Genomic DNA, 72,089 nt, shown 5'->3' with positions numbered 1-72,089 from the left:
TTGAGACACTGCATAGGTCTAACCCTCGCAATAACAAGAGTCTTCAACGTGTGGAGTTTATAGAACAAAAGAATAGTACAGAAACAAAGACTAAAGTTAAACAGTTCCAACAAACTTTACATCACTAACTTATAAGTTAATTGAGTTTTCTATATATGGAGATTATAGAACAAAAGAACTATACGAAAATAAAGTTAACTATGATCTTCAAAGCAAGGATAATTTATCTATAAAATCACAGTAAGATAGCAAAAAGGGGGATACGAATTTCCTAACATACTCTTTTTTGCAATGCTCTTGCTATATATATATTATCACAAAACACGTGAACACAGTATATAATCTAATTATTTGAATTTAAAAATAAAATAAAATAACACCAAAATATTATATATATATTTTTTCCAAATACCTAACTTTAAATGTAGAGTTGGATAGTCTGATTATTGGTGAGGATTATCATTGTCATATATATTTTGGGGTTAAAAAAGTGTGGCCCATTTTGTACAACTTACATTGAGAAAAGACCCAAAAAACATGTTTAGAACCTAAAAAAATAAAGGGTAAATTACGCGGACACCCCTTGAGATTTATGTTTATTGCAGTTTCTCCTCACGTTTTGAAAATTACATCTTCTTCTCTGAAGTTTAAAGCTTCATTACAGATTCCCCCCTCAGCAATTTAATTTTTTTGAAATACTAATTTTGCCCTCACTGGGTAAATTATATTGACACTCCTCACATTTTGAAAATTACAATCCCTTCCCTAAGATTTAAAGTAGCATTACCAATTGCCCCATCGGTTAGTATTAGTTGGAAAAAAAATTATTTGAAAAAAAAAATTTAATTGAAAAAAATTTTTGTTAGTAAATTTTTTAAATTTCTCTTTAAAAACCAACGTAAACTCATTTTTTGAATTTACGTTTTTTCCTTAAATTTACAAACTGAGACAACCATTTATAAACCAAAAAAATTATCAAACAAGTTTTTATGACAGTTTTTAAAATTTTTGTAAATATAAATTGAAAATTGAAAACGAAATGGTTACCAAACAGGTTTCAGATGGTAAAAATGTCGCAAAATTAACAAATAATTAATCAAATAAGTTACCAACATAAGAAATGACTTATTAAAAGATTTTTAGGCTATGTATGGTTTGATTTTTAGAAAAAAAAATAAAAAATAAAAAATAATTTGGTTAATGAATAAAAAATAAAAAATAATTATTATTTTTATATAATTTTTATCTTTTCAGTGGTTAGAAATATTTTTTTACAAATTAAATTGAAACAGCCATACGTATGTATATAACCTGCCCAAAAGTTAAAATGATATGGGGTTGTTTGGGATGACCTAAATAAGTGCATTTTTTGACTTTTTAGACTAAAAAGTTGAGGAAAAAAATATGGTTGTTTGGGTTAACTTTTTGACTTTTTATGAAAAAATGTGTATTAAAAATTTGTATAAATTAGTGTGTAGGGGAAAATTAGGATTGGGAGTTGTGCAGCCGTACTTTTTGACTTTTGGTGAATAGTGATAACTTTTTAACTTTTTGAATAACTTTTTGGTTTTTTGGGCATATGCCAAACTTGGCCTTATTTTTTACCCTTAAATGATAATTATTTTCTATTTCTTAACCAAATTAAATTTTAAATTTTAAATTTTTTTTCTAAAAGTCAAACTATACATAGCCTAAGAATCTTTTGATAAGTCATTTCTTACGTTAGTAACTTATTTAATTATTTGTTAATTTTACGACATATTTACCATCTGAAGCCTGTGTGGTAACCATTTCGTTTTCAGTTTTCAATTTATATTTACAAAAATTTTAAAAACTGTCATAAAAACTTGTTTGACAAATTTTTTTGGTTTATAAATGGTTGTCTCAGTTTGTTAATTTGAGAAAAAAAACATAAATTCAAAAAATGAGTTTACGTTGGTTTTTAAACAGAAATTTAAAAATTTTACTAACAAATTTTGTTTTCAATTAATTTTTTTTTAAATAATTTTTTTTTCCAACTAATACTAACGGAAGGGACAATTGGTAATGTTATTTTAAACCTTAAGGAGGAGATTGCAATTTCTAAAATGTGAGGGGTGTCGATGTAATTTACCAGTAAGGGCAAAATTAGTATTTCAAAAAATTAAATTGCTGAGAGGAAAAATCTGTAATGAAATTTTAAACCTTAAGGAGGAGATATAATTTCCAAAACGTGAGGAGAAAACTGTAATAAATATGAACAGGTGTCAGTGTAATTTACCAAAAACTAAATAAATAAAATCTTGCACATTCATTATCCACATAGGCTGCTTGTACACTCTTTAGGGGGACAAAAATTAAAAACACAGAAGCGGACTGAACCCGACGTGAATCGAACACGCAACCTTCTGATCTGGAGTCAGACGCGCTACCATTGCGCCACGGATCCACGCTGTAGAAGGGATCGCAAATAAATGTTATTTCAATGTACATTGCATAACGTGCCATTAAAATTTCACTACAAAAATCAAAATTTTTCATCTCTAAAAATAAAAATTTTGTTATAAAAAATATTAAGAGATTAATTTCAATCATTATATGCACTTTTAAATACAAAAATTTGCACCAAATGTTTAGGGCCGTTTGGTAACGTTTACGTTTTCAGTTTATATTTACAAAAATTTTATAAACTGGTTTTTGTTTATTTTTAGAAAAACATAAACTACTAACGCATTTGGTTTAGACAAAATGTTTAAAAAAATTTAAAAATATAAAAAAGAGTGAGAAATGACAAGTGGTGGTGGGTGGTGGCAGCGGAAGACGGTGGTGGAAAATGATGGTGAGTGGTGGTGGCGGAAGACGGTAGTGGAAAATGGTTACAGGTGGTGGGTGATGGTGGCAGAAGACGGTGGCGGAAAGTGGTGGCAAGTGGCGGCAAGTGGCGGGTGGGTGGGTGAGTGGGTGGTGGTGGAAGACGGTGGTGGAAAGTGGTGGCAAGTGGCGGGTGGGTGGGTGGTTGGGTGGGTAGTGGTAGAAGACGGTGGTGGAAAGTGGTGGCAAGTGGCGGGTGTTGGCGGCGGAAGATTGTGGTGGAAAGCGGTGACGGGTGAGTGGATAGTGGTGGCAGGTGGGTGGTGGATGGCGGGTGGGTGGTGGTGGCGATGGTGGCAGTGAGTGGGTGACGGTGGCGAGTGGTGGGTGATGGCAAATGGGTGGTGGTGGTGGTGGTGGTGGCGAGTGGGTGGTAGGTGATGGTAGTGGTGGTGGATGGTGCGTGGTAGTGGCGGGTGGGTGACAGGTGGGTGGTGGTGGCTGGTGGTGGCGGGTAGGTGGCGAGTGGTGGTGGCGGACGGATGGATAGTAGTGGCGGGTGGTGGTGGTGGCGGGTTGGTGGCAAGTGGGTGGTGGTGGCAGGTGGGTGGTGGGTGGTGGTGGCGGGCAGATGGATGGTAATGGTGGGTGGTGGGTGGCAGGTGGGTGGTGAGTGGTGGTGGTGAGTGGTGGTGGTGGTGGTGACGGGGGGTGGGTGGTGGTGGCTGGCGGGTGGTGGTGGCGAGTGGCGGGTGGTGGTGGCGGGTAGGTGGTGGTGGTGGAAGACGGTGGTGGAAAATGGTGGCGGGTGGTGGCTAGTGTTGGGTGGTAAAAAAAAAAAAACTAAAAACTCAAAACGGAAACACATTTTTTGAGTTTACATTTTTTGGCCAAATTTATAAACTGAGACCACTGATTTATAAATAAAAAATTTACCAAACAAGTTTTTATTTGAGTTTTTTTAAATTTTTTTAAATATAAACTGAAAACGTAAATGTTACCAAACGGCACCTTACTTTTTAAAATAAAAATTTTAATCTTAAAAAAATAATAATTCATTATTTCAGTCCTTTTTATCTTACCTATTTTTTTTCTAAATTTGTGGCCAATTCCATGGACATGGGCTGTTGAACACATGGAACCGGTTCATGATTGGATCAAATGAATGAAATCACACACCCCTTATGTTAGGTTTTTATTTTTGGCAATCCCGTTTGACAAAACTCCTTTCAGTTGTACTTGTTTTTGCACTTTTATTTCCGTGAGGCTATGAGTTTCTTAGATGCGAATTCAAGCCGAATTGTGCCATGCAGAGAAGTTCGTGATGTTAATTCTTTCAAGATTGTCACTTCGCTGACTATGACGGGGATTGAGCTGCCCGATCAGCTCGCGAAGGTCGAGGGGGTAGCGCCCCTTGGCAGGTCCGGGGCAGCACCCAGACGAGGTCGAGGGGCAGTGCCCCCGAAGCAAAATGCAAAATTGCATTCAAAGTTGCTTGTCCGCCTTTGCTCGCTCGAGTGAAGGAGTCTTCGCTCGAACGACGGCTGCGTCTGTAAAAAACCTGAGAATGATGATTTTACGCTCAAGCGCAGGTTGTTTGGCTCGAGCGAAGCCACTTATGGAAAACATGCGTTTTTGGTTCCTCGCTCGAGCGAGCTTCGCAGTCCCAGATTTCTATAAGTACGTGTTTCTGTCAGATTTTAGGATAACTTCTTTAGATCTTCTTTTTGGATATTAAGGTTTATATCTGGGAATGTTTTGCTAGTTTTCTTTGATGTTTAATTGAGTATTCAACTCATGAGTTAAGAAGAATGCATCAAAGGTTTGTTTGTTCATTCTATACAAAAGAGAGAGTTGTTCTTCGGTAGATTCTGAAGAATTTGAGCTTGAAGTTTTGGTGGATTCTGGAGTGCCTCAATATAATTGTAAAAACTGTAGCAAAGAGCAAATAATTGTAGTCCTTTGGCTTTATTTTTGTCTCTTTGTATTTACTTTTAGATAGATTTTTCAAAAGGCCTACGACTAGGCTTGCCTAACTAGTTAGAAAAATTGACAACTTTTAAGACAAAAAGTCTTACAAAGTTAGATATGGAGTTAGATATGTTAGATATGCATTAAGTTAAGTTTTTGTTTGTATTCACCACTTTGTATCTATATATTGGCCTTTATGCCAACATAATGATGTATGTAAATTCCCTTCAACTTCTCTCCATTGTTGTGCTTTCTTCTAAGTTCTTCTTCTTTTTGCTTTGTTCTTTCTCTCTTCTCTAGCATAATTCCATAACTCCACCAAAATTCCATAATAAAAATAGTAAAAAGCTCCTTTCCTTTTGAGTTTTGTAATTGGTATCAGAGCTTGGTGAAGAGCTTTTGAAAGCAAGATCAAGCTATGTAAGTATTTCTATCTACGTATAAATTTTTAATATATATAAGTTTGAATGGTGTGTTTTATGTTATAAAAAAAAAAAAAAATTTATTCAAAAATTCCGTCTAAGTTTTTTGTGCATCCTTTGTATTTTATATCTTTATAATTTTTTGTTTCATTTTTAGTTGTTGTAAAACCTATATGCTTAGCGTATGTCAAAGCCCATATACTCATTAAGATCTTTTGACAATTGGCCATAATTAAGTCTTCAAGATTATAAAGAGAGGTTTTAAGCACCAGATAATACACTAGGAGGGTCTTAGGTACCAACAACAATCTAAAATGGCAATTAATTCTGACGATATAATATGCTTTGGAAATACAAAAAATAATGTTAATAATAAATATGATCATAGTTTGCATATTACTAAAGAATCTGCAAATATAAATAGTGTGTGTTCTGAGGTGAAGATGGGGCTGGAAGAGGCACATAGGGGTTGGTTCAATTCGGGCGTGGATTCGCTAAGTAATTGAGAGTATACCTGTGTAATTCTTTTATATCTTCTTAGTGGATTGTTTTGTGGCTGTTGTCTGTGATTTTTTTATCATAGTTGGAGGTGCTACAATTGTGGTTTTTCCACGTTGAAATCGTTGTGTCGATTTGTCTTGATTGTTTGATTGAGATTGTTTTATTGCTTTAAATTGATACATAATCACAAATCAATATTTGGGGGATGTTTAGATTTTTCACCTTCATTGATTAATTGACAAAACAAATTTGTTGATAACATGAACAACAACATGATACACAACCCATTTTAACAAAACAACTAAATTAAATAAAATTTATTGCATTGCCTAAAATTATATATGAAGATGAAGGTAATACTACTACTCAATCTTCTCCTCCTTCTCTACTACAACATTGTTCTTTATTTTACTAATTACTTTGTCATCAATCATGCCATAAAACTTATTGCATTGCATCCTTAATCTTTCCCCACACCCTTTTATCTTATCCTCATATTTCACATAGATTGCAGGTAAAGTCATGCCCATCATAATTCCTGCGGCAACAACCATAAGAAAATTAAAACTTAAAAGAGTTAAGTTTAAAGATATCAAGAGAGAAATCAATATTGCTAATAAAAGTACCGAGCAATGCATATCAAGAATTAAGTGAAGTGTCTGTGAGTTCTTTGCATTTGTGAATTCTTTAAAATCATTACGCATATGGCCATTCGTAAATTTTTTTGAATTCATGGATTCTTTAAAATCATTCCAATTCAAGAATCAAGAATCAAATGACTAAATTGTCTAACATTTTAAAATCATAAAAATAAATAAATAATAGTCAAACCACGAACTAAACGATATATCAACCAAATGGGTTAGCTCACTTTTAATCTCTTCTTATTATGGGGCTTTGTTATATATATATATATATATATATATTTTGGGCTCTTTAAGAGGTTGATGGGTGGGCAAGCTCTTTGTTGGGCTGGTTGCTGTATTAATGTGTGTGTTAGATTATGATTGTCTGGTTGTAATTCTTTTCATATTTATAAATACTCATATTATCTAATGACAAAATTAAAAATAAAATGAATAATATATCATGAATTGATTGATACATATACAAATTTTATTTCGATTGATATATACCGTAATGTATCAATATCAAGAGTCCAAAAAGTTGACCAGCCTATGCCAATATTAAAAACTATGTTTAAGAGTGTGACACATAATTATTGAGTAATTCAGGCACGACGTAACATTGTTTTTGTGATTCTCCAAACCAATTATGTAACTTAATTGGGAACTTTACAAAATGTGATACGGTGACTAGTATGCGCAGTAATTTCTCATTTGTTGAGAGTAACATGTAAACAATCCACATAATATTCTAAAAATATGTAACTTATCAAATAAGTCTATGCATCATCAATTTTTTTATGCGAAATATGTCTCGAAGCTATGCCTGTTTGGTATCCCTAAGCTGTGTCAGTCGACCCCGCGCGCCTTCGTTATAAATTTCGTGAATTTTTTTTCGTCATTCGTAATTTCCTACTGCCATGATGATAATTTAGAGAGTGGTGAAAACATTACCAATATAGAGAAGAGTGAGTAGATCAAAGAAACATCCAACTTTGGAAGCAACCCACAGAGCAGCTAGAGTTCCACCAAAGGTAAACAAGTCTCCCTCAGCACCCACCCTAAACATCCACCTGATTCCTTCTTCAATCCATGATTTAACTAAATGTGCCATCTCCACTGCTGCCTCCTCTCTAATTTCCAGCCCTGACAAGTTTGGGGGCTCTCTGAAAACCAAACACACATCAATATCTTCTCCCCAAACATATAGGAAGCTTAAAATGATTCTGCATAATGTATACAAAATATAAAATAATTTTAAATTTTGTTAATTAATGGTGTTTAGGTCACTCGTTAACCAAGCCCAACAAATATTAAGACCATATTATACGCTGTCATCGGTTTAATAAAAATACAAGTCACCAATGAGGGCCTGGAAGGGAAAAAAAAAAGTTAATGCTATACTCATAGAAAAATTGTATATAAACTCACTAATATAGAATAATCTGTCTAAGTTTAAATTTTATCAATCTAAAATAAAAGTAACCAATTTTTTTAGAGAAAACATAGAAATTACAAGGACCGACCTCGTGTTTTTCTTTTACTGTACACATGTTTAGCATAATTCCGATAAATTCCCTTAAATTTTTAATTCACTAACACTTAGCCTAATTTTCATTAAAAATATCACTGTTACATTATTTCTTTATATGAATTCTAAATTTGTAAGAAAATGAGTTTACACCCAAAGAAATAAAAGAAAAAGGAAAAAGAGAGGAAGAAGAAGGTTAAGAAAGGGGGTTTATAAATTATAATTATAATATTACTTGTTGAAGAGCCTGAGAAGGTTGCCCCACAAGAAGATAGAGGTAACAAGAAACATGCCCACCCAAGATGCAATAGTGATGAAATTGAACTCATAAACTTCCATCACCACCCATATTGCTGTAGCTACCAACAGAACAAGCATACTCAGTTTCTTCCTGCTCCACAGTACTACATCTCTCATCATATCTGCAACAAATATTCATTACAAATTTAGAAGAACGCCCCACAGAGACAGAGACAGAGACAGAGAGCCACATGGAGCTTAATTTACCTGCCGGCGGTGAAGATTCTGATTCTGTGGACATACTGAATGATTAAGATAAAATCAAACAATAAAATTTTATTTTCTTTTTTGGGAGAGAGCTTGAAGGAGTGCTTTGTTGAGCAGGTTTTTTTTGGAGTTTGAAAGTGATCACCACCGAAAGAGAGCGAATGAAGTGTGAGGCTAAATTTGAGGGTCACGCGTGCAAAGAATGAAGAGATACGTGGAAGCCATGCAGGCCTTGTTGCTAGCTAGCACTGTGTTTTGAAATTTTTATTTTTATTTTTATTTTTATTTATTTATTTATTTATTTTCGGGTAAATTAGATTGAGCTCCACTGATTTGAGAGTAGGTTATTTTAATTAATTTTTTTATAAAATAATGTTCAGAAAAATAGAGAAGAGAGTTAACATTTTTTTTATAATGACTTTAAAGAAGTCACAAATGAAATTAGATGGATGCATCTTATCTATCATTAATTTAATATTGTTGTGATCTATACATAAAATTATTTATTGGATAATGATACCGTTACGTAATATTATGGGTTATTAGATAATGATACCGTTACGTGATATCACTATTACCTCCAATAAGTTTGTTTGGTCTACTTGATAGAATTTTTTTTTTCAACTTATTTAAGTTTTTTCTACTTTATAAATTGTAAGTAAAAATTACATTAAAGAGATAAATATGAATTCTTAAAATAAAAATAAATAAATATTGAGACCCAATTTGATCCTATGGAGAAGACCTCGAACCAAGCTACAAGAGAAGGCACCCCAGCTCTAACTGGGCCTGGCTTTAGCAAGGAAGGCACATTGACGATACAACTTAAACCATGCCTCTCCTAACTCATTTTCTATGGGCCAGAAAAAACCATTTGGGCTGTGTTTACGTAGGAGTCGTGCAGAAGAATAATTTTGGTGCTTCAATACCTTCAAAAAAAATAAAAATAAATAAGGGTAGTCACAGTCAGTCCTGTATATCGGACTTATTTGTCGATAAATTCTGTTAATATATAAATAAATATAAGAATGATAAGTTTTTTAGCTATAATAAATTTACCAATCTAATAAATAAAGTTAAGAACTACACATATAAAGAAAAACAAAAATAAATAATTTACATTGATAAATTTCTCATTCACAGTGCTTATATCTCCATGAATTTTTTTTATTTAGAACCTATGAATAAATAAGTACGGCTAGTAAGAGCAACTGGCAATTATTTTAAATAAATATGGGGTGGGGTGTCTTTGTCCTCCAAAATTTTAAGAAATTTTGATTTTATATGAGTGCAATCCGTTAATTTTTTTTATAACCCATATAATTACTCTTGAAATTTGACACTTGTAAATTTTTTGAAAAGTGTATTCTGTATAAAGGTTGTCTTTCAAAATTTAATCTAACATCATATGACTTATATCTATTCTTGGTGTGGAATCATATTTAATTTATTTTTTTTTAAGTGCTAAAGTAGGGAAATTCTACTAGAGAAAAATAATTGATTTCTTGTGTGGTTTTTATAATTTTTATTGGATCACTTGTGAAGTTTTATGAAGCTAAGCACTTTAAATGACATTCAATAAATAATTATGTAGACTTTGAAAGTAAATTAATTTTGAATTAGTTCAATAGGCCTATATTAAGTAATACTTTCAATAAATTAATATGTTTAAAACCGACCCAACTTATTTTCAGTCCTACAAGATATATCTCATGCCTCCCCTCTCTGACCCTCTTCTCCATGCCGTAGAAGTTATATCATATAATGGTGTACAATTTGAACAGTTTATCATGATGACTAGTAAGAGAACACTTCATTCAGTCAATCACTTTGGTGTCTCTGTGTGAAAAAATGTGTTGATTTAGGTTTGACCTTATTTATGTAACATGCTAAGATGCCATGTAAACCGTAAGTTTATTATTATTTTTCTTCACTTACTGTTGAGTAATGGTACAAGGAGTGTACAAGTCAAGAAATGTTTGTTTAGCTCCATTTGAACCCTTTCGTACATTAGAATATGTGCACTATAAAGTCGAAAGTTCTTCCAAAAACAATTCATGGAAATGTGACTCCAGAGTTTGGAGATTAGGCAACGTCTCTCATATAGGAATAATGTATCACTATGCACATGAGTGTGTTAATGAGTTGAGTTGGTTGAGTAATTATATTTTCCATATAGGAATAATGTATCACTATGCATATGAGTGTGTTAATGAGTTGAGTTGTTGAGTAATTATATTAATATGGTGAGATTTGCCCTCTTATTTTAGTATTTTATTTTTGAATGATGATATTATGTTATATTAAAATTTTAACATTTGAATAAGGTGTTAATAAAATAGGGTACGAGGAGGGAAGTAGATGACTTCAAAACTTGCAATATATAAACCCCAAGGGATTGGCCTAGTGGATGTAACTTGGAGTTTAGGAGTGTGCTCCTTTTAGATATCAAATTCAATTCTCATTAGGAGCAATTCGTTATTTGGGATTATGCCTGCAAGTTCTACCTGGGATTTACTCGATTCACATGGAGATGGTGCTTTGCGTGAGTCTCGAAATTTGTTAAGGTGCGCGTAAGCTAATCCAGACGCCTTATCATTAAAAAAAAAAAAAAAAAAAGCTTGCAATAATGTACATGTTAAGTAGTAGTGTTAACCTAGTAGGAATATTCTAAGAGCTTAGCGTATTTCCTTGCTTTGACTTCTATTAGAATTTGGTCATGGATTGTTCGTCTCCTCTTCTAAGGGTCTACCCATGTGTTCCTAGGGGGATTGGGGCTGGCATATGTACATACTTCAGTTAATACAAGTAGTGGTTAAGTCAAAGTAGGATGTTTGGATTTTGAAAACAAATCATTTTCTAAAACCATCAAAAAGAGAGAGAAAAAAATATGACCAATTATTATTTGTATTCAAAATTTTCTTTCACTATTATTGATATGTATGGCCTAGTCCCTACTTAGAAATATTATTTAGTATTGCTCAACCTAATAATCGATTTTACGAGTTTGTTTTTTTAGATTATAAAACTCGAAAATATGTCTATACTATTTTATAAATTTATAAATGAAAATCATTCGCATGTGATATTATTAAGATGTCAACAACTCTTAATTACATCATGTTTTGATGATTCACAATGCTAAACACACCATCTAATTCACAAAAAAAAAAATAATAACAATAAAAATCACAAGACTAAATACATCACAAATACACATGATTTTGTGAAATTTATTTTTACACTTCAATGCTTCACAAAGAGAAAACATCATAATTAAGACTAACTGCTCCAACTAATTCAAATTAGATGATTACTCATCAGTGCTCTCTGACTTTTTTTTATTTTTCCCAATTAGCAGGTTGTGACTCCATCAATTGGATTCAGGGGATGGATTGAGTGGAAATTCCTCAACCAAAGTGATACTCCCTCCGTCCCATAATATTAGTCCCTTATTTCATTTTTTATTGTCCCAAAATATTAGTCCCTCTTCAAAAATTAAGTACAAAAATAATATAAATTTCCCATTTTGCCCTTCTTTTAAATTCATAAATAATATAAAAAGTACAATTATGACATTGATATTCTCAAAAAGTGTACTATCAAAGGGTAATTTTGGAAAATTAACTTTTTAAAAGTACAATAATTGTACTACCAAAAAAAATTGGAATCCCCAAAAGGGACTATTATTTTGGGACGGAGGGAATATTATTATTAATGAGCGGTGACATTACAATCAATGCCATGCACTAAAAAAAGAAAAAGACAAGAGTAGAATCAAATGCAAACAGCGTCACGTGGAGAGTCAATATTTGTGGTGGTGCCCACAGCCTTTGCTAAAAAACACACAACCAACCGACATCTCACATGGCTCATGGTTGCCCATAATTATTATTATTATTTTTTTTGAGGGTGTCTAATTAGGCCTTTTCTCTCTCTAAATTAGTAGTGTTGAAACATATATATACCTATATATATATATAAAATAATTAGAGTTACTCTAACGAGAGATCATTAAATTAGTCGAGTCGAAACTTTGATGATTCGTAAATTACATTAATTTCTTATAAAATTTGAAAAAATTGCAAGTAGTTTAATTTTAATATAATTATTTTAATTTTTTTTAATAAAGTTAAATGAATCAAAACTAATGTTGATCCTATAAAAAACAAAAAATAATATATATTTTAGTATAAAATAAATAATTATATAATTTTTTATCCATATGACTAACAAATTATTAATGAAAATAAAATTAAGTATTATATAAATTAAAACTTTATGAGAATCTAATCAAATTATATCAGAATTATGGAATTTATATATATTTTTTCAAACATTAGAGGAGGTCAGTATGATTTTTTTAAAAAAAAAAACTATGCATTCATAAGTTACTAACAATTGTCATAAGTGATACACGTGTAATTTAAATAAATAAAAATAAAATAAAATATTTACTATTATATATGTGTGTCATTGAAGTAGTAAGGTCAAGTTTGGGAAGACTAAATAAGTGCACTTTTTGACTTTTTATGAAATATGGATTGGGTTTGGGTTGGGTTTGAAGTGATGTGTTAGAGAGGTGATGTGACTTAAATAAGATGATGTGACTTAAATAGGATAGTGACTTTTTGACTTTTTAAATTTTTTAAGGGTTGCCAAACTTGGCCTAAGTGTCTTTTTGAATAGATTCAAAGTCTAAGGCTTGAGTTCTACTCCTTCCATTTGTCTAAGTTTTTATTTTATTTTAATTTGAAATAGAAAAATGAAGGACACATGGCATAAAGAGAAGCAAACAAGACTTGAATATTAAATCCAACCTTCACTTAATAAAATAGTATAGATATAAATATATTTCTTATTTATTCTGTTTGAATGAAAATATATAATTATTTTTAAAATCCGTTACTAACTTACTAGTGCTTGAGAACATGTTAACATTTGTTTTATTTTATTTTCTTTTGGAATAAATTGCAATGTGGTGTCAGTACTTCTTTTTGAAATATAATGGATGTGATATTTTTGGGGTAAATAGTGTCACGGTTGTTACAGTTAGCGTTTTATGTTCATATATTGGGGGTGGAGTTCCTTTAGGACATGTTTAATTGGGTGAATTAATTGGATGGATTAGTGTATGAGATTGACATTATTAATCTGTGAGTTCAATTATCCTATATTTGTTTTAACATTTTAGTTTAAGATTATTAATTCAATGGATAATTAATCTAACAAATTTATAGAATTATTAATAATGGAGTAGAAGTGAAATTATTAATCTAATGAATATTAATCTAATTAGATAGTGGATATCATATTAATTTAATAAACTTATTAATACTTCACTATTAATCTTGTAATCTTGTGAATCATGAACTCACATAATAACGTAATCAGGAATTGACTGAGGAAAAAACTGAACTTATTTTTATCTGTAGTTGTTGGAACATGAGTGATTGGAAAAAGTTGTTTGAAGACTAGAATGCCCGCCCTAATCAATGTGAAATTGATCGAGATGGAATCATGATTTGATTGGAAATGCGTGATTATGAGACTTTGCGGTTCTTCGTCAGGAATTCCAAGAAAAGAGCAAAAGGTAAAGTACCGATTACAGCCTTCAAAGCAAGAGTGAAATTCGACATACCTTGCTTGAAATTGCATTCATTATCTGCTTGTTATTGGCTTTCTCACCATTTTATTTTCTTCGTTGTTTTTCTTTTCTCACCAAATTTCTCAAGTCAAACAGAATATAAATTAATTATCATTTATCTTTTAACGATCTAAAAAGGTAAGTCCATATATTTCATTTGTAAATTTTTATTTACATGATTAATAAGTATGGAGTTCTATTTAAGTAATGTTACATAGTGTGTGTTTTGAAACCAGTAAATAGTTACATAATTATTGATTTGTCATATTGGGAAACAATTATTAGTTTTTTTATTATTTTTTTATTGAAACAATAATTAGTTGTTGTTTGACAATAAGCTTTTTTAGTTGATTTTTTTGCTTTTCGACTATTTTAGCTTAAGATTAAAAGTTTGTTTGGTTTATTTTTTTGCCTTTTTTTTTATTTTTGTGAGAAAAAAAGTAAAATAATTATAATTTGAATGTAACATTTTATCTTATTAACTTATTTAGTTTATTTTATCTTTTGTATTTTTTTTAGTCAAAAAGTTGAAGCCAAACAAATCCTTAGTTTGATACCATAATTTTAGGTGGTTAAATTGATGTTATTGGGCCGCCAATCTAATAAACAAGATTCGGTGGAATTTCCCTTTTTTAAGCCTCGTCCGCTCAACCTCTAGCAGCCCTTTTTCTTTCTTTCTTTATTTTTGTTGTTTTTGTTTTGTTTTCTTTTTCTTTCCTTTACTTAAGCGCTAAACAAGACAAAATCAACTCACCGTCATATGCATAAGAGGTCCCGCTCACTCACCCAACCTACTATTTCCTCTTTATTTTATTTAGAGGAATTACAAAAATATTGGAAGTTGACAAACATAATTGCCAAAACATGAAAACCAAAAACAGTAAAGATACATGTATATACAAATATTTAAAAATTATTATATATTCTAAATTTAATGAATGTATTATGGGATATAAATATAAAATGAATCTAAATTACCCAATGACTTTTTTCAGATATTTTTGTAAAGAACTATTATGTACCTAATATTATTCAATAAAAAATAAGAAGACAATCCAAAAGGGAAAGAGAAGAGAGAAAAGAGAAGAGAGAAGGAAGGGACATATTCATCATTTCAAAGGTAAATTCTGTTGGACTAATGTTCTGTGTAAATAAAATAAATAGAAACAAAAAAAATAAAACTTACAGAATTTATTTTATTGAACTAAATAAAAATTAAAAGACCAAGTCGAGTGTGTGACACTCTGTCCTTAAGACATATTCGCCCCGCTACGGTGCTTACGGTTGAGTGGCGTCTATCTCCCAAGATACAATGATCTTTACAAACTTGTATTAGCACTCCACACAAATTTGTATGGCGAACTAGAATCTTGTGTTCTTATACTCTTTTTTTTTTTCTTTCTAAAATGATATGAAGAATATACAAACAGAGATAAAATCTGGACAGCAAAAGGGTGTTTTTCAGACTGTTTTTTCTATATCCAGACTGCTGGAAATGGATTAATATATATAGGCAACTTCATGACTGTTTGGACAGCCCGAACAGGCATAAAAAGTGGTCAACAGGTGCCAAATTCAAATGAACAGATCTGCAGCAGTTTTATTACCTGTTGGCAGTTTTAAAACTGTCTAAAACTGCTGAGCAGTTATCCAATCTGTCTAGAACCATTTGAACCTGTTAAACTTTGTTTTGGATCTGTCCAAATCTGCTGGGCAGATTTAAATCTGTTTGAAAAACATAATCTGTCCGAATATTTGAAGAAAACTGTTTGGGACAATTTTGAATTTGTTGGACAGTTTAAAACCTGTTTAACATTTTGGGAAAAATGAAACTTGGAGGCACAATTATTTGGACAATAAATTTGAATTTGAAATACCAATAATTTCCTACAATAAATTTGGAAAAGATTCAAATGAATTTTGTCCAAAAAATTAATACAAGAACCGACCAACACCCGCGCCTGGCACAACTTGACCGGACGGCCGGCCGCACACGTGTGGTGGTGTGGGCTAAGGTTCACTTTGAACATAACTCCTCCCTTCTACAAACTTGGGTGCCCCTTCAGGCCCAACTCAAGTGTTGTAGGTTAAATCTTATAAACTCAACAAAACTCTCTTAAAGTTTCAATGTGGAACAAGCCTCATAAGGAAACCTACATTAAAACTTTAAATGTTCATTTTCACGAACCCGAAAACGACGTCATGTTCCCATTCACTCATAAATGATTTTGACGAACCGTCTTCACCGTGTGACTTGCCATGCGACAAAGAACACTTCACCTCTTCGGACCCACCCAAAAGACATTTGGGGCCCACTCAATTTTGGGCTCAAAATTGGCCCAAAATATGCCTATATTAAACTATTTTCCCAACGGATTCCACTTTTTTTGTAATTATTTTTTATAATAGTTTTGTCAAGTTTTTGGCATTTTCCCAGTTTACAATTCAAAGGTAAAGAATTCTCAAAATAAAAAATAAACAAAATTTGAAAACATAGATGAAGGGGATAATCAATGAGTCAAGAATGACATAGGTTTCTGCATGTGAATGCTGACATTAAACTCATTCTAAACATTATCTACTGTTAACAAACCATAAATAAAAAAAAAGTTTCTCTCCAGTGTCCATTCAAATTGTGGAGTCTTATAACTTAGAATTTCAGTTTCCACTAGCAAGCCTATTAGAGTACCAATATTCAAATCCACCTCAAAATAATTAAAATTTAAATTCCTGCAAAGAAAATAGCAATGAAAGCAAAAATGAACAAAAGGAAAATAAATAATACCCATTTTTTTTGGTTAACATTTGATGTAAATTCACATAAAAATTGATATGGTGTATGACTCACCAAATTTAGAAAATAATGGACTCCACTGTTATCTCTAAGACACATACTAACGATTATTTTTTGAAATGAGTTAGGTTAGAAATTTCAAATAATTCATCAAATTTTCAATCGAACATTTTACATGGGTATGAGACTCAAATACATGTGGGTTTGTGTGGGTTCTACACTCATATAAGAAATTTGGTAAAAAATTTGATAAATTATTTAGAGTTCATAACTGAGAGGGTAATTTTTGGTAAAAGTTGGGCCAAGCTGCGAGATGGACTTTATGGCCCAAAGTACGAAGGACTGGATAAAAAGGTGATTAAGGCCGAAATGTACATCATTGAGGCCGTTAATTAGAATCTCTTAACTTCACTTGCTGGTCAAACCGTATATTTTATGTGTGTTGAGTGTCAATCAGGTTATACATCGTCGGAGCATAAAATGAGCAAAAAGACAGAATTTGGCAGAGTTGACTTTTCCCGCACGTGCGTTGACTTTTTCCGCACGGGCGTTGACTTTCCCGCACGTGCGTTGACTTTCCCGCACGTGCGTTGACTTTTTCTGGGAAAGTCAAACCGACGTTTTAAACCTGTTTGGACGAGATTGGAAGCATAAAAAGAAGAGAAAGAGGCTGGATTAGGGTTCTGAAAGTTTTTGGACCTAAAGAGGGAGGCTAGGGTTTGCAAAAGAGGAAGGAAACAAAAAGCTTCAAGGATGTCTCCCATGGTGATTCCTTCTCTTCTACTTCCTTCCACTCCTCCATGAGTGGCTAGTCTTCTTTTCTAGGGTTTTGATGAAACCCTAGCCATGTAATTATGTAGTTTTCCTTTTTGATTTTATATTATGTAAGGTTTGAACCATTGTATGGTGTTTTAGAAATTCTTTTTATATGATCTTCATTATCTTTTTAAATATTTAACTTTCTGTGATTGTTGAATATTATCCATACATGAGTTTGCTATTCCTTCACATTCAAGGTATGGGACGAACCATGCTACGAGGAACGAGTCGTATCACTACCCTAGTTTAGAGTGAACGATTCGTATTACTTGAGATGGTTCGTGCTCGTACATTGAATGTGATGATCTTCTTGTTAAATGCTTTAAGCTTGTAGTTGTGAAGCATTAATTCGTTCAAACCATAGCATAATTAATTTCAATTGGAAACCCTAATTATGTGGTTAGTGGTGAATTCTCAACCCTAGGATTTTTCCCCAATTTAGTAAATCCAATTTCATTTATTATTGAGAATTTAATTCCTTAGATTAATTTATTTGTTAATTAAATTAGGTTATGATCATTCAATCTTTTTATCAAAATTAATTTAGGAATTTAACAATTAAATTAGTTTAATTTCACAATAGTCCCTGTGGATCGATACCTGGACTTGCCATTATTCTGATAGAATTTGGTATAGTTTAGTAATTAATTTTGGTGTGTTCAACGACCCATCAAATTTTGGCGCCGTTGCCGGGGACTTCTGGCGAAATTAGTTAATTTAAAGTTACATTCTTATTTTAATTTTTAGTTTAGGATTTTATGTTTTTAGTGTTGCTACGTGTGCAGAGTGTTTGAAATTGGAGCTATCACTGAAGTGCAAGCGGAGCGCAGCCGAGTTTTTTTTTTTTTTTAAAAAAAAAAAAAAAAAAACAAAACAAAACCGCAGTGCTAAAGTGAGTAAACAGAAGCAAACACTCACAAGCAAAGCACCAAAGTGCTAAAACAGAAGTCAAAGCTCAAACAGAGGTCGGGGACAACGTCTACACGTCAACCTTCCGTAAGACGAGTAAAGCGTTTTCGTTAAACCGCTGTGAGTATTTCTTCCTTTGGTATTTTGCTTTCATACTTAGTGCACAGAGTCGGAACTTGTTGTGTGTGTTTGGGTAGTGTATGCACGGGCGTCGTTCTTGTCGCCCTGAATTGTGGAGTTTGGACCTTGAACTAGAGAGGACCCTTAGGAGACTTAGGACCTCTGCTCGTATTCCTAGGCTTGAATATTCATACATTGAGCCATTAGAGATGGCAGATCCTAATATCCCGAATGAGCCTAACCGGACACTTAAGGATTATTTTACACCCACTGCATATACATCACCATCATGCATCCAATTGCCCAACACCACTGCTGCTCATTATGAGATTAAGTCCAGCACCATACAAATGCTCCCATCATTCCATGGACTAACTCATGATGACCCTTATAAGCATTTGAATGAATTTCTGGAAATTTGCTCGACAGTAAGGATCCAGAATTTCACAAATGAGGCCTTAATGTTGCGATTGTTTCCATTCTCGTTAAAGGATAAAGCCAAACACTGGCTAAATTCTTTACCTGCTAATTCAATCACAACTTGGGACCAATTACAGCAACGGTTCTTGGAGAAGTATTTTCCCATAGGTAAAACCAACCAACTTAGGCGAGCTATCACAAACTTTGCTCAAATGGATGGCGAGCAATTCCATGAAACTTGGGAAAGACTTAGAGACCTTCTCCAACAGTGTCCCCACCACCAAGTGCCTAATTGGCAACTTGTTCAAACATTTTATTATGGCTTAACTGAGCCACACCGCCAAATGGTGGATTCGTCCTGTGGTGGGACATTTATGTCTAAAAATGATGCCGAGGCATGGCAATTGTTTGAGAACTTAAGTGATAATTCCCTTCACCATGCCTCCGCAGCCCGGCAAGTCCGGCAACCCGTAGTTGGAGCCCCAAAAAGAGGGGGCATTTATGAAGTTGGGCAAAACCTAGAGTTAGCCCAACAAGTAGAGGCACTGTCCCGCAAGATAGACCAATTATTAGCTACGGGACATGCCCCTACCCAGCAAGATCAGCCTCAATTCCGTGAGGCATGTGTTATTTGTGCGAGCCCTGCTCATGACTTGAGTGAGTGCCCTTCGGCATCACAATTTCCGGAGTTAGTCCAAGAGCATGTGAATGTGGCTCAAGGATTCTCCAACCCGGGTAATGACCCATACTCCAACACATATAATCCAGGATGGAGAAATCACCCTAACCTCTCATGGAGACCCCCTTCACAAGGCACTTCTTATAATCCTCCACCACCAAGGCAGAATTTCAATAATTTTGCAAACCAATCATCCTACCAACCACCGCAACCTCATCGACCCCCACAACTGTACCGACAACCACAACCCCCGCCTGTTCCTCAGGGCAACTCTGTTTTTGAGACTCAGGTGTTGGAAGTTCTCTCAGAACTTAAGGGGTTAGCACCAATAGTTCACTCCCACACTCACTCTATTGCCAAGATAGAGACCCAATTGGGTCAAATAGCTAACTACATGAATCGGAGAGAGGAGGGAAAATTACCAAGTCAAACTGTGGCCAACCCTAAGGGACAATATAGGGCAGAGAGTTCAGGTGGGAATGGTAAGCAACATGAGCAAGTGCAGGCGGTGGTTGCTTTAAGAAGTGGTAGGGAGTTAGAGCCTCAGTCGGTTGCGCCAGATGCAACTAGAGTTAAGAAGGGTGACTATGGGGGTACACCTAATGAGAGCAAGGGTGAGGGGGAAACACTTAAGAGGGATAAGTTAGTCCCTAGCACTCCATATGTGCCTAAGGCACCCTTTCCCCAATGCCTCAATGCACCGTCCCCTTTTAATAAGAAGGCGGCATCTATGGAGGCAATGATGGATGTCTTTAAACAAGTAAAAATCAACCTCCCCCTGTTGGAAGCGATTAAGCAAGTACCATCATATGCCAAATTTCTGAAGGACCTTTGTACGCAAAAGCGTAAATCTAGGACACATGTGTCCCAAAAGGTCCTACTCACGGAGCAAGTAAGCTCCATCTTGTTAAATGACACACCTCCTAAGCTTAAGGACCCGGGTGCCCCAACCATTGCATGCATTATAGGGGACCATTTCATTGATAGAGCCTTATTAGATTTAGGGGCTAGTGTCAATTTATTGCCGTACTCTGTGTACGAGGAATTTGGGCTTGGCGAGTTGAAGCCCACTACTGTTACTCTTCAATTGGCTGACCGGTCCCTCAGAGTGCCACGCGGCATGATTGAGGATGTGCTAGTTAAGGTTGATAGGTTCTACTTCCCTGTTGACTTTTTGGTGTTAGATATGGAACCGGTAACCAGTTCTAAGAAACAAATCCCGGTGATCTTAGGTCGACCTTTCTTGGCTACGGCCAATGCATGCATAAATTGTCGGACCGGGGTTATGGAAGTTTCATTTGGCAACACGCAAGTGAAACTTAATGTTTTCCAAGCATCCCAACAACCTCATGAGAGAGAGGAGTGTTTATTAGTAGATGTTGTGGATGAGATTGTGGAGGAGGCTTTGCCCTCCATTCTTGTAGAGGACCCTTTAGAGGCTTGTCTAGGTCATTTTGGATTTGAAAATTTTGATATTGATGGGTCAGTTAAGGAGGTTTTGAAATTGTTGGATGCGGGGATCATATATCCCATCTCAGATAGCAAGTGGGAGAGTCCCACACAAGTGGTGCCCAAGAAATCAGGCATCACTGTTGTTGAGAATGAGGGAGGAGAGTTAGTTCCCACCCGAACCACTACTGGGTGGCGAGGCTGCATTGATTATAGGAGATTAAATTCCTCGACTAGGAAGGATCATTTTCCTTTACCCAGGGGTTTGATGGACCCATTTTATTATGATTGATAGATTGATTTCTTAGTCTCTTTTCTTTCCCTTCTATGTTATTTTGTTTTTCTTTGTTCTCGTCATGCTTTATTTGCGTCTAGGAGACTTTAAATCCTCTAAAGGTGTAATTCCTTTGGTGTTTGCCGTGCCCGAACGGCATCCGACGGTCTGGTATAGCCACCTAACCGTGTTTGTAGTGAGTTCCTAGGAGACCAACTGAGACGGTGGAAACTAGAGTTCGAATGGCAAAGCCTAGAACACAAAGGTTTGGGATTTCCGAGACTAAAGTCTGGTTTAAATACCCAGGGGTGTGGAGATTGCTTCAAAACTACCTCGGCTTGAACTCTGTATGGTAGCCCCATAGGTTGAGGTAGCTTTATGCGCCTCGATTCTGGATACCGAATCAACCTAGTCTGTCACCCTGTTGGAGAATAGGGAAAGTTACAAACACAGTTAGGGAGAACAGTAGTACCCGTGGTTTTCGCGTGAAGATTATACCTTTAGCGGGCATTCCGTTATTTTCTTATGTTTTATATTTATTTCGGATGTCAATTGAATGTGGAAATACTTAGTTTTGATTAAAAAAAAAAAAATGTTATGCTTATTCAATTAAAAAAAAAAAAAAAATGTTGTTACACATGTTCAATTGTAAACAAATACAAATATAAGATTAAATAAAAAAAAAAAAAAAAAAAAAAAAATTCCCGCATGTGCGGCACTGTGCACGCACATGCGGCACCATTTGAGCAAATGAAAGTTGCCCCCTGCTTAATAAGCAGGTGCGGCGGGAATAACTTTGACCAAGCCGCACGTGCGGCTTGGGCCCCGCACGTGCGGGACGCCGAGAAAGAAAAAAAAAAAAAAAAAAAAAAAATTTCCGCGCCTGGGTGAATCGCCGCACATGCGTGAGTTGTTTTGTATTATTTTATTATTATTATTATTATTATTATTATTTTGATTTCTTTTTTAATTATTATTATTATTATTTTTAATTTCATTTTTAATTTATTTAAGTAAATAAATACATATATAATTTTTAAAACTAAATAAATAAATATACAGTTATTCTATTTACAATTTTTTATTAAAAAAAAAAAAAATTCGAATTTTATTTATTTTATTTTTTATTTTCTATTTTGCAAAAAAAAAAAAAAAAAAAAAAAAAAAAAAACTTTAGAAATCATGGTGCTAACATTAATCTTAATTTAGTTTTTTTTAATTTGCTCTATTTGTTTAGTTTTTTGTTTAGTTTAATTAGTTAGTAGATTTTGGTTTTATTTTTATTTTTATTCTACTTGTGTCGTTAGTGATGTTATTTTTATTTATTTATTTATTTTTATTTTTTATTTTTTTCTATACTGTAATTGTTCATTTAACTAATAAGTAGTTTAGCTTTTTATTTTGTTTTATTTAATTTACTTCTCTTCTATTAACCAAACCAAAAAAAAAAAAAAAAAAAAAAAAAAAAAACAACAACAAAACGAGAGTGAAGTGTGTATGTGTTACTCTCTGCCTACCTGGATGTGCACCTACAATTCTGGTAATTTTCTCTCATTTCTCTTTACTTTTCCATTGAGGACAATGTCATATTCAAGTTGAGGGATGAGGGTTATATTTTATTTTGTGCATTCCTATTTGGCTCATAATTCATGCTTATACCTGTTTCACTTGACTGCATTACTTCACCTGATGTGATTTTTTGCTAGTAGGGTGATGATCTTTGCATATGTTATTTGAAGATCATAGTAGACTTGTATGAAAAGGATTTATTGGGTAGATACTTGCATGCCATGTTTGCACGAGGAGAGTTGTCTGTGTTTGTGATTTTAGTACACTTGTCATGAGTATGCCTTAATTCACATGAGCACACTATCATAGCAGTGATCTTTTTATTATAATCCCTGGTGTACATCATTGATAATAACTAGAGTTTCAGAAAAGAATAAATGAGGAGCCAAGATTCTTAAAAAAAAAAAAAAAAAAAAAAAAAAAAAAAACACTTGACTAGTTTGGGTCCGTAGCCTTTTTAACTCGAGTTATTAAGCCCGTAGGGGTGTCTCTACACCTAGTGCCCTAAAATCGTCTGGTTTGGGAGTCATTGGCCCAAAACTTGCTACATGGGTTAATTAGAAAGCTTAAGGGACTTGGACATTGCACAGTTAAGGAAAAATAAGAATAATGACTTGTTCAGATTCGTAACCTTTTCAACTCGAGTTATTAAGCCCGTAGGGGTGTCTTTACACCTAGTGCCCTAAAACCGTCTGGTTTGGGAGTCATTGGCCCAATGCTCGTTACACGGGTTGATTAGAAAGCTTAAGGGATCAAGACATTGCACAGTCATTTTTTTAAAAAAAAAAAAAAAAAAAAAAAAAAAAAAAAAAAAAAGTTTTTAAAATCTTGGCTGCAACAGGTTAGCTTTTCTGTATATGATGGGTGTTATTATGAGTTACACTGGGTTATTATAGTGGATAGTTAACTAATATGGAGATTGCACTTTACACCGAGGGTACTCATGACTTGTCTACTAGCGTGCACAAGTATAGTGAACTTTACTTTTGTATTAACTGAATTGTGGTTTTGACTCAATAGGTTCCTTCATGCTTGTCCACTGTGTCTTTAATGACTCATGATGTCTACATATCACACTGTAGTGGCACATAAGTTGATTGTTCGGTGGAGTAATGTGGTCATTTGTTGTTGAGTATATATGAATATGTTAATGTTTGTGGGTATCATTTCTGGAAACCCTCACGAGACTTTACTCGTCCACTTGGGGTAACCTTGTGGTTTAAAGGCTTGTTGCATATGCTAAATGCAACCGTTTTCCCACGAAAGAGGAAATAGATAGATTTTGTTTAATTTTATTTTATTTTACTTGCTTGAGGACTAGCAAGTAGTAAGTTGGGGGATGTGATTAAGGCCGAAATTTACATCATTGAGGCCGTTAATTAGAATCTCTTAACTTCACTTGCTGGTCAAACCGTATATTTTATGTGTGTTGAGTGTCAATCAGGTTATACATCGTCGGAGCATAAAATGAGCAAAAAGACAGAATTTGGCAGAGTTGACTTTTCCCGCACGTGCGTTGACTTTTTCCGCACGGGCGTTGACTTTCCCGCACGTGCGTTGACTTTCCCGCACGTGCGTTGACTTTTTCTGGGAAAGTCAAACCGACGTTTTAAACCTGTTTGGACGAGATTGGAAGCATAAAAAGAAGAGAAAGAGGCTGGATTAGGGTTCTGAAAGTTTTTGGACCTAAAGAGGGAGGCTAGGGTTTGCAAAAGAGGAAGGAAACAAAAAGCTTCAAGGATGTCTCCCATGGTGATTCCTTCTCTTCTACTTCCTTCCACTCCTCCATGAGTGGCTAGTCTTCTTTTCTAGGGTTTTGATGAAACCCTAGCCATGTAATTATGTAGTTTTCCTTTTTGATTTTATATTATGTAAGGTTTGAACCATTGTATGGTGTTTTAGAAATTCTTTTTATATGATCTTCATTATCTTTTTAAATATTTAACTTTCTGTGATTGTTGAATATTATCCATACATGAGTTTGCTATTCCTTCACATTCAAGGTATGGGACGAACCATGCTACGAGGAACGAGTCGTATCACTACCCTAGTTTAGAGTGAACGATTCGTATTACTTGAGATGGTTCGTGCTCGTACATTGAATGTGATGATCTTCTTGTTAAATGCTTTAAGCTTGTAGTTGTGAAGCATTAATTCGTTCAAACCATAGCATAATTAATTTCAATTGGAAACCCTAATTATGTGGTTAGTGGTGAATTCTCAACCCTAGGATTTTTCCCCAATTTAGTAAATCCAATTTCATTTATTATTGAGAATTTAATTCCTTAGATTAATTTATTTGTTAATTAAATTAGGTTATGATCATTCAATCTTTTTATCAAAATTAATTTAGGAATTTAACAATTAAATTAGTTTAATTTCACAATAGTCCCTGTGGATCGATACCTGGACTTGCCATTATTCTGATAGAATTTGGTATAGTTTAGTAATTAATTTTGGTGTGTTCAACGACCCATCAAAAGGCCTAATGGAAATATGAAAGTTACTCCGGTCAGAGTGATAAAGTTACTCTGGCCCAGGAGAGATGTTGAGTTCCTTCGGTCCGTGCAGCCTTTCTAGTTAGGCCGGTCTCAGAGATAGTCCGGTCATAAGGTATTCCGGGTAGATCGGTCGGAATGTTGCTACTCGGTAGAACGGTCCAAACACACCATGGTTCGTGTATGAGAGAACCGAGATATGGTGTAGCAAGAAGAACCGAACTACTGTTAGTACGGCCTACTCTGTGGCTTAGTATAGCCAGGCTTATCTCGGTCGTATGGCAGTTCGGCCATGATGAAAACCATCCCACTTGGTTAAAGCAGTGGGGAGAGGTGTAAAAGGATAAGCATTATCCCTAGGAGTATGAATCCTAGGAGGTAGGGCTGGGCAACAAACCCACCCGCCCGCACAAACCGCCCGACCCTACCCTACCCGCGGTGCTTTGGGCGGTTTCGATGTAGGTAGGCGGGCGGGTGCGGGTCAAGAAATTGGCAAAAGATCGGGTTCGGGTCGAACCCGACCCGCCCGCAACCCGCATCTTTTTTTTTTTTTTTTTTTTTTTTAAGAAAAAATAACTAGTTATTATTATTATTTTTTGCATTTTGGATGAAAGTAAAATTTATTATATGGGCACTTATATACATTATCATGATCTAATGATATTTAAATTAGTGTTATTAGTTTGACTTTTATTTATATATATAAAAAAAAATCATTATATTCCATTAGTCTAGTAGACACAGTTAAATATGATATTTTGAATTGTCATTCTATTATTACATTATTGCATATTAAAAACTAAACAGTGAAGATTAATCCACTATTAAAATTAGTGTTACTAGTTTGACTTTTAAGGGTTCGTTTTTACATATTTAAATTAGTGTTACTAGTTTGACTTTTAAGGGTTTGTTTTTGCAAGCGAAGGAGGAAGATTAATTACTATCCTCAAGCATGGTTCCATATCATCTTATCTAACATGTGGACTATTTATTATGATCATGAATTGTATATCTTGTAATTTAATTTATAACTCTTCTAAAAAAAAAAATTTGTTTAGAAAGTAACAAAAAATGTCAAATTTACTTAAGTTAAAAAAAAAAAAAAAAAAAAAAAAAAAAAAAACCGCAAACCGAACCGCACCTGCCCGCACAAACCGCGAACCGCATCGCGGGCGGTTGCGGGTCCATTTTTCCCCAACCGCATAAGTGCGGGTCGGGTCGGTTTTGACCCGCACCCGGCCAAAACCGACCCGCGAGCAGCCCTACTAGGAGGACTTTGCATGGAGAAGTACAAGTCCTACTAGGATTGTGCCACTCGAAACCTATAAAAGCTCACAAACATCACCTTGGAGGAGGTAACAGAACACAACACACAATTTTGCTTTCTGAAAACATAGAGCTTTGTCTATTTGTCAAGTTTACTGACTTAGGCATCGGAGAGGTTTCCGGCACACACCCGCCGGCTAGCTCACGTTTTTATTTTCAGGTGACAAAGCGACGTCGTACGGAGGAGCGTGGACTTGGTCAACAGGATTATACGAGAAGGCGCATTTCTTTCCCGTACAATTGGCGCCGTCTGTGGGAAAAACAGACAGAACGAAACCTCTTGACTAAGCTTCTCTTTTTCTTATTCAATGGCACACATTGAAGACTTGCCGTAGTCCGCCGTCGACGGACTAACTCCAGAAGGGGGCGCAAGGCGTGAAGGATTACCTTCTGTTCCTCCCATGGCGGACTTGGAGCCCCAAAGACATACCTCCAGGAGAGATGCTAGGGGGAGACGGACTCACAGCCCCCGTCAATCCCATTCTCAAAGTCCCGACAGACAAAGACGGAGGATTGACCCTCAAACTCTGGAAGATCGCGTGAAAGAGCAAAATGAATTGATAAAGAAGATGGCGGCGGACATGGAAGCCTTGAAGCGCCAGATGAAGAAAAAAGAAGTGGCGACAGGAGAGGGGCGCAAAAACAAGACGCTCCCTCGCCACTCAGAAAATCGTAGTAGGAATACTACACCCTCGCAAGGAGAGAGCAGAAGCCTCAGGACAGGCGACACTCAATCCTGGTCTTCCAAAACTCGTCATTCCAGGTCTGAGAGGACGAGATCTGAGAGATCATATACTGAAGGAAGTACATATTGGCCTTCACATTCGCACCAAACCAGATCTAGACAGACAGAATTACCCAGATCATCCGACTTACGAACCGTGCTCGAAGAGAAAGCACGATGCAAGGAGGATGCCAGGGCAAGGGATCCACATAGAGTTTCAGCCTTACAGCGGTTGGCTCCTCGGACGCATGGAAGCATCGAGGTTGGAATGCCAATACCGCGACCGGCCTACGAACCAACGGACAAAGCATTGGCAAGACTACAGACTTCGTCGTTTGTTCCAGCAATCGAAAACGCGCCCCTACCATCAGGCTTCCTTCAACCGAAATTCACTACATATGAAGGGAAGACGGACCCGTATTCACACTTGAGCCATTTTCGCCAAGTCATGACCGTATACAGACGAAACGAGGCCTTAATGTACATACTCTTCGCATCAAGCCTTGGCGACCTAGGCTTGACTTGGTTCGAAAAACTTCCAGAAGGCAGCATAGCCTCCTGGGCTCAATTGGCAGAAGCGTTCGTAACAAGGTTCCGAACAAACACAAAAGCACCGGTGGAGATCGACCAGTTACTCTCCATCGACATGGGGGATAAAGAGACCCTTAGATCCTACAACAGTCACTACTGGGAAACATTCAATCAGATTGGGGACTGCCCCACCAATCTCGCCATTGCACAATATAAAAGAGGCCTTCCAGTTGGGAACAGACTGAGGGACTCGATTACCATGACGCCACCCCTCACTATGGAAGCCCTGATGGAAAGAGTGCATCAGCACATCAGGGTAGAAGAGGATGGCGCACGTGCCAAAGCAAAATCTAGTACGATCGCAGTACCTGAAAAGAAGACCTCAGCAAAGGTCAATACAGTAGATCGTCAGAGCAAAAATGGACGTGGCAGACGAGAAAACGGAGAAGACCCTGATAAAAGATGGTTGAGAATCCGTACTTCCATAACCACGGTGTTCAAGAAACCGATATATCGAATTCTTAGCGAAATAAGAGATGAGCCTTACGTCAAGTGGCCAGCCAAGCTAGGAGAAGCCCAGAAGGATTATGACGAAAGATCGCGGTGCACCTTCCACAAAGAAAAAGGGCACCGCACTGAGAATTGCACACCATTGAGACAACACCTGGAAGAATTAGTGGCAGCAGGCCACTTGGATAAATACATTGAAGGAGGGACGCAACCAGCCCCCTAGGATCACAATAACCCCAACGGAATGCCAATCGACGCCCCACCTCAAGGCATTATCAATGTAATACATGGAGTCTTTGAACCTGAGCGTGTATGCGAGCTCAGGGGATCAATCAAGAAGGCTGAGCACTTTAGAGAGGTGCTAAGTGCCCAACCAGCCATCAAGAAGGGAAAGACAGAGGCAACAAATGTAATGTCCTTTTCGGATAAGGACTTGGATCGAATATACTGTCCTCACAATGATGCTGTAGTCGTCACTCTCCAAGTCAAGGATTTTGACGTCAAGCGGATTCTGATTGACCAGGGTAGTTCATGTGAAATCATGTACTACGACACATTCAAACAACTGAAGCTACAAGACAAAGACTTGGCGCCTGCAGTTTCTCCCCTAATTGGATTCAACTCCATGCCAGAATGGCCCGTCGGCAAAATAATTCTTCCAGTCAGAGCAGGAAGCGTGACAAAACAAGTGGAATTCTGGGTGTTAAAAGTCCCCTCCACTTACAACATCATCCTGGGCAGAACATGGCTGCATGCCATGCGATCGGTGGCGTCATCTTACCACCAAGTAATGCGGTTCCCCAACGACACTGGTATAATTGAAGAAGTCTATGGAGATCAGATCATGTCAAAGCAATGTCTCGCCACGGTGAATGGCAGCCGCGCTGCCAAAGGATACGTTCATTCGGTGGAAGAACCGGAAAGTAATGAACTATTCGTGGACGTCGGTAAAGAGGCTGATCAGAAAGCGGTGGAGGACTTGGTGGAGGTAAAAATAGATGAGAAGAACCCGGATAAGTTCTTCTTGCTTGGCTCATCGTTGTCCAGCGCTGAGAGATTAGAGGTCTTGGAATTCTTGACCTCTAACATCGAAGTGTTTGCCTGGACGCCCTACGACATGCTAGGCATTGATCCAAACTTCATCAGTCACCAACTCAATGTCCACCCATCCGCCAGACCAGTCATTCAATGCACACGCAGATCGGCACTCCACCACGCCGAAATAATGGCAGAAGAAGTAGGCAACCTGCTGGAGGCAGGAGCAATTAGAGAAATGCACTACTCAAGATGGATCTCCAACACAGTCGTAGTGCCAAAAAAGAATGGTAAATGGCGTGTCTGCGTCGACTACAAAACTGTCAACAAGGCCTGCCCAAAAGATAACTTTCCTCTACCAAGGATAGATCAACTGGTGGACCTGATGGCAGGGCACAACCGACTTAGCTTTCTGGATGCATACAGAGGCTACCACCAAATCGCCATGCATGAACCAGACCAGGAGGTCACATCCTTTACAACACCAAGGGGATTGTACTGCTACAAGGTCATGCCCTTTGGCCTAAAGAACGCAGGGGCGACATTCCAACGGATGGTCACCAAGATGTTTGAACCATTGTTAGGCAGAACAATGGAGGCTTACATCGACGACATGGTGGTCAAAAGCAAGGATGAGAATGACCGTCTTAGGGACTTGGGAGAAATGTTTGAAGTCTTGAAGAAACACAAGTTGCGCCTTAATGCGTCCAAGTGCGCATTCGAAGTTGGATCTGGCAAATTCTTGGGCTTCCTTGTGACCAACCGGGGTATAGAAGCAGACCCCTCCCAGATCAAATCAATCCAGAAGTTGGAGAGACCAAACTCAGTCAAAGAAGTGCAGCATCTCACCGGCATGGCGGCTGCGCTCAATCGGTTCATAAGTAAGTCGTCAGACAGATTACGACCATTCTTTCAAGCTTTAAAAGCCAAGTTTGAGTGGGATGAAGAATGCGACCGAGCTCTGGAAAGTTTGAAAGAGTACATGTCTTCCCCACCACTGCTTGTTACTCCAGTACCTGGTGAAGAACTCTTTTTGTACCTGGCAGTCTCTCAGCACGCAGTTAGCGCAGTGTTGGTTCGTACAGAAGGAATACAACACTTGCCCATCTTTTATGTCAGCAAGACATTGTTGGGAGCCGAAACAAGGTACTTGCCCTTGGAGAAACTAGCATTAGCATTAATGATGGCATCCAGAAAATTGGCACACTACTTTCATGCCCACACCATAGTCGTCCTCACAGCTTTTCCACTAAAAGCTTTGTTTGAGAGGGCGAACTTTTCTGGGCGAATCTTAAAGTGGGCAGTAGAGTTGGGACAATTCGACATCAAGTTCCAACCCAGAACCGCAGTAAAGGCCCAGTCTTTGGCAGACTTCGTCGCAGAATTCACTCTTGGTAGTCATCATATCTGCCTAGTCGACCTAACTGACATGACCGAACTAGGGATGGAAGTTGACGCCGGAATAGCGCAACCCCTAGCAGTTAGCACTCAGTCAGACTCCAAGGCAGACCAGACCAAGGACAACAAGGAAGAAACAAACAAAGATTCACCAACAGTACAATCAGATGACGAAGGGCAGACAGCAAACATGGACCTTGAAGAAAACACCATTCTTGACCCCACGACATCATCTGACCCCTCCACTTGCTGGAAGTTATTCGTTGGAGAGATGTGGAAGCTCTTTGTGGATGGAGCATCCAATCGGCATGGTGCAGGACTTGGCATAGTCCTCATCTCTCCAGACGGCCTGGTTGTAGAGCAAGCAATCAACCTTGGCTTCCCAGCATCCAACAATGAAGCGGAGTATGAGGCGCTTCTCGCAGGACTCAAGTCAGCACACTATATGAAGGCCACCGAACTAATGGTTTACAGCGACTCACAACTGGTGGTAAATCAAATTTCTGGCGACTATGAAGCGAAGGATGACAGGATGGCCAAGTACCAAGAGTTGGTCAGAACAGAGATCAAGAAATTTGAAGTAGTAAGGATAGAGCAAATCGGCAGGGAGGAAAACTGCAGAGCAGACGAACTAGCAGGCTTCGCCTCAATGGCAGATTCCTCCATACCTCATCCACTACTGATTGACTATTTACCAAGACCAAGCATAGAAGATCCCAAAGCAGAAGAAGTATGTTGCGCAGAATTAGGCCCCTCTTGGATGGATCCCATCATCCTGTTCCTAAAAGACGGCATCCTACCAGAAGAAAAAAAAGAAGCCAACAGAATAAGGGCGAAGTCGCAGCGATTTTGGCTATCTCCATCTCTGGCATTATACAAGAAGTCATTCTCAGGGCCTTACCTAAAGTGCGTTCATCCCAGCAAAGTAGAAGCATTCTTGTTCGAAATACACGAAGGAGTGTGCGGAAGCCATCAAGGGGGAAGGTCGCTAGCTTACAGGGCCATTTCACAAGGTTATTGGTGGCCATATATGCAAGCAGACTTAGAGAAATATGTGAAGAAGTGTGAGAAATGCCAAAAATTCGCACACCAAATACATCAACCAGCAAGAGAACTCCTACCATTAACTAGCCCATGGCCTTTCGCAATGTGGGGCTTGGACATAGTAGGACCACTTCCAACAGCACCCGACAACAGAAAATTCTTTCTCGCAGCAACAGACTACTTCACAAAGTGGGTGGAAGCAGAAGCATTGGCATCAATCAAAGAAAAAGATGTGAAGAAGTTCGTTTGGCAGAATATCATCACTCGGTTTGGCATACCAAAAGCACTGATCTCAGACAATGGTACTCAGTTCGACGGCAGAATCTTCAGAAGCTTTTGTGAAGAATACAAGATAAAGTTCTACAATTCTACACCGGCATATCCTCAAGCGAATGGCCAAGCAGAAGCATCAAATAAAGTCGTCTTGGATGGACTAAAGAAAAGGCTAGAGAAGGCAAAAGGCAAGTGGGCGGATGAACTTCCTCATGTTTTATGGGCTTACCGCACCACACATCGGCGATCAACAGGAGAAACACCATTTTCCTTAGCCTACGGAATGAAAGCAGTAATCCCACTGGAAGTTGGCCTCCCCACAATTCGAAGCGAAAATTTTGATCCAGACTTGAATGGAGAATCCATAACATTGGAACTCGACCTTACAGAAGAAAGAAGAGAAAGAGCACTGGTTCACATCGCCGCTTACCAACGAGAGTTAATCAAAAAATACAACAAAAAAGTGCATCCCAGACAATTCAAGATCGGCGATTGGGTACTGCGCAAAGTAATGGGAAACACCTTGGTTCCAGGAGACGGCAAGTTAGGGCCAAACTGGGAAGGTCCTTACAAGGTGGTTGGGTTAGCAGGCAAAGGGGCATACCACCTAAAAGACAAGGACGGCAAAGCAATCCCTAGGCCATGGAACACGACCAATCTCAAGTTATTTTACTTTTAGCTTTTCTTTTTCAAACATATGTAATTTTTTCTTTCTTCAATAAAACTAGCAATTCTTTTTAGCACGAGTTGTTCTTTGTAAAAGATAAGCTTTAGTGACGATTAGGTACATTGCAAGCATTTTATTCTAAGTTAGCTGGAAAAACTAACTTAGAGGTTGGCTGGATTAAACCAACACCTTCCTAAGCCCAGGATTAGGATCCAGGCTGCAGGACGTTTGGTCGGAATAACCAAACATTATTCTAAGTTAGCTGGAAAAACTAACTTAGAGGTTGGCTGGAATAAACTAACTCCTATTACTCTTCAGCCGAAGTAAGGGTATGGCTGAAGAGTGGTTGGCTGGATTAAACCAACACTTGTTACTCTTCAGCCGAAGTAAGGGTATGGCTGAAGAGTGGTTGGCTGGAATAAACCAACTCTTGTTACTCTTCAGCCGAAGTGAGGGTATGGCTGAAGAGTGGTTGGCTGGATTAAACCAACACTTATTACTCTTCAGCCGAAGTAAGGGTATGGCTGAAAAGTGGTTGGCTGGAATAAACCAACTCTTGTTACTCTTCAGCCGAAGTAAGGGTATGGCTGAAAAGTGGTTGGCTGGAATAAACCAAGTCCTGTTACTCTTTAGTCGAAGTAAGGGTAGGGCTGAAGAGTTGTTGGCTGGAATACACCAACTCTTGTTTCTCATCAGCCGAAGTAAGGGTATGGCTGAAATTGGATTGGCTGGATTAAACAAACTCTGAGTACTCCTCAGCCGAAGTAAATATATCGGCTAAAGAGTGGTTGGCTTGTAAGCATAGTTTAACCAGCTAAAACCGAAAAAACAGTTCGAGTAATAGAAGACATTACAAGTGCAAGCACACGAATCAAAACCGGAATAAGAGTTCAAGCAAAATTTTCATTCATTGAAAAACCATTACAAAGAAGGGGCATAGTTCGGTTACAAAGGTAAAAAGCAACAGAAAAAGAAAAAGTACATAATCAAGAGAAAAGTTCTTCAATATCGGCATCAAAAGCAGCATCAGCATTAGCATGAAGACCGGCTTCAAAAGGGAGCTCACTCACGGTTGGAAGAGTGGTTTCGGTTGGAACCACGGTTTCACCTGGAAGATCAATAGTCAGGTCTTCCACCGGGGGCTCCAACCGAACTGTCTGGTCCACACTAGCAACCGGAGTATCCTCAGAAGAAGAGTCTTCATTAGAATCTGAGCCTTCAAGGAACTGTTGCTGCATGGCATTTGCATACTCCGCAAGGGAATTCGGTATGAAGTAGGCTGGAGGGTTGAAGACCTCGGTCTGCTGATCATGACCGAGCTTCTCAACAGCCGCCCTCCAGCCACACTTGAAGAACAGCTCCTTGGCAGCATTGCATTGCTTGGCATAAGCATCCTCTGCCTTCTTGAAGCCTTGTTTGCCGGCTTCCTTCGCGCTCTCTTTTATTTCGGCATTTTTCTTTCTTTCGAGCTTTACCAGCTCGCGCAGGTATTTGTCCTTCAGAGATATGGCAGCCTTCTGCCTTTCTGCCTCGGCCGAACTAACTAGTCCGGTCAGTCTGCTGTTCTCGGCTTGTAGTTCGGCCATTTGCTTCTTGATGTCTTCTACCTCGACCGACTTCATTTCGGCTTCTGCCACAGCTTCCCTTGTAGTTTTTCTGAGTTCCAACACTTTCTTGTGAGTATTGTAATTTTTCTGAATTGCCTGGCAAAACAAGGACTTCTCATGAGCCGAAGTAAAAGTTTAAAAAACTAGACAGAAAAGCGGACAGAGCTACCTACCAGGATCATGGACTTCGTTGCAGACCGAATGGACTTTAATTCGGTGTTTAGCTGCTTTTGGTGGTGCTCCATATCCTTGGGGAGGCACACACTCTTGGCCAGACTAAAGGCCAGCTGGTGATCTTTTTCAGCGACAACCGAATCAGCATCTAGGACGTCTCGGTTGTTAAAAGTAAGTTTCGGTGCCCAGCTGGTTGTAGTTCGGTTAGTGGGCTTCGGTTGGGGGCTCGGTGGCAGGATCGGTGGAACAGCAGTCTCATCTTCGTCAACCAAACTTGGTTCAGACACAGTGGTTCGAGCGCGCTTGGTTCGGCGCGATGAAGACGGCTGTTGAGAGGGGAGGGCCACAACGGCAGGCTGCGTTTGGCTTGGTAACGGTACTTCGGGCCGGCTTGTCTCGGTCAGAAGTGCCCTTAGTCTGTTCTTCTTGGCCATTTCCTCTTCAGCTGTTAATGGAATTAATCTTATTTGCGGCAAGTTTGGGTCCGGCTCTGGGGCGTCTTCGAGAAGAAAGTCAGTTACTCTGGCTTTTCGGCGACCGCTGTACCGGTAGGTCGGCTCAAAGTTTAGAAGCTTAGCCAAACTCCTTTCTTTAAGCCGTAGTGCAGCTCGCAAAATCGCAAGGTTGGGATAGCTGTATAAGGAATGGAGGTGGGCGGAATCTGCGAAAGAAGAACTATTAGTTCGGTTGATAGACTAACAAACCGAAATAAATATATATATATATATATATATGCAAGAAAGATAACCGAAGTTAAATTACCGGGCTCTCCTTTCTTCCAATTTATAGGTCGGCCAGGAATTTGGGCTTGAAAATCCTCAAAGTTCCCAGAGACCCAGAAAAAATCATCGTCGTTTAAATCTTTGTCCGGTGTATATTTAATTATCTTCTCTCGGCGGCGACGTATTCTAAGATAATAAACCCACCAATCTTCTTTTGAGCCGATGGAATATTGGTGGAAGATTTCGGCCAGGCCAAGGTTTAGTCCGGCTTGGTGGTTCAGTGCGGCTCTTCCCATAATGATGCGATATGAATTGGTGGACAGTTGGGTAGGGCATAATTTGGTCTGCCTGAGAAATTCACAGATCAATGGTTGGACTGGAAACCGTAGTCCGGTTTCTATAATGGATAAAAGGGTGAAGGGGACAAAGCCTTCATTATCCCATGGGATGACATCTTTTTTGGCTAAGGTCAAGTGGACATCATCAGGTATGTTATAGTCCTTCCTGAATTCGGCTAAACCGCCCGGAGTATCTACTAGATACCTATACTTACCCATTTCTGGTAAAAATTAAGGATAAGTTAGATCGGTGCAAAAGTTGTGCTCAGTAGCTCGGTTGAGCGCACGCGGGAGTGCCTGGGCAGCCTAAGTCTGCAAAGTAGAAAACAAAGGGGTTAAACACAGATCATTGGACCGTGCTACAAATTAAAAGCAAGGTACAAGAGCCCTACTTCGGCCTTAAAAACTGGTTCTGCCTCGGTTCGTCAAAAGGTTTGGTAGCTCGGTTTAAGCAGGTTGGTTATTAGACCGGTTCATCGTCTAGGGGCAGCTTACTTAGTTCGGTCTAGAAAAACTAAGAAAGTTGGTTTAGCCCCAAAAATGCCTAAATCGGTTGAAGTATGCGCTTTGTTACTTCGGTTGAGCCTCTAGGGGCAGCTTTTCGAGTTTTGGTTCGGAAACAAAGAAAGCTGGCTTAGCCCCAAAGGCTTAGCTCTGTTGAAGATCGAAGTTCCTAATATGTTCAAACCTCGTTCGGTAATTTTATTTCGGCTACAGTGAATCAGGAGTTGGTGACTCAATGAAACTTTTGTTACAAGTTCTAGTTCGGTTATTGTTTAAAGTGATCTACCTATATAGGACAAACGGTATCCTGGTTCGGTTGCTACATGATTTTGGATCTAAGTCTAGTTTTCTACAGAAGTTCATACACGCATGAGTTCTGCTATTGTTTTTCCATGAAAGTACAGAAGCGAAGCAGAAATGGAAGAAAATGTTTTGCAAAAAATACAGTAAACAAAATACATAGAACAGATACGAAAGCAAAACAAAGGAAGCAAAATGAGTTTACTTACCAGGTTGAAGAAGAGGGAACTGGAGGTGGGAAAGTGGCAGCAAAATCAGTCTTCAGAAGCAACGGAAGAATAGCAAGAGCACAGAGAGAGAAGATGAAGAATGGAAGGTGAATGATTCAAAGATGGAGGGGTTGTTTTGTGTAAAGGACGAAAAGGCAAAAAGGGCAGGACTGTTCAAAAATTTCGTAGTACGAGGGCGGCGTGACAGCTGCCCCTGGCTTATCAGAGTCCGCCACGTGTCATTGGAAAGGGAAGCGTTACAGACGCTGTGATTGAAGAGACGTTTTGACCGGACAAACAGAGCCTGGAGTAAAAGTAGCTCGACTGAAAGGTTTGACAAGTTTTTAGCACGGCTTAAGAGCTTAAGAGTTTTTTTTTTTAGCTCGGTTGGAGAGGCTAAACTGTTCTTTTTAGCTCGGCTGGAAAGGCTTAAGAAACTCCAGCTCGGCCGATAAACTGGTAATCCCAATCATGCTATGCAGATGGAACTAAGGGGCAATTGAGAGGGTAATTTTTGGTAAAAGTTGGGCCGAGCTGCGAGATGGACTTTATGGCCCAAAGTACGAAGGACTGGATAAAAAGGACTAATGGAAATATGAAAGTTACTCCGGTCAGAGTGATAAAGTTACTCCGGCCCAGGAGAGATGTTGAGTTACTTCGGTCCGTGCAGCCTTTCTAGTTAGGCCGGTCTCAGAGATAGTCCGGTCATAAGGTATTCCGGGTAGATCGGTCGGAATGTTGTTACTCGGTAGAACGGTCCAAACACACCATGGTTCGTGTATGAGAGAACCGAGATATGGTGTAGCAAGAAGAACCGAACTACTGTTAGTACAACCTACTCTGTGGCTTAGTATAGCCAGGCTTATCTCGGTCGTATGGCAGTTCGGCCATGATGAAAACCATCCTACTTGGTTAAAGCAGTGGGAAGGGGTGTAAAAGGATAAGCATTATCCTTAGGAGTATGAATCCTAGGAGGACTTTGCATGGAGAAGTACAAGTCCTACTAGGATTGTGCCACTCGAAACCTATAAAAGCTCACAAACATCACATTGGAGGAGGTAACAGAACACAACACACAATTTTGCTTTCTGAAAACATAGAGTTTTGTCTATTTGTCAAGTTTACTGACTTAGGCATCGGAGAGGTTTCCGGCACACACCCGCCGGCTAGCTCACGTTTTTATTTTCAGGTGACAAAGCGACGTCGTACGGAGGAGCGTGGATTTGGTCAACAGGATTATACGAGAAGGCGTATTTCTTTCCCGTACAATAACATTTTTCTTTTGAAATTGTTTAATATTTCTACTGGTGTGAAAGTGCTTGGAAATTAGTAAAAAATGTTAAAAGAATGACTTCTGTTAACACGTGTTCTAAGGACATATGTTAATGAATGTATTAAATGAGTATAATTATTCAAATTTGTATATGAAGTACTAAAAGCTTTTAAAACTATTAGTATTAATGATATTTTTTACATAGAGACCAAAATATTGTCCTTATATTTCCCTCAACTTTATTCAATAATTTGGCTTTTATTCTTTTATTTTATTTTATTATAATTATATATATATATATATTAATTTGTAATTCATACAGTGATTGCATAATTTTAAATAAAGTACTTTTACTTATTTGGAATAAATTGAAATGCATTTTATTTTATTTTTTTTGTTGTAATATTATGGCATCAATGGATTTTTTTTTTTGGGTTCTAGTATTATAAAAGTATTATTATTTTTATTTTGGTTGTAATATTATGGCATCAATGGATTTTTTTTGGGTTCTAATACTATAAAATTAATAGATTAAAACTAATTATAAGTGAAATTCATCAATCTATTTGAAAGAATTGTTTCAAGTTAAATGATCTTCTAAATAAAGAAAGTAATATAATTTTATGTGATTTATAAATTTATTTATTTTATTTATAATGAAATATTAATGTTTTTCTTTATTCATCAAAAAGGTATTATCATTTTATTTTGTTATATTTTTTTTTCGACCCTGCTACGTAGCTCGAAAGAGTTTGGCTTGAATTTGGCTCGACACCAAAACGACTTTTGGTGTCTTTTTTTTTTTTTCCTGTGTTTTTGTTGCAAAAGGAAGAAGAACAAGAATGGTGGAGAAGAAGAGAAGGAGAAGAGGAAGGAGGAGGAGGAAGGAGGAGGACTGGAGGGGGCATAATCACAGGGGGAGGAGGAGGCGAAGGCGGGGCCGAAGGCGACGGCGGTGGTGCTGCGACGATCTCTGGTGCTGCGACGATCGGCGGCGGCGAGGCGACGGCGGTGGTGCTGCGACGATCTCCTCTCCTCCTCTCTCTTTCTCCCTCTCTTCTCTTCTTTCTCTCTTCTCTCCCTTTTTCTCCTCTGTCTCTGTCTTCGAATTCGAATTTGAGCCAAAATCGGGCCACTTTTTTCGAGCTACCAGTCATTTTCATTTTTTTTTTATAGATAAGTCAATTTCGTTATTTCAAATGTGAGGACATTTTCGCCCATGTACAAAAATATCTATGTTTCTGAAAATCAGCACATTTATTTCTATTTATGTTTTACATTTTTCCATACAAGTGGAGGTAGTTACGATAATTAAATAAATTCTTAACATATGCCCTTAAAGCACATGTTAACAAGACTCTAAAAGAATTATGAAATTAGGGAAAAGGGGTTTTCAAATACGTAAAAAATATCTCATATTTTATTTTTTTTAAAATCTTTTTTCTTGTATGAGAAATGACATTTATTTGTGAATGCATATTCATCACATAAAACAAATAGAAAAAAAAAAAAAATTATAGGGAAAAAATGATCAAAACTCTTCACGTTATATGCAGTTTTTCATCTAGTATGATAAGCTTTTCTATTTTAAAATGCGTTGGACATTATATATAAATGTAATTTTTTAATATATGACCTGAAAAATAAATTAAAATAGCAATTAAATTGGATAATAAATAATATTTTTCAAAAAAATAGTAAATAGGACCAATTTAAAGGGTTATTTTTTTTTGAGTAATTAGGGATACTAAATTTTTTACCAAACAAATAACTAAATATCTCTCATAAAAAAATAAATTTCATACCCATATGAAACATTTAATCATTTATTTGATAAAAAATTTAAAACTTAAAATATATTTTTTTTTCAATCAATATAAATGCATTAATGCAAGTCTTGCTAATCTTGTTTGAGGCGTTATATTTCCACCGCTCCAACTTGCAAAAAAATTAGAAGATAAAAAAGTTGATCCTTGACTTCCATCATAAAAATAAGTATTTATTTATTTTTTTGAACAGACTCATAAAAATGAGTATGAATCCAATGAATGAACTCCACAGTAGCTTTGAAGCAATTCATGATAACGAGGAACCGCGTGACAAATGGGCCCAACTATGAGCTCATTGCCAGCCATCCCTTTACTGGATGCCCTTTTTCACAAACATTATAAACTCATACCCAGTAAATCTTTTTCACAAAATCGCAATTTTTTACTTCATCTACACATCCCTATATAATTTTAGTTGATTTCCCACTTCAGATTCAAGAAAACCAGAAAAAGAAAGAGAGAGACAGATCTTTCTTTCTATTTTTGTAGAATAGAGTCATTCATATACATACTTGGTTAGTTCCCATAATTTTCCCACTCTTTCTTGATTCTTTCTTTCCCAAGATCCACACATTTCTGGGTTTTGTTTGTTCGCTTACATAATGTGGGCATTGTGTTTGTATAATTATTTCTGAACAATGGGTCGTTTGCTTGATTGGTACTAATTCACAGTCCATTTTGCATCTAGATTTGTAGAGACAAGAGCTTTGGTGTTGTCTACAATGGGAAGAACAGTCTTACTGTATTCAGTTTTTGTTGTTGTGACTTTGTTGAGTGTTTCTCTGGTGAAAGCAGAGGATGCTTACAGATACTTCACATGGACTGTCACTTATGGAACAGCCTCTCCTATGGGTGTTCCTCAACAGGTTTGGCTTTATTACCATTTTGTCCTTCAATAAACAAGTAGTTTTTTCAATTTTTCTGAAGTTTTGGTATTTGGTTTTTAAGGTTATTCTTATCAATGGGCAATTTCCTGGTCCTAGACTTGATGTTGTCACTAATGACAACTTGATCATCAATGTCATTAATAAGCTGGATGCCCCCTTTCTCTTGACATGGTAAGTCTCTTTCATTATCTTTCAATGAATTGGCCCATCTTTGGATTTTGTAGTTGTACCTGTATTGGGCATAAGTTTTGGTATGGTGGTCATATGGCTTGATTAACTAATTTTAATTTGGGAAAATATTGGATAAATAGGAAACGAAGAAACTAATTGCAAATCAATCGGTGGAGTGCAAGTGAGAACTATTCCTAAGGCACGTGTTTTTCACTTGAAGGGGGTACATATGTCACTTGCACTCCATTGACTTGCCATTAGTTTCTCAATTTTCCATTTATCCAATATTCCCCCCTTATTTAGTTGAAAAATTTGAACCTGGAGCTGCATAGTAAGTCCACATGAAGGCTTGACTGAATGAAATACCTGTTTCTTGAAAATATTTATGCTAATCGAGCAGATTACCTGAACACTTGTCCTGAAGCTTATCTATTTGGCAAACTAACTAGTTCCATTGTTTCCCAGCTGTTCCATATCTTGTTTTAACTTTTAAAAATAGGAAAATGATATAAGTCTCAAATTTTTTACCAAATAAATGACCAAATGTTTTACATGTGAGACATTTGGTCATTTATTTGGTATTCCTAACATTACCCTTAAAAATGTGCTCAATCCAATGTGCATTATCCCTATGCATAATGAATGACAAAGACTAAACGGTAGCATGATTTGGAATGTGTTTACGAGCATTGGAATATTTGTAGCCTCCTTGAGTCCATTATAATATTGGATCATAAACCTAAAATATTTAGGTTTTGAGAGTCAATTTCAATTACCCATTTGCCTTAACCTGAACCTTTTTCGTGCCGCAAAACGACACGTTTTTTTGTATTTCCGCTTACCAAAACATATTTTATACTCATATTTATATCCTTAAATGGGTTTTGAACACTTCTTGAACTCATATGTTGCTTTGTCAAATGTAAAATGTCCAAAATTTTGAGAAAATAGTATTGCTAATATTAATGCCTAATTTACTGTTACTTTTGTGCAATTTCTCGTCATTCATGTGGCATTTAGAATAAAACTCGGTCTAATAACAGTAAATTTTTACTTTTAGGAATGGAATTAAGCAGAGGAAGAATTCCTGGCAAGATGGTGTGTTGGGGACTAATTGTCCTATCCTTCCTAACTCAAACTTCACTTACAAGTTCCAAACCAAAGATCAAATTGGAACCTACACATACTTTCCATCGACTTTCATGCATAAAGCTGTTGGAGGGTTTGGAGGGCTAAATGTATATGCCAGATCTGTGATCCCTGTACCATATCCCACACCTGCTGTGGATTTTACTTTACTTATTGGTGATTGGTACAAGACCAGCCATAAGGTGAGGAAATCTATATTTTAATGTATATAGATTACACAATTCTGCATTTATGAGTTCATGTTCTTCATGTTTAAGTATTTTATTTTTTAATATATATCTGAAATTTTTTGAAAATAATGGCATTGGCAGTGTGCGTTTGTTAAACAACTAGGAATACATTATTTTAGATAATGTTTGTGTTCTAAAACAATTCAACAATTTTTTTTTAAAGATAATGAAAATATTATGCCAGAAGTCTGTCTCCTTTTCTAATACTAGTGAGTCAATTTACTTTGAAATGTGACTAGAAGCATGGTGCCTGCGTGAAATTTACATGCCTGTTATGCTCTAATGGTTTTCAATAAATTATAATTAATTTTCCAAGTCTTGATGTTTGCAGGCATTGCAGCAATTTTTGGATTCAGGGAAATCTCTTCCCTTTCCTGATGGCATCCTTATAAATGGGAAAACTCAATCCACCTTTAGTGGTGATCAAGGTCCGCCCCATCATTTTATTATTGGAAAATGTTTAAACAATTTTCAAGTATTTTAATCCTGTCGAAAAAGAAGAAAGATTTGATTAACAATGGTTCACTTTCTTTTGCTTTTCAGGAAAAACCTACATGTTCAGGATTTCAAATGTGGGCTTGTCGACCTCCATTAACTTTAGGATTCAGGGCCATACAATGAAGCTAGTTGAGGTTGAAGGATCTCACGTTGTTCAGAACACATATGATTCTCTAGATGTCCATGTTGGCCAATCTTTGTCTGTCCTAGTTACCTTGAATCAGTCTCCAAAGGACTACTACATTGTTGCGTCTACACGGTTTGCGAAGCAAGTTCTTACAGCTACCTCAGTGCTACACTACACGAATTCTCAAACCTCAGTTTCTGGACCTGTGCCTGCCAGTCCAGCTGACCAAATACAGTGGTCTATGAACCAAGCCAGATCCCTCAGGTATATATAAATGCCAGAACTGAACTCACAAACACAAGCACGACGTCAAACGTCCTTATTTTGCAGGATGTACGTGCACATCTGAGATTTTTAGGCTGGCTTGCTATTATGTGTTTGGGTGAAAAGTGGAATTCTTTATTGGTTTTTATAGTGTTTTACATGGCATGTGAAGCAAGAAGCTCATCATCATTTGTCAAGTGACTCAAGAATACCAGAGATACCACAGCGGAATTATTTCAGTCTCCATTTAACATAGCTATTGTCACCATGAAAAGCTAGAGTCTCGCAGTGCATTGATATGCAATTGCTGAATGTATTTTCCATTAGAGAAATTTTTTTCCTCGGATTTTGTTTGGGTCAATGATTTGAGAAGAGATTGTTTGGAGAAAAAGTATGTACGAAGGGAAAAACTTATTAAATTTGTTTAGTTTCCCCTTCTCTTTTCTTTTCTCTTTTCAAATCCCTTATCAGATCTTTTGATTCAAACAGACCCTCGACAAGCCAGAAAGAGATGGGAAAAAAGTAGTCCTTGAGTAATTGGACATTAGAAGTGTTCAATTATACTTTTCCATTTTTTGTCAGATTCAAGCAAATGTGCTGATTTTTTAAATTTATTTTTAATTATTTTTTCCTTTTTATTTTTTGAAGGTGGAACTTGACAGCAAATGCAGCGAGGCCCAACCCCCAGGGATCATACCATTATGGAAAGATAACAACAACAAAGACATTTGTGTTTGCTAACTCAGCTCCCCTAATAAATGGGAAACAGCGATACGCTGTTAACAGGGTCTCCTACATTAATCCCGATACTCCTCTAAAGCTCGCCGATTATTTCAACATCCCTGGAGTCTTCAGCCTGGATTCCATCCAAAGCGTTCCCTCTGATGGCCATGCATTCCTAGCTACATCTGTTGTGCCTGTCTCCCTCCACGACTTCATTGAAGTCGTTTTCCAAAACAACGAAAACGCAATGCAATCTTGGCATCTTGATGGCTATGATTTTTGGGTGGTTGGGTAAGTTTAACCATTCTTTTGCTTGTCCTTCATGACTTCTGTGATGCAATTAGTTCCTGACCATTGTTCCCATTTTCAAAATTACAGTTATGGTTCCGGACAGTGGTCAAGTGCCAGCAGAACGGCTTACAATCTAGATGATGCTCTTACAAGACATACTGCTCAGGTAATCTAACCTCGATAACAATTGTAATTGCTGTCATTGCTATTTTTGCCAATCATATCGCCTTATATTTGCCTTCATTTTTTCGCTTGTTCTGGATTTTTAGGTATATCCTAACTCCTGGACGGCCATATTAGTCTCATTGGACAACCAAGGCATGTGGAATATGAGGTCAGCAATATGGGAAAGACAGTATGTTGGGCAGCAATTCTATCTGAGAGTATTCAACCCGAACCACAGCCTTGCTAATGAATATGACATTCCTCCTAATGCTCTTCTTTGCGGCAAAGCAGTTGGACGACATTCTTGATAATGATTTTTTTGTTCGGTATTCTGTTTTTCGGTCATGAGAGTTTGACTGAGGAAGGGGGGAGAGGGGAGGAGTTATTTCTAAATCTTTTGGTTTCTTAAGTTTTTGTATATCGCAGAAACTATAGGTTATTAATCTTTTTTTTTAATGAATGATTATATGATTAGCTTTATTTACTTTGATTTATTTAATGAAATGATTGTGGCTGGTTGCAGCATATTGTTTGAGAATTAGGGGAAAGGAAAAAAGGGCCTCCACAATCCAAATTAATATGTGAATGGTGGGTCAAGACGATCAAATCTTTAATTGTGTAATGAATTTTACTTTTATAAACACTTTTGTCAACTCATCAAACATGTTTTCTTGGTTTTGTTTTCAAATGTAATCAAGATGTGTGCACCATACAATTTTTTTAAAAACCAGAAATTGACAATATTATCAAACACCACCATAATATTGGGCACATAATTGCGCACTAAAAACAAGTCTATGGGTTTAATGTTGAATGTTTACATTGTCACAATGAGTTCCACAATCTCTTCCTTCATAGTCTACAGTCATCCAAAACATTGAAGACAGAACCAGAGGAATTTTTATTTGTAAACTTTCGAATCGAGTTCTAGTATCTGACTTCAATCAATTGGTATTATTGAAAACTTTCAAGACATAATATTGGTTCTAGATCATAAATACACATACACATCAATTACCCTTACAACTAAGAGCTATAGAAACTGTCATAAATGGACAATAAAGCCAATAGACAATGACATTGATCATAAATTTACCAGAGACAAAAAAAAGAAGAAGAAGACATTATTGTCACACATTAATTGGAACAGCGCGCAAAGGTTGAGCCTTTTGTACCTTTTGTAAGGTGATGCCAACCTTTTCCTCCATGTCCAAGTCCCTTGGTGCAATTACACCTTCAAGCTTCCAATCAAACGAGTTTATGAACGAGCCCAACATCATCGGAACCATCCTTATAATAAGCTCAAAATCCTGACTGCGGACATCAATTTCTGAGCCCAAAAACCTCTCAGGCATAAATGAGGTTGGGTATGGCCATATGCTTGGGTCGCGGCCAATAGCCCAAGCATTTACTAGCACTTGTGCTCCTTGTGGGACTATGTAGCCACAAACTTCAACATCTGTCTCAACCTTGCGAGGGATTAAGAATGGGACGGGTGGGTGTATCCTCGAGGTCTCTTTCACGATTGCTTGCAAGTAAGGCAAGCGCGAAATGTCCGATTCTTCTACTAATTTCCCTTTGCCAATAGTTTGTTCAAGCTCGGCTTTGGCTTTCTTTAAAGTCTCGGGATTTTGCAATAACTCCGCCATTGCCCATTCTACTGTGTTTGAAGTTGTATCTGTCCCCGCTGCAAAGAGATCCTGTAACAGAATTGGTGTATAAATTAGACATCATGTCCAAGGCTTCAAAACACATGTTAATAATGTAAAATATTAGTGAAGAGGGAGAGAAATGCGAACCAAGAACAAATGCTCAATGTGAGGTCTATCAATCTCTTCATTGTTCTGTTCATTGATATCAAGCAGGACATCTAAGACATCGTTTCCTTCTCTAGTCTTCCCCAAATTCCTCAATTCTGATCGTTCATCGATCAATCGACCCAAGAGCTGAATTATTTTCGCAAAGTGGACTCTCATCCGACCCCTTATCGATTTTCATAAGCGCGGGAAAGTAATCGACCAAGTTGGGCTTACCAGCTTCTTCCATGATATTCGAAACCAGCTCCTTGAACTCTTTTGACGAATCATGACTTGGGTCGGCCAAATCCACCGAAAACAAAGTGTTTGACAACAAATTTAGGAAAGTTGTGAAAGCTACGCGTCCTATATCCACCGCAACACCTTCCTGGCAACACTTTGCGACGTAGGAAATGAACTCCTCCACCTTCTGCCGCCGTAGGTATTGGTTAGCGTCAAGCCTGTTTCCTGAAAAGACAGAAAAATGATTTACAAACAGAATTCGTACACGTGTGGTAGTAGTCTTTTTACAGTTATTAAACCACAGTGATGAAAGGACTATAATATAAAAATTGTGTTTGAAAGATACAGATAACGTAGTGGGTGAAAGCATTCAAATTATACCTTGCGTAAAAGAATTTGAAACGAAGAATTTTATGGGTAAATTACATGCTTGACAATCACGAACTATGAACTCCTAGCAATAGAGTGATACCATAGTATAAGTATCACCCACTCTATTCACAGTGCAAAGGCTTTCGATTTTCATATGGAAGAGAGTTGGACAGAGAGTATGAGAAAAATATTATGGGTAAAAATCACATAACTGATGTTCTATATTATCTAGATATATAATCAAATATATAATCATATATATCTATCTATCCATATCTCCTAAGGATATGATAGATGTAGATAGATAGAGGGTTATCCTAACAAATAGGATAATCAGGAAATCAAATTCAAATTACATGGGTAATTTGAATGGGTCATGGGTCATGCCACATGGGCGCCCAAATACGGGTCCAATACCTGGCCCAATTTACAACATCTCCCACTCGCACATGAGTTGGCATGACACTGTTACATCTCTATCTCAATCTCCTCAAATATTGAACAATCCCATACTAGCCAATGAACCGTGCGACCACTGAGAAATACCTGCATGTGGGAGCTCTATACTAGAACTCAAAAAATTAGCCAGCATGGAGACATTAACCCGAAATAAAAATAGTGTCTCATATATCCCAGACCCATCTAATTACATTGGTCCAAAAAAACATCTCTAATCTCTCAAAAGAGCATGGTTGACCCTCTCAATTCTTGCAATATATTCACACTCAATCCGTCTCTCATACAGAGCAATGTGAGTGGCGACAGTGAATATACAACAGTGGTGTAATACCAGATGATCTTCCCTTTGCCCTTATGCCATTTAGTTTAGGATTGACCGTTTTTCCAGTGATGTCCTTTAAGGCTGAATCATATATGATTGCAGGCAACATACTAAAGTAGCAGAACATCAACCCCTTATCTTATGACATAGTCAAAAGTCACAAAAGGGTACATAAATGAAAGTCATATCAATAATGACACGTAAGACTCACACAGTGAGGAAACAGGGTTCCATTCTCTTACCTCATTACTTAGTCGCCAAGAACATATAGTATGAATACATACTACGGTGGAGTAACTCTTCTAAAAGAGTGACGTCATACTCGATACATCGTACAGATCTTAGTCTAGTCGCTTTCTAGTGCCTAACCCGAATTCTTTATTGGCTCGTCTTCCAAGCACCAACTGAGATCTCGCATCTGGCTAATCATAACAGCCACAACATGGAAAGTGGGTACTAACATCCATGTTTGGTCCTTAACACGACCTCATCTTGGTTGTAACCAAGGCGACATACATAGTGGATAATTCAAGCCTCTCTTGGCTCCAAATAAAATAAACCACTAGTCTCATTTTTGCTCGCTTCCAAGCGCCAAGGGCGATTGCTCGTGTGAGTAAGCCAATCTTGCTTACTGACATCATCATTTGCTAATCATTATGACACAAACTATAATAGTGTCAACATCCCATCATCTCACAACAAATAAATGATCGATTTAAAAAATAAGACCACAGTCTACGCAATTCTAGATTTCAGGCATAAGCCTTATCAGCACCTTTTGCGATAAGCATATACAATGGAATCCACCATGTGCGCCTCACATGAAATGGTTCAAGATCACTACCTTTTGCGCAATTACCTCTCTAAAGATATTTTGGTGACCAATTGTCGCGACCCAAACCCGTCCTTATAGGTTTAGCGTCATGACCGGTCAGTAATCCGAGATTACCAAAGGCCTGCTTATCAGTTGGTGGAAGCTTATAAATAATAAAATATAACGTCCAATGAGTTGTGAGGACTAATATGTAACAAAACAACTTTCATATATGTATATACACATCAGTCTAGGCATCAAGCTTATGTACAAAAATACAACATAATTAGGGATTAAATCCCATTAACAAAACCAATCTTAACTTCAGATATGAAAACATTCAGAACTAGTCTCAGTGACGTTCAAAACAAAAGGGTGAACTCTAAATCACCCATGAAACCTTGAAGGTTGTCTTAGTAGGAACCTCAAAGTGAGGCATAGAAGTTGGCTTGACAAAACAGAGTTTAGGTTAACGCCACTAAGTTCGCCCTTGCACTTGATCACCTACATATAAATATAAAATAATGAGTTACAGCCCAGTGAGTAACAAATGTATAAAGAGGTTAAGAATGATGTCCTTTACAGTCTTTGAAACAATCGATTAGCATTAGAACACTTCAATCACTATCATTTGTCAATTAATCGTTCAATTCAATCGATCCAATCAATCATATTCTTATAGGTCATACGTGGTACATCCAATAGCAACAATACACTAGGTCTTAAAAGACCGAACAATCAATTGATGGCCATGAAACAATAACACTAATTCCAAGATTTGGAACTGACAGAGATCTCTGTAACAATAACGATATCAATAACAATCACAATACGCTATGGATGCCACGAATACAATTCAAAATAGGATCATCATTCAATCGATAAAAAGTATCATTTCAGAAAGCAATATGATTTATCAATCTGAAAATAAATACGATTGAACATATCCTTACAACATTGTTACTCACAGTTAGCTCCTTGAAGCACATGATCACAATGTGGCGTCTAACCTACACAAACACATTCAAGCACAATATCTCAAAACATGTTCAATTCATTCAATCGGTTCTTAAATCTATTCAGTTCATTCGGTACTTGTTCGTTCGGTTATTTCTATTCGTTCTTTAATTTCCAAATCTTAATGCAAAAACTTCCTTAATTTGTCAATATCAAAACTATAACTTCATGAATATAATGATTCAAAACTTTTCTTCCTTTTTTCTTACAAAATATGAAATTAAAGCTACAAGGCTCTTAGAAAAATATCTACATTTATGAAATTCAAATTAAAATCAAACTAATTCTTGATTGTCAAATTCAAGTTATAATTTATTTCTTAATTTTTCCAATTTTAGATTTAATTCATTTTCTCTATATCGAACCCAATTTCAAATCCACAAATTTTAAAACATGAATTAAACTTTCAAAATTCTTGAAAAATTCATAATGCATGTACAATTGAAACTCAATTTCATGTTAAGACAACTAAATTCAAACCTAAAGTGATTAATTTCTAAGTTAATTTCCATAAATTTGAACCTAATTCCATTGCATGGATCAGATCTTCAATACATAATTGTTGCATGCAAATTTTATAACACAATTCAAGAATGATTCTCAAAATTAAACTCAAACTTAACAAATTTAAAGAATCATAACTCATAATCTTCAACCTAACTTAATTTTACATGCAAAACCCAATTCCTATATGAAAAATCTAGAAATCCCCTAGATGTTGATTTGTGATTATGTATCAATTTTAAGCAGAATATAACAATCCCAATCAAACAATCAAGACAAAGAGACACAACGATTTAACGTGGAAAAAACCACAATTGGACACCTCCAACTGTGATAAAAAAACCACGGGCAACAGCCACAAGAACAATCCACTAAGAAGATTTAAAGGAATTACACAGGTATACTCTCAATTACCAAGCGAATCCACAACGCCTAATTGAACCAACCTCTATGTGCCTCTTCCAACCTCATCTTCACCACGGAATTGTCTTTCTGATGAGCCACTCCGGATTCCACCAAAGCTTCAGGCTCGAATTCTTCAAAATCCACAACTGAAGAATAACTCTCTCTTTTGTGTATAACAAACAAACCTTTGATGTACTCTCTTTAAATCATGAGTTGAAGACTCAAAAAAAACATCAAAGAAAACAAACAAAATATCCCCAGATATAAACTTTAAGAACCAAAAAGAAGATCTGGAGGACTTTTTTTCAATCACTTAGTTTTGGGAGAAAACCAAGTATTTATAGAGAACCAAAAGTAATCCTAGATTGGGAAGAAAACAAACTCCTTGAGAAATCCGGATTCTGAGGCTCGCTCGAGCGAAGCTTTTCTGGCTCGAGCGAGGAGTGTATTTTTCATGATTTCTACTAGTGCCTTGGCTCGAGCGACGGATCCTTGGCTCGAGCGAGGAATACACTCTTTCAGGTTTTTGTATGGACGCAATCCTTGGCTCGAGCGCGCATTCCTTGGCTCGAGCGAGCAAGCCCTAGCTCGAGCGAGAATTCCTTGGCTCGAGCGAGCAACGACGGACATGCAATTTTGAATGCAATTTTGCATTTTGCTTCGGCCGCGAGCTGACCGGTCAGCTCGACCCCCGTAATAATCAGCGAAGTGGCAATCTTGAAAGCATTAACATCACAAACTTCTCTGCATGGTTCGATTCGGGTTTGGATTCGCATCTAATAAACTCATAGCCTCACTGAAATAAAAGTGCGAAAATAAATACATCTAAAAGGAGTTTTGTCAAACGGGGTTGTCAAGAATAAAAACCTAACACTATCAATTTATATAATTGATTCTCAATTCTTCATTTTTAATCCTCTCAAAATCCATCTTAAATCAATTTATGTCTAGATTATTTAAACAATACTAGAAAGAGGATGGAATTTCTTACCTAAAGATGAATTTTTCACAATTTTAAGTTTGAATTTTGGTATCTCACAAGGCTTTTTTCTTCCCTTTTCTTTCTTCCTCTCGGTTTCTCTCAGCCCGTGCCCTCTCGTTCTTTTTCTAACTTTGTTTCCAGCAGATTGAAGGCCCAGCAGATTGAAGGCCACCTTTGACTTCATTCTTCATCTTTTCCTTTATTATTTTATTTTATTCATTTAGTGGACACTTGTCCTTATTATATGAACCCATGTGGTGGTGTATTAACTCTTTCTTTAACTAATTAATCTTGCTTAGGATACTTAATTGAGATTGATCTTTGATTACAATTAGCTTAATTAACTATCTCTTAATTTTAATTAGTTATGTAAAATTCTAACCCAATTAATCATGACTACGTACAAATCCCACATAATTTTAATTAGTCTAATTGACTCCAATAAATATCCAATCGAATCATAATTAAGTTGATCAGTCTGGATTAAATTTTTAATTAAACTTCCAAAAAGCTCCAAATGTCCAATTAAACTCATTACCATTCTAAATTTTGGTCTCTCATATCATTAAGGCCCTTCAATTTCGGATTAAACCCAAAATTTCCATCAATAAATTACATATTTAAAATTGGACAACTCATAGTTAAATTTAATTCATAATAACCACAATTCTCAATCCTCATAATTAATTACCTTCATTAACTCCAATTCGGACCTAATTAATCGAATCTCAATTTTACTAAACTGAATCGAATATATAATTAAACGCCCAAATGGGTCCGTAATTAAAATTAAATTTATTCAATTTCTTAATTTCACTTCCTTAAGCTACTTGGACCCTTAATTTCTAATTCCCAAATAAATCTTTAATAATATATGAATTAGATTCCACAATTCTCATAAATCCCAAATTAAATTAGGATAACGATTAATTGAAATCCCAAATCTCCTTAATTAACCAAATATAAAATATTATACATGGCGGGGTTGTCACACCAATCTGCATTCATTCAAGATGCGTCAAACTAGCGCATTGAATCTTACAAGGGGCAAATTTATATACTACTAGCAAAACACTCTATCCACAGTCTAATGAGCAAGGTCAATGTCTAAACTACTTAGTTGACCATTTACCAAAGATAACACTCATTATGCCGAATACGCCCACATAGCGTACTTCAGGCTCTCACAACAAAAAAGATCAAGGAATATAGGTCATCTATTTCTCCCAATGACAATCCAAGGATTCAATCAATAGCTAAGGCTCTGGCTTTTACTGATAGGTAAGTCAATGGGTTTGTAATTTTGCATCTAGAATCATTCTAAGATATTCCTTATGTAAGTCATCAAAGACAAACCGGGAATTTTCCCAAAACAATCCCTAAGGATCGTACATCCGAGCATATAAATTACATCACCCATGTGACGCCCCCAAATTAATACAATAAAGATAACTCATATGCGGAATAAATATGAGAAACAACATACTTTCATATATCAGAGTTCACTGTTTAATAACCAGTTAAATGTCATGTAGGCTTACATCTTTCCAAGTCATTGCTTGGTTACGCAAATAGAGTCTTGCTCATTACATCTTAAGCCCTTGGCTTTACAAATAACAAACATACAAACATAAGGCATAATTAAGAAGCTCTTGCTTCCCGAAAGTCCATCCACGCTATTGCCTTGGAGGAAACATTTCACCTGCACCTGAAAATGATATTTCCGTATAGGGTGAGCCAACAGTCAAGTAGAGATAATCTAACACAATATATGAGGTTTAGCAAAGGTATAAATACTACGTGCATGAACAATACCGATACTAAAACATCCACAAGGCCTGCATATTCATATGCCATTAAGACTTAACCTCTTTCCATTTTCCTTCAATTCATTTTTAGTTCATATATGCTACCCAATTCATGAGTTAAATTCATTATCTTTTAACAACCAAAATGAGACTACAACTCAATGGTTTTACAACCATGCAAAATACACATAAACACTTCAAACCTACCATTTTACGGATATTTTGTCCGAAGGAATCGACACCCATTTATATATAAAATTTCGGGTCTTTTACCTAGGACACTCTGGCCAACTTGCTTTAAATGGAGTCTATCCCCTTTCTACTCCCAAACAAATATACATATGCAATGTATTTATAAACATAATCATGTATGGAGTACATCCACTTTCTCCTCCCAATAAACATACATATACAATGTATTTATAACATGGTCATATTCAATGACACCAACAATGGATTAGCATTAATCGCCTAATTCTCATGTAATTTCTACAACAATCATAGCTATCCTCCACCGATAGCCCAATACATTTATCTCTAAACAGATATTCAATCTCAAGATAAATAGTTTATTTACAACTTCCAAAAGTGTAAGATAATACATATCTAATTTCACCATCTATACCCATAACCTTCTAATTTCACATTTTCAATACTAATCCCAATCATTTATACAAAATAATAATTTAATCAAATTAGGGCAAAATCTCCCTCGTTCCACATATCAACCCAAACACCAAAATCAACTATTTTGGCACAACATGATCATATATTCAAGCGTCATGCTCATTTACCTCATATTCATCAAAACCCCTCGTTTCATTTCACACCAAAATCTTAGATTTGTCCAAACCACAACCAAATCTCATCATCTATACACAATAGCATATAACTAAGTTAAAAATCACATTAGAGTGTAGAAATTCCCTACCTCAAGAAGAGAAGACGAGCAAAGCAAGATTGAACTCCAAAAATGACGAAACCCACTTTTACTTAGATTAATACGAAGCTCTTGAAGCCCTCCACCTTATTTTCAAAGACATTAAGGTCAAGAACTCAATGGATTTAGATGAAATCTTAGAGAGAATGTGAGTTTTAAGAGAGAGAAGCTCAAGATTTGGAAATTTAGAGACTTATAGAGAGAGAGAGAAAGCAGAAAATGATTTGAAATGTCACTTTCACGATATGATAAAGCGCGGTCCACTTGAGCGTGTAAAGCCCCGCTCGAGCGTGAAACCCTCCGATCGAGCATGAAATACACTCTCACAGTATTTTTGCAGACATAGTCCTCGCTCGAGGGCCCGAATGCCCGCTCGAGCGTAGAGCAAATTTCAAAAGCCCACTCGAGCGCAAGAATGCCCGCTCGAGCAGAAGAGCCAAATTCTGGGCAACAAAGGCTTGGAAAAATAAACAACCAACCTGTTCCAAACACACAACTACAACCCAATAACCAACATTAAGGGGAGACAAGGGAAGCAAGACATGAACCATCATCCAAACCATACAAACCCGAGTCCGGAACACCACAAGAGACGGGTCAAAACCAGGGTCGCTATAACCCATGTCCATCATATCTAAAACAGAGGACTGCCCACCCTAGGTGGCGACAACCTTATAAATTCCTAGCTTATAATGACTAAGTAAGGAAAAGCTTCTTTTGGACCATTGACCATGCCTTAGTGGTCTTCATCAATTATCGTTGGCCTATCATGGCTCAACGAAATCTAAGAACCACTATTTGGATAACTGTTTTAGGCTGTAAAAAATTTATTGGAACTAGCAACCTTTTTGCGCTCCTAACTTTTCACCATAAAAGCAGAAGGTAAATCCCTAGGGATCTACTTATCCAATTCTCCAACGAGAAGTTGGGTCACAATGTCCATAAATCAATGTTCTGAACTTATGTTAATCATAGCCTAAGTCAAAATAATCTCACTCCCTAGGAGGAAGTCTTCTCATGGTCTACACCTTCCTCAATGGAGCGACTTTTCGGTATCTAGCGAGCCTTATGCCTCAACAATGACTATCCAAATTACGCATAACTTTAGAACAGTTTCGCGTCATAATGAAAAGTCAACCAAATTATAGACATGGTTAATCTTGAAAGACTTTGTCTTAAACTGCGCAACATTGATCTACTTTCTAAAAACAGGGGACTATAGCCTTTGGCATTATCCTAGGCTCTTTATCATCTTGCGGAGCAATCATGAATATTTCCCTCTCAATCACCCAGTGATGACGTGAAAAATTTTAACATTCGCTACCACGCAACTAATAAGGTAGAGTATTCTTCTCTAATGGAGTAATCTATTAGTAGGCACATCGCTCTCCCTATCCCTAGGATATTGGAAATTTCTTTCTATTCTCAACTAGGCTACATAGAGCGCTATGCTTAGAATTCTCTATCTTATAGAGTTCCAAAACTCTATTCACGTCATCTTTACCAAGAAAACTTTATGTGACTTAGTTACACTCCCATAGAGCTGCTTACCTATATGCACATGACCCGGAGGGTTTACATGACAACATACAATAATACGCCACATGACCCTAAGTGTTTACAAGACAACATACAATAATGCACCATAGAACCCTAGGTCTTAACTTCGCAACCTTATGAGAAGTAAAATAAAGATAAGCTGCTTAACGGTTACAGATCGCCTATAGACGGCTCTCCGCTAGCCCATTACTCAAATGGAGTATAAAATCTGATATGGAGGGCACTTAGTTAGGGATATAAGCAACAAACTAAAGTGCAATTCCTAATTGGGAAATATTTTGCGCCATCATCTACCTAACATTAACAATACTTAATTCCTTATCTCTACTACACCATTGTATTGCTAAGTACTAGGAATAATCAATTTTCCAAGCATCCATTTCTCTTCACAGAGCTTTCTAAAATAACTCAAATAGATACTCGCCACTTTAGTCAAAACTAAAAAGCACGAAAGCTGTTATTTGATTGATTTCGACCTCAGATATGCAATGTCAAAAATTATCTCAAAACTTTTGACTTATGAGAGATCAAATAGTCTTGACTCAGATGCGTATCGTAATCTATAAATGTGTCGAGATTGAGGCTAGCTGTCATACCCTTACACATCCAGTCATAAATATCATAGTGAACTAAATGCGCCAATACAAATGCCCTTCTGCGGCTTTCCTATTTACTTGTGCGCAACCATTGGGAACAAAGTTATACATTCACATGAGAGCAGGATGTCCCAAGCGAGTGGGCCCGAGAGGGCTTACTCAAACCATCCATGTCATCTTCTATTAATGGTATTAAGTATAATAAGCCACCGGTTCATAACCAATGTCATAAACTAATTCCAATTATCCTAATGTGTGAGCTCTCGAAGACAAGTTTTAAAAAGGTTTAGGCCCAACTAGGTAATGACTCACGACTAATTGATATTCACTAGATCATAAAAGGATGTCATGGAGATATCAAGTGTGCCTAAGTCACAAATTTGACTAATAAGTGCTAATCCTCTGCACTTTCAAGTCAATTTTATTCTCCATACACTTAACTGCATCTAGTTGAAAGATGACGATACTCCTCTTGCCATCTTTGTTTCTCGCTTCCTAGTTACTTGCAATTAATTCTACTATCTACAAGAATGAAAGAATAAGCTATCAATCTATGATAGCTCCTGAACTAACTTAAGCGCGAATTAGGCTAAACAGTCTAATTTAACACAATGCTCTCACAAGCAATGCGTCAAATTCTTAGAGTCATAACAAACTTGTTAGCCTTGACCTTTTTCATTACTATGGTACAATGTTTGCGCTTAGTGGTAAATGTTATTTAAAAGCGTTAGCCTAGCTATGGAATCATACAAAGAAGCACCTCCTCATGTCTCACACTTAAGTGTGGAAACAGTAAGTGTCCAGACTTTGACAAGTTGGCAATGTTAATAGATTTTGCAGCCACTTGGTGCTAATCTTTTCACTTAGTGTTAATAGATTTTGCAGCCACTTGCGCTAATCTCTTCATTTAGTGATACTTCAATGCACACTATTATAGTGCATGAAATTTTACTCCATCCACTCCCAACAATTGGGTAGAGAGCAAAACACTGCTCATACTGGCTACTTGTCTTACATTTAATGACTAATTCATTTAAGCTCGCATTTCTTGAATGACGTGACTCTTGAATGTTACTTCATCCAATGATACAACATTATTACAAGTCAAATTAAAAAGTCAATCCGCGTAACTCAATAGTCAAGATCATATACAGATCTATTGAGGGTTTACTAATTTCACAACTCCAAAACTCGCCAATCAAAACTATGTAGTATGCCGCTAACCATAGCGCACACATCCGTTTTTATTGTGCCAAACAAGGCAACAAAACCACGACAACTTTGAGTCATGTTTCATTACTTTGGCTCAATTAAGGTCGGACCTAAAATCTTCAAGATTTTTTGCTCATCTAAAGAATATGATTACATTGTTCACATTTGAACATCTCTACTAAGTTTAGGTCAATCAAATTAACTTCCATAAGCTAAGTCAATTTAGAGAGAAATTCGCATTAGGATTAACTTGATTAACATAATATAATTTTGCCACAAAAGTATAAATTAAATAGTGACAATATTACACAAGTCACAAGATCAAAAATCCGTTATGCTCGTACTCATCTCTTACGCCACAGGTGACAATTATCCAAAATTTAATTTAATGCATACGCAAAATATTAGTTTTCAAAAGTAAATCTACAAAGATTTCTCTCAACCGAACAATCTCCCACTGACTATGGCATGACTAAAGCATGATAAAATATTATAATTGCATACAATAGCATCTTAATGTAGATTCACAATCAACTCATGCTATGTTACAATTAATAATGGAATTTAAATAAAAAAATAATTAATCATGCTTTTCTAATCACAACATATTAGAAATTCTAGGAAAAAACCAACAATATGCTATGTTTAATATTCAGATTATGCCATAACAGAAAGTACATCACTTCTAAAATTTTATGAAATTTTATGAAATTTTAAATAATTAATAAATACACATAAAATCAGAAATAAATATTCCAGAATTTGGAAAAATGCAAAAATCATATCAGTAAATAGTAAACCATTACAATAGTTTACCATAAAAATTTCAGCCTCAGAAACTTAGTTATGCAACCCCAGAAGTATTTTAAAACAGAAATAATGAATTATTATTTCAGGAAAATTATTTTTTATTTTCATAAAATTTTGAAAATTTTACAATAGATAAATTTTTTAATTATAAGTCCAACAATACCAACCACGCTCAAAACAAAGCTATAACGAATTACTTATGACCATTTAAAGCAATTTTGAATTTTTAAAACAAACAAACAGAGCCTTAAAAACTAGCAGCCAAGATTGTGCGGAAAATGGCGCAGTTCGGCTCGAGGCTCGGCTCGGCGCGTGGCATAACACAGGGTGTGCTTGGACAGCGCAAGACGCGCGCGTGGAAGACGCGGACAGTGCGTGCATGGACAACACGACTGATGAGCTCGTGAGGGCACGTGGGAATCGCATCTGGTACGTGATGACACGTGGCAGCAAGTGGCCGCCACTGACGGCATCATCTGGCGCGTGCGGCGCACGTGCTGGCTTCCAGGGTGTTTTTTGGTCCAGTTTTGGTACTGCCAGACTCCATTTTCAAAATAAAAATATTGGTGGACTCACAAATAGGCATTTAACAAACATAAATAATAAGGTGTATCACACTCTCTTTCTAATGAGAGTGGACGTGCAAAAACTCTACACTTCATCTTCTTCCTTAAGCCACCAAAAACACAAAACGAATCCAAATTAGGATTTGTTTTTTCTCATCAGCCGTAAGTCAGAATCAAGCTCATAATATACCATTTCGAAGGTATCGAAATAAGGATTCAAAATATATAATTTTCATAACATAAAAACAAAGCATGTAAAACCAGCATGCAGTCAAAGTTACGAAAAATTAAATATGAATCTCCATTTTTCTCAAAATCCGACCATTGGATTTTCATGAAATTTTGAAGATATATTCTACATGAAATATACTACAATTTATGTAAATTTCAGGCTGATCGGAGAAAATTTGGAAAAATATTAATTTTTCATGCATATATCATATGTGTATATATATATATATATAATTATATACATATTTTAATGCAAAAAAAACAAGCACGAAAATATCCATTTATGGCTCTGAAACCAATGTAAGATACACATAACGCAGTGGGTAAAAAGATTCAAACCATACCTTGTGTAAAAGAATCCGAAACGAAGAACCTTGTGGGTAAATCATGTGCTTGACAACCACGAACTATGAACTCCCAACAATGGAGTGATACCACAGTATGAGTATCATTCACTCTATTCACAGTGCAAAGACTTAATCGATTTTCATATGGGAGAGAGTATGAGAAAAATATTATGGGTAAAAACCACATAACGTATCTGTTGTTCTATATCATCCAGATATATAATCAAATATATAACCATATATATAATCAGATATATCTCCTAAGGATAGGATAGATGTAGATAGATAGAGGGTTATCCTAACAAATAGGATAATTGTAGACACCCCATGTTGACCGGCCTTAAGACTTGGGCGTTTTCTTTTGATTACCGGATGATAACAATTACAATGTGTTTCTCACAGAATCCTCAGTAAGAGAGATAAAATTTGAACTTTAATCCCAACCTTCACCATTTTGGCCATATTGCTTTAAAACTACTAAATATTTCATTCATTTAATATTTTGTACTTTTGCATAATTTTTGTGTTTGTTCATATTTTTGATGTTTTTTTATATATCAATTGGTATAAATTATATATTTTATATATTATATTATATATATTATAAAATAAAATAATAAAAAAATTGTTTGATGTCGGTCAGCCGAGGGCTGATCGAGATCAAACATCAGGCATGTATATACATATATGTTATTAGCTTATGTTGATATGATTATTATATTATATGTATATAATATAAAGATTAGGCATAAATTATTATATATTATTGTATTATATGTTTTGGCTTATATAAAGAGGGAGAGGCTCAGCAAAAAAGAGAGGTTTTTGATTAAGGAATGATTCAAGAGAGTTAGAGAGAAAGGAGAGTAATTTTGTCTACATTTCAACCTTGAGCCAAAATACTTCCAAACTTCCATAGCTACTGAGGATTTGAGAACACACTTCTTATACTTGAGGGTGATCAAGAGGGAGTTTGTAAACTAAGGAGTTCATCCTTTTCTTGGAAGGTGAATTTCACAAACCTTTCATTTTCCTGCATTTCTTACTTATTTTGCTCTTTTGCTTTGATTTATTGTGATATTGTATATTGTTGTAATCTAATTGAAAATGGTGAATTGAAGTCCCATACATGTTGATTTTAGTATGAAAAAGAGACCTTCTATGCTAAATGGTTTAACCTCTTCGGAGGTTCATTACCAGGGCATTACATCTCTCTCATGCCAAGAACAACTTCCCATTTGACATTTTTCGCCTTTTAGAGGACTTAATAATCACTTCGGACAAATAGACTAAAAAATAGAAATGACTAAGAAAATTGATTTAAAAGCAATCAACATACATAAGAAAATGAGTCATATTGCTTGGGCTTGGCTGGACGTGATGCCAAGTTTATTGTGTCAAGGCTTGTCTAAACACCGATTCATGATGTTCTAGACGAATCTTGAAGCGTCACCTATCATCCATTTCTTTAAATTAAGACTGACTTCAAATGGTTGATGGTTATTCAAAATATGAGCTAGAGATCTATGCTTAATGGCTTAATCTCTACGGAGGTTCATCGCCAACGGTATAATCTCTCTTTCATATTAAGAATTACTTTTCAGTTGGCGCGCTTCTCATTTAGTGGACATAATCATCACCTTGGAGTGAATGAATTAAAGAATGGAAAGGACTAACAAAAATTGCTAAAATGAATAAACCCACATAAAGAAAATAAGTATATTGCGTGGATTCAGCTGGACATTATGCCGAGTCTATTGTGTCAAGGCTTGTCTAAACATCAATTCATGATGTTTTAGATGAACTCTCTACCTCCCTCTTTGACTTCAATCTATGATAGGAGGGAGGGGTGGTTCCATTCATTGACCAATTTTTGTCCAAATTGTACCCGAAATCATCAAGCAATCAACTTGCTCATTAATATTTTAAAAACAATCCCACCCTTATCTCGAGGCTTTCCAATGATAGAGAAGTGTAAAAGGGACAAACAGAATTCGGAACACCCTGTCTGCATTGTTTTCACCTCAGGCACGAATAAACAGTCTTCTACAAAGAAATAAGGCATGGTCGGATTTATTTGAGGTCAAATCGATTGCGGGTCAGCCAGACCCCAATATATGGCAAACCATATGTCACGACCCAAACCCGGCCCTATGGGTTTAGCACCGTAACCGGCCAGTAATCCGAGATTACCGAAGGCCTGCTGAACAGTAATACAGTGAAACAGAGTACAGGGCCTGGCGGAAGCCAATACAGTAAGTAAATAGTGTCCATTGAGCTGTGACAGTCTGTATGCAAAAAGGCTTTTCATACATTATACAAAAACAGTACAGAACAGTATACACAATATTCACATCCATTTAACTAGGGACTCAACCCCACATAACAGTACAGAAAACATTCCGTCTGTACAACACAGTATACAAAATTAACAGTCACACAGTACAGGGACCTACTCCCTGTATAACAGTACAGTAAACGGTCAGTCTATACAAAACAGTGAAACAGTACAAAAAGGGGGGGAAATTCTAAAACACCCCTAAGCCTTAACAGTAGGCTCGGAACCTCGCAGTGAGGCACAAAGGCTGGCTTGACAAAACTGGAGTAACCCTGACGCCTCTAGCTGCGGTCTGGTGCCTGTACACCTACATATATATATGAGCAGTGAGCTAAAGCCCAGTGAATAACATAAAGCGTAAAGGGGTTTAGAATGAATGTCCTTACAGTAATGAAAACAGTTCATTTCAATCAGTAATTCAGTTGCTCAGTACAGTAAACAGTCATATGTGGTACATCCATTAGCATAACAGTAACAGTAGGTCTTAAAAGACCGAACAGTAATGATGGCCATCAGTCAGTAAACAGTAGTGGTTCCACGAGGGAACCGACAGAGATCTCTGTAACAGTAACAGTAACAGTAAACCGTAGATACTAAGGATGCCACAGTACAGTTCAGAAATAAAGGACATACATTCATTCAGTAAATAATACCAGTTCAGTAAACAGTTCAGTTCAGTATTCAAAAGATAATCAGTTGAACATATCTTTACACAATTGTTACTCACAGAGTTCTGGGCTACAGTATGCTAGAGCGTGTCTCCCTAGTCGCCAACCCTACACAGTTAACAGATTGAACACACACTAAGCTACACAGTTGGGAAATCTTATAACTTAATCCCTAATTTGCCTTGGTGTGTTCTACAATGATATCCTCATTAAGATGCCTTAAACTAGGCCTAAGAATGCCTAGGATGGGATGAGGATGCAAAAATACACTTAGAAAACATTTTGCAAACTTTGCTGAAAATAAGAGCCTCGCTCGAGCGAGACTTTCTACGCTCGAGCGTAAGTCCAAAATCAAAGGATTCGCTCGAGCGAGGAATCCTTCGCTCGAGCGGTCTGCAAAACAGTAAAAGTACTGGATGCTGAAATTTTACGCGCGATGGTCGCTCGATGGTCGCTCGAGCGGAGCCCTGGACAAAGGTGCTCGCTCGAGCGGGGAATCCTTCGCTCGAGCGAGGAAGCCAAATCTGGAATTTCCAGATCTGCCTCCCAAGCTCAAACCAAGCATTCAACCACTCCAAACTCGACCTCTTGGGCCCAAATTCTGGAAAACATCATTAAATTCAATGTATAACAAGTTTCAAAGCTCAATTTATGAATTCAAGCCCCAAAGGTGAGTCAAATACAACCACATTCAAACCCATTTTCAAGAACAACATTCAAACATGCATGAATGAGTTTTAAACCAAATTGAAGCTCCAAGGCTTGCTCAAATGAGCTCATTTCTTTCCAAAACCAGATGAAAACATGGTCTATAACAACAATATGAGCATGCATGTACCAATGTCCATGTAATCAACCTCAAAATGCAACAATACCAACATGCATGCAAGAAATGATCTTCAATCCATCATTTATGGACCAAATCATGACTTAGCTCTACAAATTAACATGAATCATGCAAGAATGAACTCAAGGACAGCAACAAGAAGATGGATGTCCTACCTTAATCTTGTAGAATTAGGAGTGAGGGAGCTCAAATATGCAAATACACTTCAATTACCAAGCAATTCTTCAAGTTTCCAAGGAATTCAAGGTGAATTCACTCTAACTCCCTACCTCCCTCTCTCTAGTCGGTGGTGTGCTCAAAATGAGCTGATGAAATGTGTATGTGTGAGCATAATGAGAATCAAAGATGATCCAAGTAGTGGGCCACTTAAGTGGCAAAATGGTAATTAAGTCCAACTCTTTAATTAGCTTAATTTAATCTAATTTAATCATACCTAATCAGTTTTCAGATAAATATACCATAAAATCGCATTAATTATGAGGGTCACGGAACATCAATCGGTTTCTAATTCGGCCGCCGATAAGGCCTTCAATTAGCAGTTTAAACATATAAACATGAACAGATAATCAGACAATCAAACAGATAGAATGCAATTAAGTAACATATACTCAGTTAATTCAGATTCCAATTTCAATCAGTCAGTTCAGTACTTTACTTAGTTCAATTATCAGTCAGTTATCAGTTCCGTTTAGCAGTAATCGGTAATTATCGGTAATCAATCAGTCCTTAATCAGTAAACAGTATGAGGGTTGTTACACCATATACTTTTGGTTAGCAGTAGTGACTGCAAAAGTGATTAGGGGTGAAACAGAACAGTTCCCAACAAGGCAAGGCAGACAGAGTGGCTTCCGAGGAGCATCACGCGAGCATTGCATATGTATTGTTGTTATAATAGACATCCCTTTTAATTGTTTATTCATTTTGGATTTGTAATAAATAGCTAATTTGGACACTCATACATTCAGACCCTCCTATGTGAGGGCGCAATTTTGTAATAATGTGTATATCTTCCAACCTCACGTCTTTCTCCTTTTTATTTAATCGCTTATGATGGTTAGATTAGGGACATCATGTTTTATTTAGCATTATTTATGTTTGCATCCACTTGTCTTACATACACCGGGGCTCGGTTCATCATTTTAAATTGCTTGTTTACATACTTCTTTGAATACATGTTAAACTGCATACTATCAAATTGATTCACATGCCATATTAGTAGCCAAGCCTATTTAATTGCATATCGTATGTGTTACATTAGCTATATTGCATAGTTAGGATCATGTATTTTTATAACTAGTTTCTCTTTTGGCTTGGAGTATTAGGTAAGTTTTTATGCTTTAGCACGTTGCATAAGTGTGATTGTTGCTATGTCTAGCATGCTTGCCATGAGGCTAAATGCTTAATTGATAAAACTGCTTGGAATGCCTGTGGATGATGGCTATTTGCTTAAATTGAAATAATTTGAATAATGTTCATATGCGATCACTTTTTTAAGTGGTACATATTCAAAGCACTTTTGTTTTTCAAAACAAACATGAATAAAGTATTCCAATATTTGCAAAATTAGTTTATACTTGTATGCATCGCATAGTAAAGTTAGCCTAATAATCGGAACAAGAGCATATAATGTGAATAAGAATTGCATCATGATTAGTAAAGGCGAATCTTTGATCGGGCGAGCGGGGGTGCTCAAATGCATTCATGACCTTCCCCTCTCGTACCTAAGTTCCCGAACCGAGACAATCTTGGTGATGACAGATAAGTGGCCTTTGGCACGAGCCATGGATTTCCTAAATTTTCCAAAACAAAATATTCAGGCGGCGACTCTGTATCTGGCAAAGCAGTCCAATTTTGACGTTTTGATTCTAAAATCGATTTTCTAAAGATTTGCTAAATTTGGACTCTTTGGTGTTTATCAATTTCACATTGCACTTGTGAGATAGATTCAGAACTGCGGGAGTCCGAACTGTAGGGTTTCTTTTCAAACTTCCGAAAGGGGGCGCAAAAAAGGCGAGCTACAATAATCTGGATATCAAATTCAAATTACATGGGTAATTTGAATGGGTCATGGGTTATGTCACATGGACGCCCAAATTCGGGTCCAATACCCGACCCAATTTCCAACAGTGTTTGTATAGCATTTACCTGAAAAGATATTGGATGTCATGATTTTTCAGAGGCTTCGCCACCTGTCTGCAACGGGCAACCGAACCATTGAGTAATGGTTGTGGTCATGGGCATGGAGTGAGTTGGGGATGGATCTGGTGGAGAAGGCGAAGTCTTGCTTTTGGAGGACTTATTTGGCCATGGTTGATGAAGAAACGACAATTGTCGTTAGTTGGCCGAGTTTCAGACTCATGATTAGGCCATGAGTTTTTGCTAACTCGGCCACGGACTTGTGGGGCTTGTCCCCAATTTGAGAAGGTTGCTGACCACGGGCAGCGCGGCCGGTCCAGGAGGAAGCTTTCGACATGTTCTGTTTCCTCTAGCAAGTGAAAGGAGGGTTTGAAGCAATGCGAGAGTTAACAAGAGATAGAAAACTATGCTCAATGGCTCCATAGTTTTCAACCAGGTGGGATTGCTGCTGAGGAGTTTCTCATCTTATTTATAGTTTTTTGTTCTTCGTAATATTAGTGAGTTCTCATGTCAAATATGTATAAATTCTTCTAATTAAAATTGTATGTTGACTATGTAATAAAAATTCACTTTTTATTGATGCATTCCGACAAAAAAGTTTGTCATGATCAAATAAATGTGTTGTGCCTCAAAAATTATTTAGTGCTTTTGAAACTTCATGTGTCTGTACTCTTTATTAATTATTATATATCATATTTCATACAATTTTCTAGACATTCAATACAAAATCACGAATTCTAACTTTTTCATCAATCAAAATACACCCACACACCACATGTTGTATCCTAAGACCACTAACTTCCGGTTGTTATGTGTTAAACCAGTTTAGACAAACCCACCGACTCTGTAGGTTGATTCTCAATACCAACTTACGTGGCATGCATATGTGGCCGACCCACATTAATTAGAGTAAGAAAAATAATATAATTTTTTTTTATTTTATTTTAATAGTAATGTGTGAAAAAGATAATTAAGTAATGATTAAAGAAGACATTATAGAGAAAGTTAACTTATATATTCAAAGGCCTGTTTGTTTTCAGAGGTAGGTTAGATGAGATTATTAGTTAGGAGATTACTAGTGAAGAGACTAAGAAAATTGTATTTGTTGATAACTAGTGAACTCATAATAGTTCCTACTTGTTTTGAGAAATAGGAGTGAAATTAACTATATAAAATTCTACAAACACCCTTATTGCATTACTATCAAATTTGGACTTATATCAACTAATAAATGCATTACATATTTTAATATAAAAAAAATATTTTACAAATATTAAAATTATATTTCATAAATATATATTTTTGGTACTATTTTATTTTTTAATATAATTTTTTTGGTATAAATATTATTATACTATTATATTTTTATATTAAATTATTTTGATATAAAGAATAGTAGAGTAAAAAATGATAGAATAATTTTAAAAAAAATGACAGAGAAAAGACCATACTAATCAATAGAATAAATAAATTAGGTAGGACAATAGAGGGCAAAATAGTAAATCATCCTCTAATCCTAAGAGATTATTTTTTTAATACCATCTCCTATGGGGGGACTAATCCCATCTACGGAGGCCTATCATAATCCTAAAATATTGTGAATCCCATTCCTTATTTTGCTAACAAACACAATATTAGTGGATCCTACATCCATCTTAATCCAATTGCATTCCCTATAACCCAAAACAAATGGACCCTAAGAGCATTGCTATTTAAGACAAAATTAGGCCCACTTTTCAAACTCAAAGTTATGGTAATCAATTAAGATATTAAATGTAACACTTTCTCTCGTACCTTCTTTAATTATCAACCAATTATATTACTTACACATCATTAAATTTAAAAATAGATTTATATATCATTTTTAATAATTTTACATTTTTGAGTTTAAAAAGGGATGAGTTTAACTTTTAGACAACTTTAAAGTAAAAATTGTATTTGCTGAAATTCATTTTCATTCCGCTAAACTCTTGTCAAGCCAAAAGCATCTCTATCAATTTTTAGATAATCAATATTTTTTAATTTATTTAATTATTTTTATATAATAAATTGTAAGTAGAAATTACACTAGTCAATCCTACACTATTATTTTTATATCATCTCAAAATTTGTAATAAGATTATATTTACACACATATATATATATATATATATATATAGATAGAGAGCAATACTCTATGTACTAAATTTTTTATTAAAAATCTTATTAACAGCGCATGTGTCCAAACATTATGTCTAATTATCACCGTTTGTTTTTTTTTTTTTGTTTTTGTTTTTATTTTATTTTGTTTTGTTTTTTTTTAAACAATCAATCATATTTAACCTATTGTACCTGTAAAACTATTCTTTTAATTACATATATTATGTATAATTTTTTCTTAAGATTATTTAAGTTTGAAGAAAATATAATAAATCTCACACTGACCTTGCTTAAAGTTTTAAAAAATATAACATATCTTATAATTTTGAGATAATTACATTAATTTCTCCTAACAATTTAATTCACATAATACTTAAGTATCTTTTACACCGAAATGTATATTTTTCATTATTTATGATTGTGTTTTACACTATCGGCATTGGTTTTAGTCATTTTTACATTAAAATATATATTTTTTATTGTTTATCATTATGTTTTCACACCATCTGTATTGATTTTAGTTGCTTTAACTTCACTAAAAAGAAAGTTAATATAATTGCACTAAAATTATAGGACTTGTATTTTTTTAAACATCAAGAAAGGTCAATATAATTTACACTTAAAGTTGTTTTTAATATAGTGTAATAGTTTTTAATAGTTAAACTTAATTTTCAAAAAAATTTATTGAAAATAAGTCAAAGTAAAATCATCGCTAAAAATAATTTTTTGGACCATTTTTAACATATGTCGCTAAAACTTACAATTAGTGACATTTTTGATAATTCTTTTAAAGTGTCGCTAAAATATATAATCAATGACATTTTTTGTGACAAAAATTTTAAATTGTCGCTGAAAATTAGTAGTTAGTGACTTTTTTAATAGTGTTTAATGAAAAATACCATTAATTCTCATAGGACCTATTGGATAACTTTTGCGCCGAAGAAGTTTGGTGTCTCCAATGGTTTTTAAAATCTTTTTGCGAATAGTCGGGCCTTAAATTTAACTTCTCAAAATTTGAATTGTTTGTTAGTCCGAATATTATCCCCTCACAAGTACATTTGTTGGACTCCGCTTTTCAGATTCGTTGTGTTGGTCAGCTAGGGGTATATTTGGGGGCAACATTAGATTTTACATGCTCTTAGAAAATTGAGGTATTTCGAGCATTGATAGAGAAAATTCAGAGCAAACTTCAGAGCTAGAAATGCAGTTTGCTTAATATGGCAGGGCGTAATACGCTGGTTAGACATGTCCTTCAGTCCATTCCCTTGTACTCTTTTTCTTTTTTTAAAATTCCTCGTTATGTATTGCATAAATTAAATTGTATCATTCGGAATTTTTTTTGGGAGTCTTCTAAGGGTAGAGGGTTTTGCTAGCGGCGATGGGACAAGGTTTGTCTACCGTTGGCTTGGAGAGGTCTTGGGTTTAAAGACCTTGGTTGTCTTAACCAAGCCATGCTAGCTGAACAAGCTTGGCGACTGTGGTCTAATCCAGATTCTCTACTTTCAAGGATCTTTTTGGGCAAATATTGTAGTAAGGTGGGGTTTGACAAGGTGAAATCAAGTTCAAATGCTTCTTGGGGTTGGCAGAGTATTCTTTGGGGTAGAAACCTACCCTTTTCGGGTCTTAAATGAATAGTTAGGAACGGGGAACAAATTAATCTCTTTGAGGAAGAATGGATTTCCGCCATGGATAACCCACTTATTGGCCAAGGGTTGGACATAAATTTCTCTTTTCTCACCGTCTCTCATTTTATTGACAAACCGTCTCATTGTTGGTGGATCAGTTTATTGAGTTTGTTTTTTTCCTACATCTTGCATTCAGCATATACAGCATATTCATATTCCTATCATGTCTTAGTCTGACAGACAAATTTGGTGTCATACCAAATCTGGTGTTTACTCTATCAAGTCAAGTTATTGGAAAGAGTTGGAAATCTTATTTCACCAAAAAAAATTGGTTGTTGATTGGAATAATCCGATTTGGTTATGGTTGTGGAAGCTTCAAATCCCTCTAAAATGGTCTATGTTTATTTGGGAGTGTTTGCATATTATTCTTCTGGCCAAGTATTCCTTGAAATGTCGGGATGTGATCAATGATGCTTTATGTCCACGATGCAAGTAGGAAGATGAAACTCTAGAACATTTATTTTTCAAATGTCCCGAATCACAGCGGATTTAGAGGGGTAGTTCTTTGGGCTTGGATTTTTCCCACAGAGAACCACTAAATTTCCCCACTTGGTTAGACAGCTGGAGACAACAATCTCTTGAGCCTGAGATCATTAATCATATCATGGCACTGTTGTGGGTTATATGGAAACAACGCAATAGTATAGCGTTTACCGACAATGTGGTGTCTAGTGATCAGGCTTTTAATTTAGCAAAAGAATTGATATTATCTTTACATGTATAATAGGGTGTTCAGGATGTGGATAACCAGCCCTCAATGCAAGGGTTATTATTGCCTACAAAACCCCATCCGGAAATGGAAATTCACTCTTGTATTTTGGCAAACTCTAATTTTCTTGATGGTTGTTTGCAGGAATATAAAGCAATCATTGATGGCTCCTAGCGTAAGGAAGATGGCAGTGCTGAAATAGCTTGGATTCGTTACAATGACGATGGAAATCTGTGGCCCAATGTGCTCAACAAATGCAACTTGATTCTCCCTTGGCGATGGAAGTTATGGCTTGCCATTAAGCACTTCAATGGGTACAGAAGCAAAAGTTTCATCATGTTTGGATCTGGACAGATTCCCAACTTTTGGTGGATGTTCTCCATACTCAGGTGTAACAACCCTGACCCATGATTAATGTTAATCCATACTTAATTATGCCTAATAAGAAATTAAGATGAAAACCTGAGTTAATTACTTGTGCATTGCATTATTTGAGTTTATATTTGTCTGTGGTGGGAATATCTGTTTCTGTTTCTAATTTGTTCTGCAAATTGAAGGCCTTATCGGCATCCGATCACGAAATTGACTTGGTATATGTATTAGTTGAAATTTTTAGAACATTGTGGTAGGTTTAATTGGAATTCGATTTAGAGCGAATTAATGCTTATTTGCTTAGTTTAATTAATTACTACTCACCAAGCCTATATAAGGCTCTTATATGAGACACCATTCATCTTTTCTCCTCCTTAATCACACCTTTGAGCCCACACTTATACAACAAACGTAAGAGAGGGAGAAAAAGGAGAATATTGAGCTCAACTAAAGGATTTGCTAGGAAGAAGAAGAATTGAACTTAGAGAAAGAAGAATTAAGTCTCTAGTTCTCATTTTGGGAAGTCTAGATAAGAATTCAACCCTTAGATTGTATTATATGGATGCTTAAATCATGAATTCAAGAGAATTGAGAGGATCACATAAAAATTAAGCTAGAATTGGAGAAATGAACTCAAACCATACATGCATGCATATTTCATAGCATTTTGAAGCTATTTTCCCATGAATTTCCTCATGCATGTTATTAATTCACCTTATTTTTGGGAATTCATCAAGTTTCATGTCATTTTGTGTCATTAGATTATGTTTTGGAAGTTTTGAAGTCAAAGCAATACATGCATGTTATGTTTTCTAAGAATTGGGTTTTGTTTTGCACAGTTGGCAAGTTTTTGGGCTTTGATTTTGCGAAATGATTTAGAATTCCCAATGTTTTCCAAGTTCACAGATGATTCCTCAAGTGTTTGGCCCAAAAGGGTGAGTTTTGGAGTATTTGATTTGAGTTTGGAAGCTTAGAGGTGAATATGAAAATCCCAGAATTCGACCTCTCCGCTTGTGCGACAGATCTGCGCTCGAGCGGCCACTTTGTTTTTGCATCTCCACTCGAGCGACCAAAAGTTGGCTCGAGCGTAAAATGCATGCTCCCAGAAGTTTCATGTTTTTGCAGACCACTCGAGGGACAAAAGTTGCGCTCGAACGAGGACCTGAGTCTTACGCTCAAGCGACCGTCGAGCGTGAAAATCACACAACCAGTACTTTTGCAGACCGTTCAAGCGAAAGAGTGTGCGCTCGAGCGACCACTCACATTTTGCATGTCTGCTCGAGCGGGACATCTATTTCCGACATTTTTGACCAAGTGTTTTCAAATGCATTTTGGCATCCTCATTGCATCTTAGGCATTCCTAAGCCAAGATTAAGACACGAAAATGCGGATGAGCCTTAGAAAAACACTAAGAATGAAACACAATGATTGTAATGAATCTTGGGCACGTTTTTCAATGTGTACATGTTATGTGTTGTTTGTAGATCACGCGCCGTAAGCTCTCTGATCTGTCTGCTTCATCTGTTCTGCAATTGGAGCCATTTGTGAGTAATAACTTTGTAGAGCTATGTTCAATTATAAGTATTTTCTGAATGATATAAGATGATCTGCTTTTGAAATATTATTTTCTGTATGAATGAATGGTTGTCCAATGTTTCTGAAATGTATTTGTGGCATTCTTAGTTTCAGATGACATCTGTTATCTGTTCTATTACG

General features: G+C 36.5%; 3 protein-coding genes, 1 non-coding gene and 1 pseudogene across 5 annotated transcripts; 1 reads left to right on the top strand and 4 right to left on the bottom strand.

Moving 5' to 3' along the window:
- Positions 1–2,356: 2,356 nt before the first annotated feature.
- On the bottom strand, positions 2,357–2,428 carry TRNAW-CCA (transfer RNA tryptophan (anticodon CCA)). The gene has a single exon. It is a non-coding gene; the product is annotated as a tRNA-Trp (tRNA).
- Positions 2,429–5,987: 3,559 nt separating this feature from the next.
- On the bottom strand, positions 5,988–8,532 carry RTNLB13 (Reticulan like protein B13). Its single transcript, XM_028222325.2, has 3 exons — positions 8,077–8,532; positions 7,265–7,476; positions 5,988–6,222 (listed from the first exon to the last, which is right to left on the bottom strand). Exons 1-3 carry the CDS (start codon positions 8,259–8,261, stop codon positions 6,047–6,049), a joined length of 573 nt encoding a protein of 190 aa, XP_028078126.2. The 5' UTR covers positions 8,262–8,532; the 3' UTR covers positions 5,988–6,046.
- Positions 8,533–33,921: 25,389 nt separating this feature from the next.
- On the bottom strand, positions 33,922–36,094 carry LOC145824330 (uncharacterized). Its single transcript, XM_082923971.1, has 3 exons — positions 36,091–36,094; positions 34,815–35,476; positions 33,922–34,737 (listed from the first exon to the last, which is right to left on the bottom strand). The coding sequence occupies exons 1-3, from the start codon at positions 36,092–36,094 to the stop codon at positions 34,021–34,023; spliced, it is 1,383 nt and encodes a 460-aa protein (XP_082780097.1). The 3' UTR covers positions 33,922–34,020.
- Positions 36,095–40,178: 4,084 nt separating this feature from the next.
- Positions 40,179–44,979, top strand: LOC114280040 (L-ascorbate oxidase homolog). The gene is made up of 9 exons (XM_028222351.2): positions 40,179–40,505; positions 40,679–40,856; positions 40,939–41,048; positions 42,109–42,379; positions 42,759–42,855; positions 42,971–43,316; positions 43,965–44,330; positions 44,418–44,496; positions 44,600–44,979. Exons 2-9 carry the CDS (start codon positions 40,713–40,715, stop codon positions 44,801–44,803), a joined length of 1,617 nt encoding a protein of 538 aa, XP_028078152.1. The 5' UTR covers positions 40,179–40,505; positions 40,679–40,712; the 3' UTR covers positions 44,804–44,979.
- A 451-nt stretch (positions 44,980–45,430) lies between these two features.
- On the bottom strand, positions 45,431–65,891 carry LOC114280041 (geraniol 8-hydroxylase-like; annotated as a pseudogene). The gene is made up of 3 exons (XR_014328162.1): positions 65,478–65,891; positions 46,295–46,759; positions 45,431–46,195 (listed from the first exon to the last, which is right to left on the bottom strand). The product of XR_014328162.1 is annotated as a geraniol 8-hydroxylase-like (transcript).
- Between the last annotated feature and the right edge of the window lie 6,198 nt (positions 65,892–72,089).

This window comes from Camellia sinensis, chromosome 4 (genome assembly GCF_055761805.1).
Source record: "Camellia sinensis isolate YWXY chromosome 4, ASM5576180v1, whole genome shotgun sequence".
Lineage (NCBI taxonomy): Eukaryota > Viridiplantae > Streptophyta > Magnoliopsida > Ericales > Theaceae > Camellia > Camellia sinensis.
This window is presented reverse-complemented; position numbering and strand designations above follow the sequence as displayed.

Coding starts and splice junctions, on each gene's coding strand:
- RTNLB13 (XM_028222325.2), bottom strand. CDS start 8,261: ATGATGAGAGATGTAGTACTGTGGAGCAGGAAGAAACTGAGTATGCTT. Junction 7,477..8,076: donor CTTCTCAGGCTCTTCAACAA/GTAATATTATAA, acceptor TTTGGTTTTCAG/AGAGCCCCCAAACTTGTCAG. Junction 6,223..7,264: donor ACTCACTCTTCTCTATATTG/GTAATGTTTTCA, acceptor TTGTTGCCGCAG/GAATTATGATGGGCATGACT.
- LOC145824330 (XM_082923971.1), bottom strand. Junction 34,738..34,814: donor CAACGAAGTCCATGATCCTG/GTAGGTAGCTCT, acceptor TTGTTTTGCCAG/GCAATTCAGAAAAATTACAA.
- LOC114280040 (XM_028222351.2), top strand. CDS start 40,713: ATGGGAAGAACAGTCTTACTGTATTCAGTTTTTGTTGTTGTGACTTTG. Junction 42,856..42,970: donor CACCTTTAGTGGTGATCAAG/GTCCGCCCCATC, acceptor TTTGCTTTTCAG/GAAAAACCTACATGTTCAGG. Junction 44,497..44,599: donor TTACAAGACATACTGCTCAG/GTAATCTAACCT, acceptor CTGGATTTTTAG/GTATATCCTAACTCCTGGAC.